Here is a 72,089-nt window from a genome sequence, read left to right as displayed (position 1 = left end):
ACCCACGGTGGACAAGTTTCAGTGGACCTTCTAGACTAAGACAGACCAGGAAGAAAAAGTCAGTGATCTACTTCTGAAAATTAGCCAGTGAGAACCCTAAGGACCAAAACAGAACAGTGCCTGACGTAGTGCTGGAAGATGAGCCTCCTTGGCTGGAAAGCACTGCAAATACACGATGGTGGCAGCAATGGACTCAAGCATACCAGTTACCGTGAAGATGGCACAGGACTGGGCAGTGTTCTGTTCTATTGTACATGGGTCACCACCAGTCAGAGCTGGCTCAGCATCAGCTAACAACTACAACGTTTCTTTTGTATTCCGAAAGCAGAAACAGGTCAATTACTATTTGTTGAACAGATAGGCTATGTTTCACTATGTAATACATTAAAATTACATGATAATTTAGTATTTACGACATCCCATGAAAGAAAAATCTGGAGACCACTACAGTTTGAAAAATGTGAAAAGGAGGAGAAATGTTTTTGTTCTTGTTTTGAACAAAAAAAGACCAATGAGGGAGGAAAGATTGGAATTTAGTGAAGAACAGGGATAATTTGGTAATTTTCAAAAGGATTTAAGAATAATGCAATAGAAAAAATATTTTGGCAAAAACTTTAGTATACTTGACTAAAACAAAATTTTAAAATATTTCTATATGTCAAGAAAAAAATGGGATATTCTATACCTTTTACCTGTAATTTTACTAACAGGAATTTATCTTGAGCAACTGCATCTGGTACCTCCGGTAGATGTAGCGGTCTCTCTCTCACACACACCCATACCCCATTTCCATATGAAATATCTCCATCTCTAACAAGCAATGTTACCTCTATTATAAGATAAATTGTTTTTCATAATTTTATTATTATTAAATATGGGTAAGTCCTATAATCAGAGTACACCTTTAATATACCAGTGTTAATCACCACCCAAAGATAACACTCACATACTTGGTGGGCTTCTTATAATGGTTGGAATCTCAGAATCAAAGAAATAAGGTAGGTGAGCTTTGCAAGGCTTGCTTTCTAGAGGGGCCTGGTTTCCTTTAGGTCACCCACCACATTCCACTAGACTGTGGCACCGGCAATGGCAAAGGTGGGGCAGTCTCTAATAGTGGGGGTGTTAATGGTTGGGCTTCCGGGTGGTAGTAACAGCCCAAGTAGCTTAACCCATCTGTAGACTGACATAATGCATTCCAAGCACAGAGTAAGCTCAAAAAAAGTTAGCTCAGCTCTTAAGCAAAAACAAACTATTTTACGTAGTTACATGATTAAAAAAAAAAACCCAAACCCTTTGCGATCGAGTCAATTATGACTTACAGCGACCCTTACATGATAGGGGAACTCAGCTAGATGATGGAAAAGGGTCATAACACTGTTATCAAACACTGCAGAGGGATAGGCTGTCTGTCTCATAGCTTCTGCTGTGCTGGATAAGAACGGAAGGGCCATTATTGCAAAGACCGAGGATTAGGTAAAGAGAAATGAACCAGTTAGGTCCCTGATGACTACAGCTAAGGGAGGGATATGAAAGACAGTACAGAGACTTAATACATTTAAGTTATGACATGCTAGACAAGGCAGATGAGAGGAAGGAGGTAAGGAAGATGGATTTCTGAGCCCAGAGCAAGAGTGGGGATGCTATCTATCGGGAGGGGGATTGGGGAGTAGGAGCGTGTGACCCAGTGTGTGCTGGGGGAGAAATAGTGAGTTCAGCTTAAGATGTATTACTCTTGTGCTGATGCGACAACTGGGATGACCAACAGACAAGTTGGAACACTGAGTTATAAGACCCGATCATATTCCCAAATGCTACCTTTGGTTCTCCAAGGTCAACACTGCATCCATCCTGCCTGTCTTCCCAAAGGCAGCACATCCATGGTGTTCAGTAATGACAGGTAGTTGGGTGGAGACAGATGCATCTTAAGTGAGGATCCACTCAGTCCCACTAGGGGGCAGATCAATTTCTTGCCTGTTTTGTAGAAACTCACCACCCTGCTGGAGGAGGGCAACAGAGAGCATAAAGGAACCACAAAGTAGGAGGGAAGGTGAACTTGTACTTGATTTCTTAGTGCCTTCTCTTAGGGCAGGGGAGAGAGGGAGGCCATCACTTAAACATGCTGAGTCTCCTGCTGCTTTGCCTGGGACCAGGTGTGAGCCTTGTCTCTTGGGGAGTTGGGGTTCACCACACTGCACAACCAGGGGTGGAGAGGTACCACTTTCTCTCCAGGGGCTCTCAGACCACCAGTCAGGGGGTGTGGGGCATGTTGGATAGAGGATTCTGATCCCTCACACATCTCCCTGCTCTCTCTGGAACTAGGATCTGTATTTGGTGTCCTCGTCTCTCAAAATCCAAGCAGGGACATCTGTCAAAATGGGACCTCGGTGACGATTCAGTGTCAGGTCAATAGCCAAGTCACTTACATGTTCTGGTACCGCCAGTCCCCAGGACAGGGCTTGACACTGATTGCAACTGTGAACTAGGGCTCAGATGCCAAGTATGGGAACTGCTTTGCTGAGGACAGGTTCCCCATCAACTACCCAAACTTGATCTTCTCCACCCTCACTGTGAGCAACAGCAGCCCCGAGGACAGTGGCGTCTACTTATGCAGCACTGGGCCACAGTGCTGGACACAGACCCAAGGGCTGGGCAAGAACCCCATGCATCCACCCAGTCCACCAGAGGAGCCCACGAACCCCAAGGTGGCCGACACCACTGTCTGTGTGCCTGTGGGTGGTAGTGGGTGTGAGCTGCATGGGGCAACACTCTGTGTGAGGCTGGGACACCACGGAGCACCAGAGGTGGGTTCCAACCGCAGACAGGAAGAGAGTAACAGAGAGGCCCAGAGTTCAACTTCTTCTGGAAGAATGTGTAGAAATACTTCAGTGAGTCAAGACCAGCTGTTGACGCCCTAATGCACCTGTTTTGTGAAGTTGATATCAAATGTAATACAAGCTCTATTTGCTATTAAAGTATATGGCAGTTTTTTAAACAATACTTTTAACAGTATAAAGAGGAAATTTAAGCAGTATTATTTCTACAAAAACAGACTTTCGAACCTAGAAATAATAACTTGTTATTTTGATCAGACCATTGAGGATACGTGTGATTAACAACCATTACTGTGGTTTGGAGGATGGAATCCTCCAGGTCGAGTCTCAACTTTGACTTTAGGACATCACAGCATCAATGATGACTCCTGGATTCAAAGGTCACAGTGGACAAAACCACTTCTACACACCTGAGGTCAAAATATTGCACAGAACTTAGTCATATACCTGGAAACCCAGGACATTTCTGTGATTTGTATTTCTGTATCTAAGTGCTGGGGATCTTATCTACCGTCGAGCTAAAGATGTCAATGCTTTTCTTTCTCCCCTTAGGTATCTGACAGATTTCCAGTCATTGTGGCTGGGCCTAACAGAGTAGGAGCCCCTCATCCACTCAAAACGAATAGAAATTCTAGATAAAATATATCAAAAGAAATTTCAAAATATTATTTTGTTGTTCTTGTTAGATGTCATCCAGTCAAATTCCGAATCACAGTGACCCTACATACAAGAGAACAAAATGCTGCCTGGTCCTGCGCCATCCTTACAGTCTTTGCTATGTTTGAGCCCATTGTTCCAGCTACTGTGTCAATCCATTTCATTTACCATCTTCCTCTTTTTTGCTGACCCTCTGTTTTACCAAGCATGATGTCCTTCACCAGGATCTGATAAATATCGTTGTTTTATTCAGGTCTCCACTCAAATCCCACCTTCTCCAAGAGATCACACTTAACCACCCTACCTAGTATACTGCTTACTTGTAGAGGCACCCAGCAGCCTCTCCCCATCGCATTGTCATCTTCTGCTACTTAGTAACATCTAATTATTGTCTGAAATGAAGTATATGTACCATATATACTTATTAATTGTCTGATTCCCATGCCTCCCTCTACATACCCACGCACATACCCCCACACCAATGCCACCCTATCTCCATACGAGAGGATAACTGAAAAATCTTCATGCTTACTATGCCATGTTCCCTCTATTACAAGATAAGTTCTTTTTCACAATCTTATTATTCTTAAATATGGTTAAGTCCTATAATCAAATTATAACTCTAATGTAATAGTATTGATCACCACTCCAAGGATAACAATTGCATGCTTCATGGGGCTTCTTACAATGGATGGCATATCAGAATCTAATAAGGTAGGTGAGCTTTGGAAGGCTTGTTTTCTGGAGGTGCCTGTTTTCTTTGGGGAATTAGGTCTCTTGTTCATGGTCCTCCACCATATTCTAATCTACTATGGCACAGGCAATGGCAAAGGTGGGGCAATCTTGAATAGTATAGATGGTAATGGTTCTGCTTTGAGGTGATAATAGCAACCTAAGTAGCGTAACACATCGATAGGCTGAAATAATGCATTCCAGACACAGAGTAAGTGCTAAAAAAAATTAGCTCAGTACTTCAGCTAAAACAAACTATTTTAGGTAGTTACATGATGGAGAAGTCAACTGGATAGTGGAAAAGGGTAATAGCGCTGCGGTCAAACACTACAGAGGGATGATCACTCCCATAGTTCCTACTGGGCTGTATTAGATTGGAGTTACTCTTATTAGAAAGGCTCAGGATTGTTGTTGTTTTTGTTAGGTGCCATCTAGTTGGTTCTCACTCATAGAGACCCTATGTACAACAGAACAAAACACTGCTCAGTCCTGTGCCATCCTCACAATTGTTGCTATGCTTCAGTCCATTGTTGCAGTCACTGTGTCAATCTATCTTGTTGAGAGTCTTCCTTTTTTTTGCTGACCCTCTACTTTACCAAGCATGATGTCCTTTTCCAGTGACTGACTCCTCCTGATAGCCTATCCAAGGTATGCAAGATGTATCTGGCCAATCCTTGCTTCTAAAGAGTGTTCTGATTGTATTTCTGCCAAGACAGATTTTTTATTCGATGTTCAAGAGCACGTTTCAGTCTGAAATTGATCAAACATGAAATTGGGATGCACTGATGTCTTAGTCATCTAGTGCTGCTATTACAGAAATACCACAAGTAGATGGCTTTAACAAAGACAAATTTGTTCTCTTACAGTCCAAGAGGCTACAAGTCCAAATTCAGGGCGCCGGCTCCAGGGGAAGGCTTTCTCTCTCAGTCAGCTCTGGAGTAAGGTCCTTGTCATCAGTCTTCCTTTGGTCTGGCAGTGCCTCAGTACAGGAACGTCAGGTCTAAAAGATGTGCTCTGCTCCCGGCACTGCTTTCTTGGTGGTATGAGGTTCCCATGTCTCTCTGCTTGCTTCTCTCTCTTATATCTCAAAAGAGACTGGCTGAAGACACAGTCTTATCTTGTAGATCTCATCAATGTAACTGAGACTAATCCGTCTCATTACATCATAGTGATATCATTTACAACACATAAAGAAATCACATCAGATGATAAAATGGTACACAATCATACCATACTATGAATCATGACCTAGCCAAGTTGACAGATATTTTGGGGGGACACAATTCCATCTATGAAAATTGATAATTACTAGTGATTGGAATGTAAAAGTTGGAGACAAATAAGGACTAGTAGTTGGAAAATACGGCCTTGGTGATAGAAATGATGCCAGAGATCACATGATCGAATTTTGCAAGACCAGCGACTTCTTCACTGCAAATTCCTTTTTTCACCAACTTAAATGGTGACTATATACGTGGACCTCGCCAGATGGAATACACAGGAATCACATCGACAACATCCGTGGAAAGAAATGATGGAAAATTTCAATATCATTAGTCAGACAGAACAAGGCCAGGGGCCAACTATGGAGCACACCATCAATTGCTCATATGCAAGTTCAAGTTGAAACTGAAGAAAATTAGAACAAGTCCATGAGAACCAAAGAACTACCTTGAGTGTACGCAACCTGAATTTAGGTACCCTCTCAAGAATAGATTTGATGCGTTGAACACTAATGACCAAAGACCAGACGAGTTGTAGAATGGTATCAAGGACATCACACATGAAGAAAGCAATAGGTAATTAAAAAGACAGGAGAGAGGACTTCAGGCCAACAGGGCACCATAGACAGAAGCACCACAATGTCCCTCCACAGCAAAGACCCAAAAAACTAAGTAAAACACAGACAAATGTCATTCCTGGAACCTGAAGTGCCAAATGAAGACATAGAGAACTCAGCCAAGCACTGAAAGGAATAAGAAGCTGACAGAGGATAGAGAGCAAACAGAGATTCGTGTGGAGGGCCCCATCAACTAACACAGCATGGATCCACCATCTTGGATTCCTGCCAGGGATCGGCAGACAGGAAGCACAAGAAAGCAGCTTCACAGAACTCGGAGCAGAAGACAGAGCACCCAGTAACCAGTGATACATGCTCCCCCCCTGCCATTCTCCCCCTGGTGCTCTACCTCCTAGCTTCCTGGCTGGCTCTGCCAGCCAGGAAGTGCAGCACCTGTGCCACTTGGATTTACCCCAACCACGTTGGAGTTCAGTGGACAGGGAGTACAGGAAAGCAGCTTCATGAAATGCCCAGCAGGAGACAGAGTGCCCAGTAACAAGTGATATACGCTTTCCTAGGCCCACCTTCTTCTGCCCCACTTTGGTCTCCTCTGCTTCAGGCCAGCTGCAGTCTTTTGGCCAGGAGGCAACTGTTTTGGCCTCAGGATGTTTGTATTCTCCCTGCCCACAGTGGCCAGGCCACTGAGCTGTTGTTGGTTCTTTCCATCTCTTTTCTTTTCTTCTGTGCCTCCTACCACCTCCCCCTTCTTTCTCTGGAACACTTCGTTCCGTGTACCATCTTTGCTTCTTCTTGCAAGGCTGTGAAGCCCCACTCAACTGGGGAGCCACACCCTTGGTCTGCGACACCATGCTGGTGGTATCCCTGGAGCTTTTTTCTCCTTGTTTTGCTTTGTTTTGTTTGTTTATTTTCTTTTTGCAGCTTGGGAGCCCCTTCTAGCCAGGCTGCACAGCATGGTTGAGAAGCCAATCTGTGCAGCCCTGTAGGTGGGATCCCTGAAGGCATTTCTTTTTTTCTTCTTCTTTTCTGCTTCTCTCTCTCTCTCTCTCTCTTTTAACCTTTCTGTCTCTCTTCAGTCCTCATTTCTCATTTCTCTACGCTTATCTTCTTTTCCTGTCTCCTGAATACCTGGTGCTGTGCCACATCTATACCCCCTGTAGCCAGGCTATACTGAGCAGTCTTGGAGGCACTTCTTCTGTCTTACCAGCCCCACTGGTGGGACTCTGGGACCCCTGGAGGCCTTTCTTTTCTTTTTTTCTTTTCCAAATTTTTCTCTAGCTTTTTTCCCTTTTCTTTCTTTTCCTTTTTGCTTTTCTCCGTTTCTCGGTTTCTCATCTCACCACTAGAAAGGCAAGCTCACATAGTCCTCTTTTTTAACTCTCTTTCTTTGTTTCCTTGTTTGTTTTTGGTTCCTGTTTTTCTCTCCTCTCTCTCCTCTTTCCCATACCCCTATTAGCTACACACATCACAACCTACTGCCTCTTTCCTGGCTACCCACACTGTGCACCAAACATCATACCTCCAAGGAGCACAGGCATAGCCTGCTGGAACCTGCCCAGCTCTGATTCCTGGCACGCTCTTTCGGCCCTAGTATTTGCCACAAACAGGCCATCCCAGCCCCTCTCCTTCAGCTGGTGCAACATAGCCGCCCATTAGACAAGGAGATGAAAAGTATCATGACAATAGACAAGCAAACAACAAAGAACACACAGCCCGCCTGCTCAGACATAACGAAATTAAACAAAAAAGCAGGATGAAACAAACAAATCTACAATTGAGAAATGAAGAAAATAACTACTGAATGTCCCAAAGACAGAAGACAAAATCAAAACATATTTTAAAAAAGACAGGACAGCATGGGTCCAATAGGAGTCAAAAATAAAACACCAGATGACTTTCCAGTAGAAGAAAAGGCACTAGAACTACCTGACAGGGAATTCACATCTCTAATATTCAAAGCAATCTAAGAGTTCAAGCAAAAAGCAGACAAAAATGAAAAAACAGTCAAACGTATAAAAAAAAAAGACAAACTCATGGAAAATACAGACCAAAAAAATGGAACAATTCAGGGAAGTAATACAGGAAGAAAATGCCCAAGTAAATTTACAACTAGAAATCATACAAAAACAACAATTAGAAATACAAAACATAAACAAGATTTCAGAAATGGACAATGTCATAGAAAGGCTGAGGAGCAGGCTTGAAACTATGGAAGGCAGGATCAGTGAAATTGAAGACTAACATTTGGATACAAATCTGCTTAAGGAAAAATTTGAAAAAAGAATGAAGAAACTCTGAAAATTTTGTGGGATACAATCAAAAGCAAAAATATACAAGCGATCAGAGTTCCAGAACAGGAAGAGAAAACAGAAAACACAAAAAGGATCATTGCAGGATTGCTGACAGAAAACTTCCTTAATATTATGAATGATGAAAAGCTGACCATTGAAGAAGCTCAACGAACCCCAAATAGGATAAACCCCAAAAGAAGAACACCAAGGCATATCATAATCACACTTGCTAAAACCAAAGAAAAAGAAAAAATACTGAGAGCAGCTGGATAAAAACAAAAGGTTACATGCAGAGGTGAAACAATACCACTAAGCTCTGGTTATTCGGCAGAAATCATGCAGGCAAGAAGGCAACGGAATGACATACACAAAACCGTGAAAGGAAAAAACTGCCAACCAAGAATAATATACCCTGCGAAACTTTCATTCAAATATGATCATGAAATTAGGACATTTCCAGATGAACAAAAATTAATGGAATATGTAAAAACCAAACCAAACTTACAAGAATTATTAAAGGGAGTCATTCAGTCTGAGAACAAACAACATCAGACCACAGCCTGAATCTAGGATGCAAGGTTGTACTGGACAGATACCAACATAGGAAATGAACTCTTAAAGACTATCCAAAACCAAAACAATTGCAACAGGGATCCAGAGAGGTTAATCAGTAAATGACAACAATGTCAGAGCAATAAAAGAGAGAATAAACGGTATACATATAATACTTTCTGATGAAGAGGAAGGCAAGGTGATACCAAGTAATAATAGACTTGTTCAAACCTAGGAAGATAAGGGCAACTTCCAAGGTAACCACAAAGAAAGTCGACAAAGCTACTCAGCAAAATAACGAAGAAAAACATAAAGTCTCAATTAAAAATAAAAATCTACAAAAACAAAGTAATGAAAAAGAAATCCAAAAACAAAACGAACTCAGCACAGGAGAGTAAGAGGAACAAAGAAAACATTAGCAGCACACACACAAAAAAAGCACTACAAAATGACAGCAATAAACTCACAATTATCATTAATTACACTGAATGTAAATAGCCTAAATGCACCCATAAAGAGACAAGGAGTGACAGAATGGATTAAAACAAAAACAAAACAGGATCCATCAATATGCTGTCTATAAGACACACACCTTAGAACCAAACACATAAATTTATTTAAAATCAAAGGATGGAAAAATATATATAAAGCAAATAACTACCAAAAGAGCAGGAGTGGCAATACTAATCTCAGATAAGATAGACTTTAAAACAAAATCCACCATAAAAGACAAGGAAGGGCACTATATAATGATTAAAGGGATGATTCATTACCAAGACTTAACCATAATAAACATTTAAGCACCCAATGACAGGACTACAAAATACATAAAACAAGCTCTAACAGCCCTGAAAACAAAACTTGACAGTTCCACAATAATGGTAGGAGACTTCAACACACCACTCTCAGTAAAGGACAAAACATCTACAAAGCCAACTTGATCTCATAGACATATATAGAACACGGCACCCAAGAGCTGCAAAGTACACATTCTTTTCCAATGTACATGGAACATTCTCCAGAATAGACCACATCTTAGGCCATAGAGCAACCCTTGACAAAATCTAAAACACTGAGATAATACAAAGTATCTTCTCTGACCACACTGCCATCAGAGTAGAAATTAACAACAGGAAGAGTAAAAATCAATTACATAGGAACTGAATAACACCCTGCTTAGAAACCACTGGGTAATAGAAGAAATCAAAGATGGAATAAAAAATTTCCTAGAATAAAATGAGAATGAAAACACATCATACCAAAACCTTTGGGAAACAGCAAAGGCAGTCCTCAGAGGTCAATTTATAACACTAGATGCACACATCAAAAAATAATAAAGGGACAAAATTGAAACATTTGTTACACAACTTGAACAAATAGAAAGAGAACAGCAAAAGAAGCCAAAGCCACCAAAAGAAAGGAAATAGCAAAGATCAGAACAGAAATAAATGAAATAGAGAATAGAAAAATGATAGAATCAACAAAACCAAAAATTGGTTCTTTGAAAGGATCGACAAAATTGACAAACCACTGGCCAAATTGACAAAAGAAAAAAAAAGGAGAAAACACAAATAACCCAAATAAGAAATGAAAGGGGGGACCTTACAACAGATCCAGCTGAAATAAAAAAGGATCATAACAGAGTATTATGAAAAAGTATACTCCAACAAATTTGAAAAATCAGAGCAAATGGACAAATTTCTAGAAAAAATGCTACCTACCCAAACTAACACAAAACAACGTTGAAAATCTGAACAGACCCATAAAGAGAGAAGAGGTTGACAAGGTAATAAAAAAAAATTCCCAACCAAAAAAGGCCTAGCCCAGATGGCTTCACTGGAGAATTCTACTAAACACTCAGAGAAGAGCTTACACCAGGACTACTCAAAATATTGCAGAACATAGAAAAGGAAGCAATACTTCCAAATTCCTTATATGAAGCCAGCATAACCCTGATAACAAAACTAGGCAAAGACATCACAAAAAAAGAAAATTACAGACCAATATCTCTCATGAATATAGATGCAAAAATTCTCAACAAAATTGTAGCAAATAGAATTCAGTATTGTATGAAAAAATAATACACCATGACCAAGTAGGATTCATACCAGGTATGCCAGGATGGTTCAACATAAAAAATCAATCGACGTACTCCGCCACATAAATAAAAGGAAAGAAAAGAATCACATGATCATCTCAATCAACAAAGAAAAGGCATTTGACAAAGTCCAACACACATTCCTGATTTAAAAAGAAGAAAAAAGAAAAAACTCTGAAAAAAATAGGTATAGAAGGGAAATTTCTTAACATAATAAAGGGCATCCACGCAAAACCAACAGCCAACATCGTTCTCTACAGAGAGAGGCTGAAAACATTCCCCTCAAGAACAGGAACAAGACAAGGATGCCCTTTATCACCACTCCTGCTTAACATTGTGTTGGAAGTCTTAGCTAGGCCAATAAGGCAAGAAACAGAAATAAAGGGCATTCAAATTGGTAATGCACAAGTTAAACTGTCCCTATTTGTGGATGATATGATGCTATACTTAGAAAATCGAAAAGACTCCACAAGAAAACTACTGAAACTAATAGAAAGATTCATCAGAGTAGCAGGACACAAGATAAACATAAAAAAATCAGTTGGATTCCTATAAACCAATAAAAAGAATAATGAAAATGAAATCAGGAAAAAAAAATACCACTTATAATACCCCTAAAAATACAAAATACTTGGGATTAAATCTAACCAGGGATGTAAAAGACCCATACAAAGAAAACTACAAAACACTACTACAAGAAACCAAAAGACATCTACATAAATGGAAAAACATACCATGCTCATGGATAGGTAGAGTCAACACTGTGAAAATGACAATTCTACTCAAAGTGATTTACATATAGAATACAATACCAATCCAAACACCAACAATATTCTTAAAGATATGGAAAAACTTATCATTAACTTTATAAGGAAAGAGAAGATGCCCTGAGAAGCAAAGCACTACTGAAGAAGAATAAAGTACAAGGGCTCCCACTACCTGACCTCAAAACCTAATATACAGTTACAATAGTCGAAACACCCTGGTACTGGTACAAAGACAGATACGTTGACCAATGGAACAGAATTGAGAGCCCAGATGTTAATCCAGCCACCTATGGTCACCTGATCTTCAACAAGGGCCCAAAGTCCATCAAATGGGGAAAAGATAGTCTTTAACAAATGGTGCTGGAGAAACTGGATGTCCATCTGCAAAAAAATGAACCAGTGCCCATGCCTCACACCATATACAACAACTAACTCAAAATGGATCAAAGACCTAAATATAAAGCCAAAAACCATGAAGTTCATAGAAGAAAAAATAGGATCAACGCTAGAGGCCCTAATATATGGCATTAACCGGATACAAATCACAACCAACAACACACAAGCTCCAGAGGATAAACTAGATAACTGGGATCTTCTAAAAATTAAACACTTATGCTCGTCAAAAGACTTCACAAAAAGATTAAAAAGAGAACCTAAAGAATGGGAGAAAATTTTTTGCTATTACAAATCAGATAAATGTCTATTCTCTAAAATCTGTAAGAAAATACAACACCTCTAAAACCAAAAGACAAATAATCCAATTAAAAAATGGGAAAAGGAAATGAACAGACACTTCACCCAAGAAGACATTCAAGCAGCAAAGAGGCACATGAGGAAATATTCACAATCTCTAGCCATCAGAGAAAGGCAAATCAAAACCACAATGAGGTACCATCTAACCCTGGCATTACTGGCAAGAATCAATAAAACAGAAAATAACAAATGTTGGGGAGACTGCGGGGAGATCAGGACTCTTACGCACCCCGGTAGGAATGCAAAATGATACAAAACTTTTAGAAAGTAATATGGTGCTTCCTTAGAAAGCTAGAAATAGAAATACCATATGATCCAGCAATCCCACTCCTAGGAGTACTAGAGAAATAAGAGTCAACACACGAATAGATATATGTACACCCATGCTCTTTCACCAACGTACATGGCGAATATACACATGGACCTCGCCAGATGGAACACACAAAAATCAAATTGACTACATCTGCGGAAAGAGACGATGGAAAAGCTAAATATCTTCCGTCAGGAGAAGGCCAGGAGCCAAGGGTGGAACAGACCATCAATTGCCCATATGCAAGTTCAAGCTGAAACTGAAGAAAATCAGAGCAAGTCCACGAGAGCCAAAACATGACCTTGAGTATATCCCACCTGAATTTAGAGACCATCTCAAGAATAGATTTGACACATTGAACACTAGTGACCGAAGACCCAATGAGTTGTGGAATGACATCAAGGACATCATCCATGAAGAAAGCAAGAAGTCATTGAAAAGGCAGGAAAGAAAGAAAAGACCAAGATGGATGTCAGAGGAGACTCTGAAACTTGTTCTCGAACATCTAGCAGCTAAAGCAAAAGGAAGAATTGATGAAGTAAAAGAACTGAAATGAAGATTTCAAAAGGCAGCTGGAGAAGACAAAGTAAAGTATTATAATGACATGCGCAAAGAGCTGGAGATGGAAAACCAAAAGGGAAGAACACACTAGGCATTTCTCAAGATGAAAGAAGTGAAGAAAAAATTCAAACCTAGAGACACAATAGTGAAGTATTCTATGGGGAAAATATTAAATGACAGAGGAAACATCAAAAGAAGATGGACAGAATACACAGAGTCATTATACCAAAAAGAATTAGTCGAAGTTCAAACATTTCAAGAGGTGGCATATGATCAGAAACCGATGGTACTGAAGGAAGAAGTCCAAGCTGCTCTGAAGGCACTGGTGAAAAACAAGGCTCCAGGAATTAATGGAATATCAATTGAGATGTTTCAACAAACAGATGCAGTGCTGGAGGTGCTCACTCATTTGTGCCAAGAAATATGGAATACAGCTTCCTGGCCAACTGACTGGAAGAGATCCATATTTATGCCTATTCCCAAGAAAGGTGATCCAACTGAATGTGGAAATTATAGAACAATATCATTAATATCACACGCAAGCAAAATTTTGCTGAAGATCATTAAAAAATGACTGCAGCAGTATATCGACAGAGAATGGCCAAAAATTCAGGCTGGTTTCAGAAGAGGACATGGAACCAGGGATATCATTGTTGATGTCAGATGGATCCTGGCTGAAAGCAGAGAATACCAGAAGGATGTTTACCTGTGTTTTATTAACTATGCAAAGGCATTCGACTGTGTGGATCATAACAAATTATGGATAACATTGCGAAGAATGGGAATTCCAGAGCACTTAATTATGCTCACGAGGAAGCTGTACATAGATCAAGAGGCAGTTGTTCGGACAGAATAAAGGGATACTGACTGGTTTAAAGTCAGGAAAGGTGTGCGTCAGGGTTGTATTCTTTCAAGATACCTATTCGGTCTGTATGCTGAGCAAATAATACAAGAAGCTGGACTATATGAAGAAGAATGGGGAATCAAGATTGGAGGAAGACTCATTAACAACCTGCGTTATGCAGATGACACTATCTTGCTTGCTGAAAGTGAAGAGGACTTGAAGCACTTACTGATGAAGATCAAAGACCACAGCCTTCTGTGTGGATTGAACCTCAATATAAAGAAAACAATAATCCTCACAACTGGACCAATGAGCAACATCATGATAAACAGAGAAAAGGTTGAAGTTGTCAAAGATTTCACTTTATTTGGATCCACAATCAACAGCCAAGGAAGCAGCAGTCAAGAAATCAAAAGACGCATTGCATTGTGTAAATCTGCTGCAAAGGACCTCTTTAAAGTGTTGAAGAGCAAAGATGTCACCTTGAAGACTAAGGTGCGCCTGACCCAAGCCATGGTATTTTCAATCGCATTATTTGCATGTGAAAGCTGGACAATGAATAAGGAAGACCAAAGAAGAATCGACGTCGACGCCTTTGAATTGTGGTGTTGGAGAAGAATATTGAATATACCATGGACTGCCGAAAGAACAAACAAATCTGTCTTAGAAGAAGTACAGATGGAATGCTCCTTAGAGGCAAGGATGCTGAGACTGCGAATTACATACTTCAGACATGTTGTCCCTGGAGAAGGACATCATGCTTGGCAGAGTACAGGGTCAGCGGAAAAGAGGAAGACCCTCAATGAGGTAGACTGACACAGTGGCTGCAACAATGAGCTCAAGCATAACAACAATTGTAAGGATGGCTCAGGACTGGGTAGTGTTTCGTTCTGTTGTGCATAGGGTCACTATGACTCGGAACCGACTTGACGGCATCTAACAACAACAACATGTTCATTGCAGCATTGTTCACAATAGCAAAAAGATGGAAACAACTTAGATGTCCATCAACAGATGAATGGATAAACAGACTGTGGTACATACACACAAAAGAGTATTACACAACGATAAAGAACAACGATGAATCTGTGGAGCATCTCATAACATGGATGCATCTGGAGGACATTATGCTGAGTGAGATAAGTCAATCACAGAAGGACAAATATTGTATGACACCACTACTATAAAAACTCATGAAAAGGTTTACACACAAAAAGAAACAATATTTGGTGGTTTCGAGGGAGGGGAGGGGTAGGGATGGAAAAACACTTAACAGACAATAGATAAGTGGTAACTTTGGTGAAGGGTAAGACTACTCAATACTGGCGATGCCACGACAACCTGTACAAGGAAAGACCATGGTAGCTCCACAGACACATTCAAACTCCCTGAGGGACCGAATTGCTAGGCTGAGGGCTGTGGGGACTATGGTCTCGGGGAACATCTAGCTCAACTGGCATAACAGAGTTTATAAATAAAATGTTCTACCTTTGCTTTGGTGAGTAGCGTCTGGGGTGTTAAAAGCCTGTGAGCGGTCATCTAGGATATGCCACTGGTCTCACCCCTTCGGGAGCAAGAAGAATGAAGAAAACTAAAGACACAAGGGAAAGATTAGTCCAAAGGACTAATGGACCTCATCTACCACAGCCTCCACCAGACTGAGTCCAGTACAACTAGACGGTGCCTGGCTACCACCACTCAACTGCTCTGACAGTGGCCACAACAGAGTGTCCTGGACAGAGCTGGAGAAAAATGTAGGACAAAATTCTAACTCAAAAAGAAAGACCAGACTTGCTGGCCTGACAGAAACAGGAGAAACCCTGAGAATATGGCCCGTGGACACCCTTTCATCTCAGTAATGAGGCCACTCCTGAGGCTCACCTTTCAGCCAAAGAATAAACAGGCCCATGGAACAAAGCAAGACTAAAATGATGCACCAGCCCTGGGGCAGGGACTGGAATGCAGGAGGGAGCAGGAAAGATGGTAATAGGGAACCCAGGGTTTAGAAGGGAGAGTGTTGACATGTCATGGGGTTGTTACCCAATGTCACACAACAATGTGTGTATGAAATATTTGATGAGAAACTAGTTTGTTCTGTAAACCTTCAAGTAAAGTTCAATTAAACAAAAAAAAAGACAGAAAAGACCAAAATAGATGTCAAAAGAGACCCTGAAACTTGCTCTTGAATGTTGAGTAGATAAAGCAAAAGGTCCAGGATGAGGTAAACAGAAATGAAACTATTAGGTCTGTGATGACTGAAGTGAAGGGAAGGATGTGAGAGACAGTGCAGAGGCATAATGCATTTAAGTTGTGACGTGGTAGACAAGCCAGATGGGAGGAAGGTGAGGAAGACACATTTCTGGGCCTAGAGCGTGAGTCGGGACACTTTATCGGGAGGGGGATTCAGAAGTAGGAGGGTGTGCTCAAGTGTGTGTTGGGGGAGAAATAGTGAGTTCAGCTTTAGATTTACTGCTCTTGTACTGATGGGACAACTGGGATGACCAGGAGACGACATGGAACACTGAGTTATAAGACTGGCTCATATTCCAAAGTGCTACCTTTGGTTTTCCAAGGTCAACATTGCATCCATCCTGCCTGTCTTTCCAAAGGCAGTGGGTCCATGGTGCTCAGTAATTTACAGGTGGGTGGGGGATGGGTAAGTGGTGGGTGGAGGCAGGTGCATTCTAAGCGAGGATCAACGCAGACCCACTAGGGGGCAGATCAATTTTTTGTCTCTTCTGCAGAAACTCATCAACCTGCTAGAGGAGGGCAACAGAGAGCTTAAAGGAACCACAAAGTAGGAGAGAGGGTAAACTTGTACTTGATTTCTTAGCACCTTCTCTCAGGGAAGAGGAGAGGGGGCAGCCATCACCTAAATATGCTGAGTGTCCTGCTGCTTCTCCTGGGACCAGGTGTGAGCCTTGTCTCTTAGGGAGTTGGGGTTGACTACACTACAGAGCCAGGGAGGTACCACTTTCTGTCCAGGGGCTCTCGGACCACCAGTTAGGGGGTGTGGGGCATGTTGGATGGAGGATTCTGATCCCTCACACATCTCCCTGCTCTCTCTGGAACTAGGCTCTATGTTTGGTGTCCTCGTCTCTCAAAAGCCAAGCAGGGACATCTGTCAAAATGGGACCTCCGTGACGATCCAGTGTCAGGTCAATGGCCAAGTCGCTGACATGTTCTGGTACCACCAGCCCCCACAACAGGGCTTGACACTGATTGCAACTGCCAGCCAGGGCTCAGAGGCCATGTATGAGAACAGCTTCACCAAGGACAGGTTCCCCATCAGCCGCCCTAGCTTGACCTTCTCCACCCTCACTGTGAGCAAGTGCAGCCCCAAGGACAGCGGCGTCTACCTGTGCAGCGCTGGAGCACAGTGCTGGGCATGGACCCAAGGGCTGCACAAGAACCCCACACCCCCACCTAGTCCACCAGAGGAGCCCACAATCCCCAAGGAGGCCGACACCACCGTCTGTGTGCCTGTGGGTGGCAGTGGGTGTGGGCTGGGTGGGGTGAGGATCCATGTGGAGCTGGGAGACAACAGAGCACTAGAGATGAGTTCTAACCACAGACAGGAGAGAGTGCCTGGGAGGCCCAGAGTTCAGTTTTTTCTGGAAGAATGTGTAGAAATACTTTATTGAGTCAAGAAAAGCTCTTGATGCCCTAATGCACCTATTTTGTGAAGTTGATATCAGATGTAACACAAGCTCTATTCGCTATTCAAACACATGGCAATTTTTTAAAACAATACTTTTAACAATTTGAAGAGGACACTTAAGCAGTATTATTTCTACAAAAACAGACTTTCCAGCCTAGGGCTAATGACTGGTTATTTTGATCAGGTCATTGAGGATACGTGTACTTAACAACCATTATTGAGTTTTGGAGGATGGAATCCTCGAGGTCCACTCTCAACTTTGACTTCAGGTCATCTCACCATCAATGTCGACTCCTGTATTCAATGGGTGCAGTGGACAAAACCACTTCTACATACCTGAGGTCAAAATATCGCACAGATTTAGTCATATACCTGGAAACCCAGAATATTTCTATAATTTGTATTTCTGTATCTAAATGTCAGGGATTTATATATTGTTGAGCTAAAGATTTCAATACTTTTTTGTGCTGCCTCTTAGATCTCTGACAGATTTCCAGTCAGAGTAGGGCCCGTCATTCACTCAAAACAAATAGAAATTCTAGATAAAATATATCAAAAGAAATATCAAAATTTTTGTTGTTGTTGTTAGGTGCCATCCAGTCAATTCCGACTCATAGCAACCCTACGTACAACAGAACAAAACACTGCCCAGTGCCATGCCATCCTCATAATCCTTGCTATGCTTGAGCCCATTGTTACAGCCACTGTGTCAGTCTAACTTATTCAGTGTCTTCCTGTTTTTTGCTGGCCCTCCACTTTATGAAGCATGATGTCCTTCTCCAGGGGCTGATCCTTCCTGATAACCTGTCCAAGATATATGAGATGTAGTCTCGCCAATTCTTCCTTCTAAGGAATATTCTGGTTGTATTTCCTCCAACACAGATTTGTTACTCGGTGTTCAAGAGCATGTTTCAGTCTGAAACTGATCAAACATAAATTTGGGATGCAGTGATGTCTTAGGCATCTAGTGCTGCTATAACAGAAATACCACAAGTGGATGGCTTTAACAAAGAAAAGTTTACTTTCTCACACTCCAGGAGGCTACAAGCCCAAATTCAGGGTGCTGGCTCCGGGGGAAGACATTCTTTCTCTGTTGTCTCTGGAGGAATTCCTTGTCATCCATCTTCCGCTGGTCTGGGAGCATCTCAGCCCAGGAGCCTCAGATCCAAAGGACATGCTCTGCTGCCAGCAATGCTTTCTTGGTGACATGAGATCCCCATGTCTCTCCACTAGCTTCTCTCTTTTATATCTCAGAAGAGATTGGCTTAAGACACGGTCTAATCTTGTAGATCTCATCAATATAACTGCCACTAATCTATCTCAATACATCATAGTGACAGGATTTACAACACATAGGAAATTCACATCACATGACAAAATGTTAGACAATCATACAATACTAGGAACCATGACCTAGCCAAGTTGACAGATATTTTGGGGGACACAATTCAATCCATGACAATTGATAATTGCGGGGATTGGAATGTGAAAGTTGGAGTCAAAGAAGAAGGAATGGTAGTTGGAAAATACGGCCTGCATAACAGAAATGATGCCGGAGATCTCATGATTGAAATCTGCAATACCAATGCCTTCTTTGCAAATGCCTTTTCTCACCAACATAAACGGCAACTATATATGTGGTGTTCACCAGATGGAATACACAGGAATCAAATCAACTGCATTTGCGGAAAAAGAAGATGGAATAGCTCAATATCATCAGTCAGAACAAGGCCAGGGGCCGACTGCAGAAGGCACCATCAATTCCTCATATACGAGTTCAGGTTGAAACTGAAGAAAATTAGAACAAGTACACGAGAGTCAAAGAACAACCTTGAGAATATCCCATCTGAATTTAGGTACCATCTCAAGAATAGATTTGATACTTTGAAGACCAGAAGAGTTGTGGAATGATATCTAGGACATCACACATGAAGAAAGCAAGAGGTCATTAAAAAGACAGGATAGAAAGAAAAGACCAAAATGGATGTCAGAAGAGGCTCTGAAACTTGCTCTTCAACAGCAAGTAGTTAAACTAAAAGGCACAGAATTAGGTAAAGAGAAATGTTTGAGATGACAGACATGAAGGGAGGAATGTGAGGGACAGTGCAGAGACATAATACGTTTAAGTTGTGACGTGGTAGACAAGGCAGGTGAGAGGAAGGAGTTGAGGAAGATGCATTTCTGGGCCGAGAGCAGGGATGGGGATGCTATCTATTGGGAGGGGAATTCAAGAGAAGTAGCAGGTGCTCCAGTGTGTACTGAGAGAGAAATAGTGAGTTCAGCTTAGGATTTATTGCTGTTGTGCTGATGGGTCAATTAGGATGACCAGCAGACAAGTTGAAACACTGAGTTATAAGACCTGCTCATATTCTCAAATGCTAACTTTGGTTTTCCAAGGTCAACATTGCATCCATCCTGCCTGTCTTCCCAAAGGGCAACACATTCATGGCTGTCACTAATGATGGGTAGATGGGGTGTGGGTGAATGGTGGGTGGAGGCAGATGTATCCTAAGTGAGGATCCACGAAGCCCCACTAGGGGGTAGATCATTTTCTTGTCTGTTTTACAGAAACTCGCCACCCTGCTAGAGGAGGGCAACAGAGAGCATAAAGCAACCACAAAGCAGGAAGGAAGATGAACTTGTAGTTGATTTCTTAGTGCCTTTCTCTCAGGGCAGGGAAGAGAGAGGGGCCATCACCTAAACATTCTAGGTCTCCTGCTGGTTCTCCTGGGACCAGGTATGAGCCTTGTCTCTTGGGGAGTTGAGGTTCACTGCACTGCAGAGCCAAGCGGCAGAGAGGCACTACTTTCTCTCAGGGGCTCTAAGACCACCAGTCAGGGGGTGTGGGACATTTTTGTTGCAGGATTCTGATCCCTCACATACCTCCCTGCTCTCTCTGGAACTAGGATCTGTGTTTGGTGTCCTCGTCTATCAAAAGCCAAGCAGGTCAGAGGCGGAGCCAAGATGGCGGACTAGGCAGACGCTACCTCGGACCCTCTTAAAACAAAGACACGGAAAAACAAGTGAATCGATCACATACATAACAATCTACGAACCCTGAACAACAAACACAGATTTAGAGACGGAGAATGAACTAATACGCGGAAGCAGCGATTGTTTTCAGAGCCTGGAGCCAGCGTACCAGTCAGGTACGGCACAAGCACAGAGAGCTGCTCCACCTCCCTGAACTAACCCCGGGAGGGGGACCAGCCGGTTCCGCAGCGGTGTGGGACGCAGCCGGTAGGAGAAGTCCCCGCGAGGCAGTGACTGGTCTTGGAACGGGGAGAGCAGCGTCCCAGCCAGGGAACCATCCTGCCGGAATTTGGACTGGACGCAGGTACGGCATAAACACGGAGAGCTGCTCCACCCCCCTAACTAACCCTGGGAGGGGGCCCAGTTGGGTCGCGCGGGCGGCGTCCGGTAGGAGAAGTCCCTGGGAGGCAGCGACTGGTACTGGAGCGGGGAGAACAGCGTCCCAGCCTGGACACTCGGTCACGGCACAAGCACGGGGAGCTGCTCCACCCACCTGAACTAACCCCGGGAGGCAGCCCAACTGGTTCGCGGAGGCGGCACAGCAACGCGGCTGGAGGGACGAGAAGTCCCCGGGAGGCAGCGACTGATTTTGGAGTCGAGAGTGCACCGTCCCAGTAGGGGAGCCTTGACGCTGGGCATGGGGCTGGAAGCGGAGGATCTGACCTTGACTCCAGTGGGCCAGACCCCCCGGGGGCAACCTCCACACAGCCAGCACACATAGGCGACGCGCCCCGCGGGAATCTCAGATATAATAGTCATTCCAAGCAAGACAAGCAACTCTGGCTATATTCTGAGGTGCTACTCTCCTATCTCTCTGTTCCCTCCCCCACCCTCCCCAGGCGGCTTCATTAACATCCAAATAGCCTGAGCCAGAGGGAGAACTCTGATAGGGATCTGACTGCATTTTTTTTTTTAGCGGATTTTCTGAAAAACTAGTTTCCCAGTGATGGCTCGGAGACAGCAGTCCATATCAAACCACTTAAAGAAGCAGACCATGACAGCTTCTCCAACCCCCCAAACAAAAGAATCAAAATCTTTCCCAAATGAAGATACAATCCTGGAATTATCAGATACAGAATATAAAAAACTAATTTACAGAATGCTTCAAGACATCACAAATGAAATAAGGCAAACTGCAGAAAAAGCCAAGGAACACACTGATAAAACAGTTGAAGAACTCAAAAAGATTATTCAAGAACATAGTGGAAAAATTAATAAGTTGCAAGAATCCATAGAGAGACAGCATGTAGAAATCCAAAAGATTAACAATAAAATTACAGAATTAGACAACGCAATAGGAAGTCAGCAGAGCAGACTCGAGCAATTAGAATGAAGACTGGGACATCTGGAGGACCAGGGAATCAACACCAACATAGCTGAAAAAAAATCAGATAAAAGAATTAAAAAAAATGAAGAAACCCTAAGAATCATGTGGGACTCTATCAAGAAGGATAACCTGCGGGTGATTGGAGTCCTAGAACAGGGAGGGGGGACAGAAAACACAGAGAAAATAGTTGAAGAACTCCTGACACAAAACTTCCCTGACATCATGAAAGACGAAAGGATATCTATCCAAGATGCTCATCGAACCCCATTTAAGATTGATCCAAAAAGAAAAACACCAAGACGTATTATCATCAAACTGGCCAAAACCAAAGATAAACAGAAAATTTTAAAAGCAGCCAGGGAGAAAAGAAAGGTTTCCTTCAAGGGAGAATCAATAAGAATAAGTTCAGACTACTCAGCAGAAACCATGCAGGCAAGAAGGGAATGGGACGACATATACAGAACACTGAAGGAGAAAAACTGCCAGCCAAGGATCATATATCCAGCAAAACTCTCTCTGAAATATGAAGGCGAAATTAAGATATTTACAGATAAACACAAGTTTAGAGAATTTGCAAAAACCAAACCAAAGCTACAAGAAATACTAAAGGATATTGTTTGGTCAGAGAACCAATAATATCAGATATCAGCACAACACAAGGTCACAAAACAGAAAGTCCTGATATCAACTCAAATAGGGAAATCACAAAAACAAATTAAGATTAATTAAAAAAAAAAAATACACATAACAGGGAATCATGGAAGTCAATAGGTAAAAGATCACAATAATCAAAAAGAGGGACTAAATACAGGAGGCATTGAACTGCCATATGGAGAGTGATACAAGGCAATATAGAACAATACAAGTTAGGTTTTTACTTAGAAAAATAGGGGTAAATAATAAGGTAACCACAAAAAGGTATAACAACTCTATAACTCAAGATAAAAGCCAAGAAAAACGTAACAACTCAACTAACATGAAGTCAAACACTATGAAAACGAGGATCTCACAATTTACTAAGAAAAACGCCTCAGCACAAAAAAGTATGTGGAAAAATGAAATTGTCAACAACACACATAAAAAGGCATCAAAATGACAGCACTAAAAACTTATTTATCTATAATTACGCTGAATGTAAATGGACTAAATGCACCAATAAAGAGACAGAGAGTCACAGACTGGATAAAGAAACACGATCCATCTATATGCTGCCTACAAGAGACACACCTTAGACTTAGAGACACAAACAAACTAAAACTCAAAGGATGGAAAAAAATATATGAAGCAAACAATAAGCAAAAAAGAAGAGGAGTAGCAATAATAATTTCTGACAAAATAGACTTTAGACTTAAATCCACCACAAAGGATAAAGAAGGACACTATATAATGATAAAAGGGACAATTGATCAGGAAGACATAACCATATTAAATATTTATGCACCCAATGACAGGGCTGCGAGATACATAAATCAAATTTTAACAGAATTCAAAAGTGAGATAGATACCTCCACAATTATAGTAGGAGACTTCAACACACCACTTTCGGAGAAGGACAGGACATCCAGTAAGAAGCTCGATAGAGACACGGAAGATCTAATTACAACGATCAACCAACTTGACCTCATTGACTTATACAGAACTTTCCACCCACTGCTGCAAAATATACTTTTTTTTCTAGCGCACATGGAACATTCTCTAGAATAGACCACATATTAGGTCATAAAACAAACCTTTGCAGAATCCAAAACATCGAAATATTGCAAAGCATCTTCTCAGACCACAAGGCAATAAAACTAGAGATCAATAACAGAAAAACTAGGGAAAAGAAATCAAATACTTGGAAAATGAACAATACCCTCCTGAAAAAAGACTGGGTTATAGAAGACATCAAGGAGGGAATAAGGAAATTCATAGAAAGCAACGAGAATGAAAATACTTCCTATCAAAACCTCTGGGACACAGCAAAAGCAGTGCTCAGAGGCCAATTTATATCGATAAATGCACACATACAAAAAGAAGAAAGAGCCAAAATCAGAGAACTGTCCCGACAACTTGAACAAATAGAAAGTGAGCAACAAAAGAATCTATCAGGCACCAGAAGAAAACAAATAATAAAAATTAGAGCTGAACTAAATGAATTAGAGAACAGAAAAACAATCGAAAGAATTAACAAAGCCAAAAGCTGGTTCTTTGAAAAAATTAACAAAATTGATAAACCATTGGCCAGACTGACTAAAGAAATACAGGAAAGGAAATAACCCGAATAAGAAACGAGAGGGACCACATCACAACAGAACCAAATGAAATTAAAAGAATCATTTCAGATTATTATGAAAAATTGTACTCTAACAAATTTGCAAACCTGGAAGAAATGGATGAATTCCTGGAAAAACACTACCTACCTAAACTAACACATTCAGAAGTAGAACAACTAAATAGACCCATAACAAAAAAAGAGATTGAAACGGTAATCAAAAAACTCCCAACAAAAAAAAGCCCTGGCCCGGACGGCTTCACTGCAGAGTTCTACCAAACTTTCAGAGAAGAGTTAACACCACTACTTCTGAAGGTATTCCAACGCATAGAAAATGACGGAATACTACCCAACTCATTCCATGAAGCCACCATCTCCCTGATACCAAAACCAGGTAAAGACATTACAAAAAAAGAAAATTATAGACCTATATCCCTCATGAACATAGATGCAAAAATCCTCAACAAAATTCTAGCCAATAGAATCCAACAACACATCAAAAAAATAATTCACCATGATCAAGTGGGATTTATACCAGGTATGCAAGGCTGGTTTAATATCAGAAAAACCATTAATGTAATCCATCACATAAATAAAACAAAAGACAAAAACCACATGATCTTATCAATTGATGCAGAAAAGGCATTTGACAAAGTCCAACACCCATTCATGATAAAAACTCTTACCAAAATAGGAACTGAAGGAAAATTCCTCAACATAATAAAGGGCATCTATGCAAAGCCAACAGCCAATATCACTCTAAATGGAGAGAACCTGAAAGCATTTCCCTTGAGAACGGGAACCAGACAAGGATGCCCTTTATCACAGCTCTTATTCTACATCATGCTGGAAGTCCTAGCCAGGGCAATTAGGCTAGACAAAGAAATAAAAGGTATTTGGATTGGCAAGGAAGAAGTAAAGTTATCACTATTTGCAGATGACATGATTATATACACAGAAAACCCTAAGGAATCCTCCAGAAAACTACTGAAACTAATAGAAGAGTTTGGCAGAGTCTCAGGTTATAAAATAAACATACAAAAATCACTTGGATTCCTCTACATCAACAAAAAGAACACCGAAGAGGAAATAACCAAATCAATACCATTCACAGTAGCCCCCAAGAAGATAAGATACTTAGGAATAAATCTTACCAAGGATGTAAAAGACCTATACAAAGAAAACTACAAAGCTCTACTACAAGAAATTCAAAAGGACATACTTAAGTGGAAAAACATACCTTGCTCATGGATAGGAAGACTTAACATAGTAAAAATGTCTATTCTACCAAAAGCCATCTATACATTTAACGCACTTCCGATCCAAATTCCAATGTCATATTTTAAGGGGATAGAGAAACAAATCACCAATTTCATATGGAAGGGAAAGAAGCCCTGGATAAGCAAAGCACTACTGAAAAAGAAGAAGAAGGTGGGAGGCCTCACTTTACCTGATTTCAGAACCTATTATGCAGCCACAGTAGTCAAAACAGCCTGGTACTGGTACAACAACAGGCACATAGACCAATGGAACAGAATTGAGAACCCAGACATAGATCCATCCACGTATGAGCAGCTGATATTTGACAAAGGACCAGTGCCAGTTAATTGGGGAAAAGACAGTCTTTTCAACAAATGGTACTGGCATAACTGGATATCCACTTGCAAAAAAATGAAACAGTACCCATACCTTACACCATGCACAAAAACTAACTCCAAGTGGATCAAGGACCTAAACATAAAGACTAAAACGATAAAGATCATGGAAGAAAAAATTGGGACAACCCTAGGAGCCCTAATACAAGGCGTAAACAGAATACAAAACATTACCAAAAATGATGAAGAGAAACCTGATAACTGGGAGCTCCTAAAAATCAAACACCTATGCTCATCTAAAGACTTCACCAAAAGAGTAAAAAGACCACCTACAGACTGGGAAAGAATTTTCAGCTATGACATCTCCGACCAGCGCCTGATCTCTAAAATCTACATGATTCTGTCAAAACTCAACCACAAAAAGATAAACAACCCAATCAAAAAGTGGGCAAAGGATATGAACACACATTTCACTAAAGAAGATATTCAGGCAGCCAACAGATACATGAGAAAATGCTCTCGATCATTAGCCATTAGAGAAATGCAAATTAAAACTATGATGAGATTCCATCTCACACCAGCAAGGCTGGCATTAATCCAAAAAACACAAAATAATAAATGTTGGAGAGGCTGCGGAGAGATTGGAACTCTTATACACTGCTGGTGGGAATGTAAAATGGTACAACCACTTTGGAAATCTATCTGGCGTTATCTTAAACAGTTAGAAATAGAACCACCATACAACCCAGAAATCCCACTCCTCGGAATATACCCTAGAGATACAAGAGCCTTCATACAAACAGATATATGCACACCCATGTTTATTGCAGTTCTGTTTACAATAGCAAAAAGCTGGAAGCAACCAAGGTGTCCATCAACGGATGAATGGGTAAATAAATTGTGGTATATTCACACAATGGAATACTACGCATGGATAAAGAACAGTGATGAATCTCTGAAACATTTCATAACATGGAGGAACCTGGAAGGCATTATGCTGAGCGAAATTAGTCAGAGGCAAAAGGACAAATATTGTATAAGACCACTATTATAAGATCTTGAGAAATAGTAAACCTGAGAAGAACACATACTTTTGTGGTTACGAGGGGGGGAGGGAGGGAGGGTGGGAGAGGGTTTTTTATTGATTAATCAGTAGATAAGAACTGCTTTAGGTGAAGGGAAAGACAACACTCAATACATGGAAGGTCAGCTCAATTGGACTGGACCAAAAGCAAAGAAGTTTCCGGGATAAAATGAATGCTTCAAAGGTCAGCGGGGCAAGGGCGGGGGTCTGGGGAACATGGTTTGAGGGGACTTCTAAGTCAATTGGCAAAATAATTTATTATGAAATCATTCTGTGTCCCACTTAGAAATGTGGTGTCTGAGGTCTTAAATGCTAACAAGCGGCCATCTAAGATGCATCAATTGGTCTCAACCCACCTGGAGCAAAGGAAAATGAAGAACACCAAGGCCACATGACAACTAAGAACCCAAGAGACAGAAAGGGCCACATGAACCAGAGACCTACATCATCCTGAGACCAGAAGAACTAGTTGGTGCCCGGCCACAATCGATGACTGCCCTGACAGAGAGCACAGCAGAGGACCCCTGAGGGAGCAGGAGATCAGTGGGATACAGACCCCAAATTCTCATAAAAAGACCAAACTTAATGGTCTGACTGAGACTAGAGGAAACCCGGCGGCCATGCTCCCCAGACCTTCTGTCGGCACAGGACAGGAACCATCCCCGAAGACAACTCATCAGACATGAAAGGGACTGGTCAGCGGGTGGGAGAGAGACGCTGATGAAGAGTGAGCTAATTATATCAGGTGGACACTTGAGATTGTGTTGCCAACTCTTGTCTGGAGGGGGGATGGGAGGATAGAGAGAGAGGGAAGCTGGCATAATTGTCACGAAAGGAGAGACTGAAAGGGCTGACTCAAGAGGGGCAGAGCAAGTGGGAGTAGGGAGTGAGATGTATGTAAACTTATATGTGACAGACTGATTGGATTTGTAAACGTTCACTTGAAGCTTAATAAAAGTTAAAAAAAGAAAAAAAAAAAGCCAAGCAGGGACATCTGCCAAAATGGGACCTCGGTGACGATTCAGTGTCAGGTCAATAGCCAAGCCACTTACATGTTCTGGTACCGCCAGTCCCCAGGACAGGGCTTGACACTGATTGCAACTGTGAACCAGGGTTCAGAGGCCACATACGAGAGCGAGTTCGCCGAGGACAGGTTCTCCATCAGACGCCCAAACTTGACCTTTTCCACCCTCACCGTGAGCAAGTGCAGCCCCAAGGACAGCAGCGTCTACCTGTGTAGCGCTGGGGCACAGTGCTGGGCACAACAGACCCAAGAGCTGGGCAAGAACCCTGCTCCCCCACCCAGTCCACCAGACGAGCCCGTGGACCTCAAGGAGGCTAACAGCACTGTCTGTGTGCCTGTGGGTGGCAGTGGGTGTGGGTTAGGTGGGGCGAGGATCCCTGTGGGGCTGGGAGGCCACAGAACACTAGAGGTGGGTTCCAACCACAGACAGGAAAAGGGTGCTGGGAGGCCCAGAGTTCAACTGCTTGTGGAAGATGGTGTAAAAATTCTTCAGCAGTCAAAAACAGGTGTTGATGCTCTAATGCACCTGGTTTGTGAAATCGATATCAAATGTAACACAAGCTTTATTAACTATTCAAAAACATGGCAATTTTTTTAAACAATAATTTTAACAGTTTAAGGAGGAAATTTAAGCAGTATTATTTCTACAAAAACAGACTTTCGAGCCTAGAAATAATGACTGGTTATTTTGATCAGGTCATTGAGGATACATGTGCTTAGCAACGATTACTGAGGTTTGGAGGATGGAATCCTCCAGGCCAAGTCTCAGCTTTGACTTCAGGACATCACAACATCAATGAGGACTCCTAGATTTGGTGGTCACAGCGGACAAAACCACTTGTATACACTTGAGGTCAAAATATTGCACAGAATTCAGTCATATACCTGGAAACCCAGGACATTTCTGTGATTTGTATTTCTGTATCTAAGTGCTGGGGATCTTATCTACTGTTGAGCTAAAGATGTCAATGCTTTTCTTTCTCCTCTTAGGTATCTGACATATTTTCAGTCATTGTGGCTGGGCCTAACAGAGTAGGAGCCCCTCATCCACTCAAAACAAATAAAAATTCTGGATAAAATATATCAAAAGAAATTTCAAAGTATTTTCTATTGTTGTTGTTAAGCACTGTCTGCTGAGTTCCGACTCATAGTGACCCTATGTACAAGAGAACAAAACACTGCCTGGTCCTGCTCCATCCTCACAATCCTTGCTATGCTTGAGCGCATTGTTGCAGCCACTGTGTCAATCTATCTCGTTGAGCATCTTCCTCTTTTTCGCTGACCCTCTATTTTACCAAGCATTATGTCCTTCACCAGGATCTGATAACTATCTTTGTTTTATTCAGGTCTCAGCTCAAATCCCATCTTCTCCAAGAGATCTTGCCTTACCACCCTACCTAGTGTACTACTTGCTTGTAGATACCCCCAGCAGCCTCTCCCTATCACATTGTCACCTTACCCTATTTAGTAACATCTAATTTTTTTTAATCATTGTCTGAAATGAAGTATATGTACCATAAATACTTATTGTCTGTTTCCTGTGTTTCTCTCTAAATACACACACACACATACCTATGCCACCCCATATCCATACTAAAGGATTACTGAAAAACCTTCATGCTTACCATGCCATGTTCCCTCTATTACAAGATAAATTCTTTCTCACAATTTCATTTTTCTGAAATATGGGTAAGTTCTATAGTCAAATTATAACTCTAATGTAATAGTGTTGATCACCACTCCAAGGATAACAACTGTATACTTGATGGGGTTTCTTATAATGGACGGAATCTCAGAATCAAACTTTACTAGGGGAGCTTTGCAAGGCTTGTTTTCTGGAGGTGACTGTTTTCCTTTGGTGAATTATGTCTCTCATTCTCAGTTATCTACCACATTCTATTCTACTATGGCACAGGCAATGGCAAAGGTGGGGCAATCTTGAATAGCACAGATGTTAATGGTTGGGTTTTGGGGTAATAATAGCAGCCTAAGCAGCCTTTAACACATCGATAGACTGAAATAATGCATTCCAGACACAGCGTAAGTGCTCAAAAAAATTACTCAGCTCTTACACTAAACAAGCTATTTTAGGTAGTTACATGATGGAGAAGTCAATTGGATGATGGAAAAGGGTCATAGCTCTGTGGTCAAACATTAGAGAGGGATAATCTCTCTCATAGTTCCTACTGGGCTGGATTAGAATGCAATGACTTTTGTTACAAAGCCCCAGGGTTGTTGTTGTCATTGTTACGTGCCATCAAGTTGGTTCTGACGCATAGCAACCCTATGTGCAACAGGACAAAACACTGCCCAGTCCTGTGCCATCCTCACAATTGTTGCTATGCTCAAGCTCATTGCCATCTCATTAAGGGTCTTCCTCTTTTTTACTGACCCTCTACTTTAACAAGTATAATATCCTTCTCCAAGGACTGATCCCTCCTGATAAAAAAAAAAAATTTTTTTTTTTTTATAACCTATCCAAAGTATGGGAGATGTGGTCTCGCCAATCCTTGCTTCTAAGGAGCAATTCTGGCTGTATTTCTTCCAAGACAGATTTGTTACTCAATGTTCAAGAGCAAGTTTCAGTCTAAAATTGATCAACATGCAATTGAGATCCATTGATGTCTTAGTCATTTAGTGCTGTTATAACAGAAATACCACAAGTAGATGGCTTTAACAAAGAGAAGTTTGTTCTCTCACAGTCTGGTAGACTATAAGTCCGAATTCAGGGTACTGGCCCGAGGGGAAGGCTTTCTATCTCTGTCAGCTCTGGCAGAAGGTCCTTGTCATCAGTCTTCCATTGGTCTGGGAGTGTCTCAGTATAGGAACCCCAGGTCTAAAAGATGCACTCCACTCCCAGCACTGCTTTCTTGGTGGTATGAGGTTCCCATGTCTCTCTGCTCGCTTCTCTCTTTTATATCTCAAAAGAGATTGGCTTAAGACGCGATCTAATCTTATAGATCTCATCAATATAACTGCCACTAATCCACCTCATTACACCATAGAGATAGGATTTACAACACGCATGGAAGTTACATCAGATGACAAAATGGTAAACAACCATACAATACAAGGAATCATGACCTAGCCAAGTTGACAGATATTTTGGGGGGACACAATTCCATCCATGACTATTGATAATTACTGGTGATTGGAATGTGAAAGTTGGAGACAAAGAAGAAGGACCGGTAGTTAGAAAATATGGCCTTGGTGATAGAAATGATGCCAGAGATAGCGTGATTGAATTTTGCAAGACCAATGACTTCTTCATTACAAATACCTTTTTTCACCAACTTAAATGGTGACTATATACGTGGACCTCGCCAGATAGAATACACAGGAATCAAACTGACTGCATCTGTGAAAAGAAATGATGGAAAAGCTCAATATCATTAGTCAGAACAAGGACAGGGGCAGGCTAGGCAACAGACCATCAGTTGCTCACATGCGAGTTCAAGTTGAAACTGAAGAAAATTAGAACAAGTCCATAACAGCCAAAGAATGATCTTGAACATATTCCACCTGAATTTAAATGCCATCTCAAGAATAGACTTGATGCATTGATCACTAATGACTGAAGACCAGGTGAGTTTTGTGGAATGATACCAAGGACATCACACATGAAGAAAGCAAGAGATCATTAAAAAGACAGGAAAGAAAATGGATGTCAGAAGAGACTCTGAAACTTGATCTTCAACAACGAGTAGCTAAAGCAAAAGGCCCAGAATTAGGTAAAGAGAAATGGAACAGTTAGGTCTGTAATGACTGAACTGAAAGATGGGATGTGAGAGACAATGCAGAGACGTAATGCATTTAGGTTGTGACATAGTAGACAATGCAGGTGAGAGGAAGGAGGTAAGGAAGATACACTTCTGAGCCAAGAGCAAGGGTGGGGATGCTATTTATTGGGAGGATGATTCAGGAGTAGGAACATGTGCTCAGGTGTGTGTTGGGGGAGATACAGTGAGTTCAGCTTTAGATATACTGCTCTTGTGCTGCTGGGACAACTGTGATGACCAGCAGACAAGTTGGAACACTGAGGTATAACACCTGCTCATATTCCCAAATGCTACCTTTGGTTTTCCAAGGTCAACACTGCATCCATCATGCCTGTCTTCCCAAAGGCAGCACGTACTTTGTGCTCAGTAAGGACGGGTGGGTGGGCAAAGGCAGGTGCTTCCTAAGTGAGGATCCACACAGCCCCACTAGGGGGCAGATCAATTTCTTGCCTGGCCTTCAGAAACTCAGCACCCTGCTGGAGGAGGGCAACTGAGAGCATAAAGAAACCAACCACAAAATAGGAGGGAAGATGAACTTGTCGCTGATTACTTAGTGCCTTCTCTCAGGGAAGAGAGGGGAGCCATCACCTAAACATGCTGAGTGTCCTGCTGCTTCTCCTGGGACCAGGTGTGAGCTTTGCCTCTTGGGGAGTTGAGGTTCATCTCACTCCAGAGCCGAGGGGCGGGGAGGCACCACTTTCTCCCCAGGTGCTCTCAGAGCAGAAGTCAGGAGGTGGGGGGCGTGTTGGATGGAGGATTCTGATCCCTCATGCATCTCCCTGCTCTCTCTGGAATTAGGCTCTGTGTTTGCTGTCCTCGTTTCTCAAAAGCCAAGCAGGGACATCTGTCAGCTTGGGACTTCGGTGACAATCCAGTGTCAGGTCTATAGTGAACTCGCTAACGTGTTCTGGTACCACCAGCCCCCAGGACAGAGCTTGACACTGATTGCAACCTCAATCCAGGGCTCAGGGGCCACATATGAGAGTGGGTTCAGCAAGGACAAGTTCCCCATCAGTCACCCAAACTTGACCTTCTCCACTCTCACTGTGAGCAAGCCCAGCCCCGAGGACAGTGGCATATACCTGTGCAGCGCTGGAGCACAGTGCTGGGCACTGGCCCAAGGGCTGGGCAAGAACCCCACGCCCCTACCCAGTCCACCAGATGAGCCCACAGACCCCAAGGAGGCTGAAGCTGCCGTCTGTGTGCCTGTGGTTTGGAGTGGGTGCGGGTAGGGTGGGGCTAGGATCCGTGGGGCTAGGAATCCACAGAGCACTAGAGGTGAGTTCTAACCACAGACAGGAAGAGAGCACCTGGGAGGCCCAGAGTACAACTTCTTCTGGAATAATACATAGCAATACTTCAGGGAGTCAAGAATGGCTGCTGATGCCCTAATTCACCTATTTTTTGAAGCTGATATCAAATGTAAAAAAAAAAAATTTTTTTAACACAGGCTCTATTCACCATTCAAAAATATGGTGGTTTTTAAAAATAATAAACAATTTAAAGAGGAAGTTTAAGCATTGTTATTTCTACAAAAACAGACTTCCAAGCCTAGAAATAATAACCAGTTATTTTGATCAGATCATTGAGGATACATGTGCTTAGCAACAATTACTGATGTAAGCCCTAGCTAGAGCAATTAGGCTAGATAAAGAAATAAAGGGCATCCAGATTGGCAAGGAAGAAGTAAAAGTATCTCTATTTGCAGATGACATGATCTTATACACAGAAAACCCTAAGGAATCCTCAAGAAAACTACTGAAACTAATAGAAGAGTTCAGCAGAGTGTCGGGATACAAGATAAACATACAAAAATCAGTTGGATTCCTCTACACCAACAAAAAGAACATCGAAGAGGAAATTACCAAATCGATGCCATTTATAGTAGCCCCCAAGAAGATAAAATACTTAGGAATAAATCTTACCAAAGATGAAAAAGACCTATACAAAGAAAACTACAGTACACTTTTGCAAGAAACCAAAAGAGACTTACATAAGTGGAAGAACATACCTTGCTCGTGCACAGGAAGACTTAACGTTATAAAAATGTCTATTCTACCAAAAGCGATCTGTACATTTAATGCAATTCCGATCCAAATGCCAGCGACATTCTTTAATGAGATGGAGAAACAAATCACCAACTTCATATGGAAGGGAAAGAAGCCCTGGATAAATAAGGCATTACTGAAAAAGAAGAACAAAGTGCGAGGCCTTACTTTACCTGATTTTAGAACCTATTATTATTATAATATAATATTATATTATATTACCTATTATTATTATAATATATTATATATATATTATATTAATATTATACCACCACAGTAGTCAAAACAGCCTGGTACTGGTACAACAACAGATACATGGACCCATGGAACAGAATTGAGAATCCAGACATAAATCCATCCACATATGAGCAGCTGATATTTGACAAAGGCCCCAAAACAGTTAAATGGGGAAAAGACAGTCTTTTTAACAAATGGTGCTGGCATAACCGGATATCCATCTGCAAAAAAATGAAACAAGACCAATATCTCACTCCATGCACAAAAACTAACTCGAAATGGATTAAAGACCTAAATATAAAATCTAAAACGATAAAGATCATGGAAGAAAAAATAGGGACAATGTTAGGAGCCCTAATACATGGCATAAACAATATAAAAAATACAAAACATTATTAAGAATGGAGAAGAAAAACTCGACAACTGGGAGCTACTAAAAATCAAACACCGATGCTCATCCAAAGACTTCACCAAAAGAGTAAAAAGACTACCTACAGACTGGGAAAAAGTTTTTAGCTATGACATTTCTGATCAGCGCCTGATCTCTAAAATCTACATGATACTGCAAAAACTCAACTGCAAAAAGACAAATAACCCAATTCAAAAATGGGTAAAAGATATGAATAGACACTTCACTAAAGAAGACATTCAGGTAGCTAACAGATATATGAGGAAATGTTCATGATCATTAGCCATTAGAGAAATGCAGATCAAAACTACAATGAGATTTCATCTCACTCCAACAAGGCTGGCATTAATCCAAAAAACACAAAAGAATAAATGTTGGAGACGCTGTGGAGAGACTGGAACACTTCTACCCTGCTGGTGGGAATGTCAAATGGTACAACCATTTTGGAAATTGATTTGGCACTTCCTTAAAAAGCTAGAAATAGAACTACCATACGATCCAGCAATCCCACTCCTTGAGAAATAAGAGCCTTTACACGAACAGATATATGCACACCCATGTTTATTGCATCACTGTTTACAATAGCAAAAAGATGGAAGCAACCAAGGGGCCCATCAACAGATGAATGGATAAATAAATTATGGTATATTCACACAATGGAATACTTACTCATCGATAAAGAACAGTGAGGAATCTGTGAAACATTTCATAACATGGAGGAACCTGGAAGGCATTACGCTGAGTGAAATTATTCAGTTGCAAAAGCACAAATATTGTATAAGACCACTAGTATAAGAACTTGAGAAATAGTTTAAACTGAGAAGAAAACATTCCTTTGTGGTTATGAGGGGGGGAGGGAGGGAGGGTGGGAGGGGGCATTCACTAATGAGATAGTAGATAAGAACTACTTTAGGTGAAGGGAAAGACAGCACACAATACAGGGGAGGTCAGCACAATTGGACTAAACCAAAAGCAAAGAAGTTTCCTGAATAAACTGAAAGCTTCGAAGTCCAGCGTAGCAGGGGCAGGGGTCTGGGGACCATGGTTTCAGGGGACATCTAAGTCAATTGGCATAATAAAATCTATTAACAAAACATTCTGCATCCCACTTTGAAGAGTGGCATCTGGGGGCTTAAATGCTAGGAAGCAGCCATCTAAGATGCATCAATTGATCTCAACCGACCTGGATCAAAGGAGAATGAAGAACACCAAGGACACAAGGCGATTACAAGCCCACGAGACAGAAAGGGCCACATGAACCAGAGACTACATCATCCTGAGACCAGAAGAACTAGATGGTGCCCGGCTACAACCAATGACTGCCCTGACAAGGAACACAACAGAGAACCCCTGAGGGAGCAGGAGAGCAGTGGGATACAGACCCCAAATTCTCATAAGACCAGACTTATTGGTCTGACTGAGACTGGAACGACCCTGGTGGTCATGGCCCCCAGGCTTTCTGTTGGCCCAGGACAGGAACCATTCCTGAAGCCAACTCTTCAGACATGGATTGGACTGGACAATGGGTTGGAGAGGGATGCTGGTGAGGAGTGAGCTTCTTGGATCAGATGGACACTTGAGACTATGTTGGCATCTCCTGCCTGGAGGGGAGATGAGAGGGTGGAGGGGATTAGAAGCTGGTGAAATGGACATGAAAAGAGAGAGTGGAGGGAGAGAGTGGGCTGTCTCATCAGGGGGAGAGAAATTGGGAGTATGTAGCAAGGTGTATATGGGTTTTTGTGTGAGAGACTGACTTGATTTGTAAACTTTCACTTAAAGCACGATAAAAATTATATTAAAAAAAATACAACAATTACTGAGTTTTGGAGGATGGAATTCTCCAGGTCAAATCTCAATTTTGACTTCAGGACATCACAACATCAATGAGGACTCCTGAATTCAGTGGTCATAGTGGACAAAACTACTTCTACACACCTGAGGTTAAAATATTGCATAGAATTTAGTCATATACCTGGAAACCCAGACTATTTCTGTAATTTGTGTTTCTGTATCTAAATGCTGGGGATTTATGTATTGTTGAGCTAAAGATGTCAATGTTTTTCTTTCTCCTCTCAGATCTCTCACAGATTCCCAGTCACTGTGGGTGGGCCTAACACAGTAGGAGCCCCACATCCACTCAAAACAAATAGAAATTCTACATAAAATATATCAAAAGAAATGTCAAAATATATGTTGCTGTTAGGTGCCATTGAGTCCATTCTGACTCACAGCAACCCTACGTACAGCAGAGTGAAACACTGCCTGGTCCTGCGCCATCCTCACCATCATTGTTATGCTTGAGGCCATTGTTGTAGCCTCTGTATCAATCCATCTCATTGAGGGTCTTCCTCTTTTTTGCTGACCCTCTACTTTACCAAACATGATGTTCTTCTCCAGAGACTGATATATGTCTTTGTTTTATTAGGTCTCAGCTCAAATCCCTCCTCCTCCAAGAGATCTTGCCTAACAACCCTACCTAATGTACCACTTGTAGATGCTCCCAGTAGCCTCTCTCTATCACATTGTCATCTTACCCTACTTAATAACACCTAATTGTTGTCTGAAATGAAGCATAGACACCACATATACATATTGTCTGTTTCCCGTGTCTCTCTCCACATACACACCCACACACACCACACCACTCCATATCCACACAGGATTCCTGAAATAGCTCCATCCTTACCATGCCATATTCCCTCTATTACAGGATAAAAAATTCTTTTTCACAATTCCATTATTCTGAAATATGGGTAAGTCCTACAATCAAATTATAACTTTAATGTACTAGTGTTGATTGCCACTCCAAAGATAACAATCACATACTTGATGGGGCTTCTTATAATGGATGGAATCTCAGAATCAAAGAAATAAAGTAGATGGGCTTTGCAAGGCTTGCTTTCTGGAGGTGGCTGGTTTCCATTGTGGTGTTGGTCTATAATTCTTGGTCATCGACCACATTCTACTCGACTGTGACACAGGCAATGGCAAAGGGCAATCTTTAATAGTATGGATGTTGACAGTTGGGCTTTGGGGTGGTAATAGCAGCCTAAGTAGACTAAGCCATTAGTAAACTGAAATAATGCATTCCAAACACAAAATAAGTGTTCAAAAATATTAGCTCAGCTCTTAAGTCAAAAAAACTATTTTAGGTAGTTACATGATAACCAAAAACCCATTGTCATTGAGTCAATTCTGACTCAAAGTGACCTTATAGGACAGAGTAGAACTGCCCCACAGGGTTTCCCATGAGCAGCTGATGGATTCGAACTGCTGACCTTTTGGTTAGCAGCCGAGCTCTTAACCATTGCACCACCAGAACTCCAGCTACATGATAGGGAAATTCAACTGTCTGCTTCCCATCTCTGTAACTACATACATACATACATATATACATACGTACATACGTACATACACACACACACTTAAATACCATGAAAGCAAGGGACTTTTCTATCTTCTCCAATGCTGTTTCCTTAGAGCTTAGAAGAACTCCTGGAACATCATAAGAATTTAGTAAATATTGAGTAAAGAAATATGTTTCAGAGGAGAGGAAATTTCACCAAGCAGCAGTGGACTTCCTTGGAGAAAAACTCTGCACAGAAACAGACATTGAGTTTGTACAGCCAAAGCCTGTCAAGAAAGTAAGTGGATTGTTCTGAACGGGAAGGGAATAATGTAGGTTGTGCAGACACCAGTGTACACTAGAGAGCTGCCCTATGGGAGATGACCCTTGAAGCTGAGGGAGCCATGCCAGCTTTGCACACAGGGCGGCATGCCACTGGCATGTTTTATCTGCTCTTCATACTTCAATAGGGTAGAGAGGAGGAAGTCTCTAGCAAACCGAAATGCTTAAGTAGAGAAGTAGCCCAACAATGTATGCCAAACCCCTTCTACTGCTGGGTTCCCCAACATGGGAACAGGAACATGTGTCTGGTTCTAGAGATGCAAAGCCCAGACCCTGCTCAGACAGAGTAGCCTTGAGAAAGCAGCTTTCCAGTTGGAACTGGGTTGCCTGTGCAGACTAAGCACTCCACTCGGAGTCTTGAGAGACTTTTGAAGACCCTCCTGGCCAAGTTGGCTGAGAGGAAGTGGGCCAAACAGTTGGCTGCCTTCCCAAGTGTGGACTGCCTTACAAGCCAAGCATGGGAGGGAGTCCAGTCAACTGACTGGACTGACCCCCAAACTTGGCTTGTAAGGCTTAGTGTGGGTCTAGATGATTTAGAAAAATAAAAAACCCTAGTGGTGCAGTGGTTAAGAGCTACAGCTGCTAACCAAATAGTAAGCAGCTTGGATCCACCAGGTGCTCCTTGGAAACCCTGTAGGGCAGTTCTACTCTGTCCTATAGGGTCACCATGAGTCGGAATTGACTTGACAGCAATGGGTTTTTTTTTTTTGTTTTTTTTTTTAGGTCACTTACTAAACCCTGAGTATCATGAACAAGCCAGAGCTGTTCAGTAACAACAACCCACATCAGGCCCTCTGATGGGATCTGTCCTGGCTTTCTTCTGCTTACTATCCAGTAGGCCCTGCAGGCATTCAAGTAACTTTAATACAGGCCAAAGGATGGGACAGGGAGTGGCTAAACCATGCACTTAAAGATGGTCACCATTGAATGACAGGAACCAACCTGTCTTTAGGTAAAGTGTAAACCTCAATTCCTAGAGACTTCCTCTTCTCCCCCCTAATGAAGCGAGAAGAATAGATAAAAGATGCAAAGGGCATACCCCTTGTGCACAAATTTGGCATGGCTTCCTTTGCTTCAAGGGTCACCTCCCGTGGGGCATGCTAGAACCTAGCTCAAGTCTCCCCTTCTCCTCTAAAGCAGGAGTTCCTAAGAAGAGAAGGGGTGAGGCCAGCACAACCCATTAATGAGGCTCCATAGCCTGGCCACCACAGGCTCGGCCAGCTCCATATGGGCCCCAGAGTGGTGTCGCCACACCTCAGACAGGGCCTCAGTGGGCCCAGGGCCAAAGTAAGGGAAACTCTGAGACCAGGTGCCACATGAAAGGTCATTTCCAACCTCCACTCCAGCCAGGAGGGATCAGGATGTATCATTCCCCTCCGAGACCACTAGCCTGCCAGATGCCACCTGCAGGAATTCTCAGGCTGGACACTTTCCAGATTTCCATGGGACACAAGCCCAGTTCCACCATCTTGAATGCCTTTGGGCAAGACAGGGCCTTCTGGAGTCTCAGTCTCTTGCTGTGCAAATGTCGATCATTTCTTCCCGCATGCCAAGGATTGAAGTATTTGTCACAAGTTAAACCCTGAAACTCAATGCAAAGGCAATTTGGGGTACCACTGTTGTGTGTCTGTGTGAACGTGCTCTAAAAGCTGGCAGGCTCCAGTGCTCCAGTCTAACTGTGAGTCCATCAGGGGCCCAGGGGGCACAGTGAGAAGGGGAGGCTCTGAGAAGGGGCCTCCTGTCGTGGAGAAGCTGGCTCAGCAGCCACGCTGGGGGCTGAACTGGAGGACACCCCACGTGTCCCTCCCACCCCATGAGCCTGTGCCCCAAGTCCCCCAGCCCCTCTGTTTCCCTTCACTCCACCCTGCAACCTGCAGGCTGCCGTCCTCCCACCCCCAGTATTCTGAACTAACCCTGTATGTTCACCATTTCCAGAAAGTAAGATACTTTTCTTCCTTTCACAGAATTCAGATAAGAACCTGCCTACTGCTGTCCTCATGACTTTGCTCGGGGGAAATGGGAAAGAGAACTCCTCATAAGGGGGCCCCTCTGACTGGGCCAATGGTCTACACGCTCTCCTGGCCAGATCTGGCCTTGACAAGTTGCAGGCTGTGTCCTGGTGGCCCTGGCAGGTCCCAAATTGAGAGCCTTTCTGGGAAGACTGGAGATATCCACTCCATAGTGAGCTGAGCATCACAGCTGTCCACCTCCATCTAAGATAGAAAATTCCAGAATTCCCCTCCAGTCTTTGTTAATGGCTCCAGTACATGGCCCTCTACCATGTGCTAATCTTTCTACCTAGAGATTCTCTGACCAGAATCCAAATTTGCCATGCTCCAAATACTTCCTCATGTCAGATCTGGGGCAGAAATTCTATCCAGGGCCACCAGCTCCCAGGAGGTGGGGGCCATTCTCATCACCTTCATCACCTTCCAGGGTGGCCCCACATCGAGGAAAAGGAGGGGTGTGGCATTGGTCTTCCATCTCCCCATGTATCTAGTGGTCTCCTACTTAACCCTTACCCCCTCCTTCTCCCCAGCACCCCTGCCCCCACCTTTCAGCCTGCTGAGGGCCCAGCCTCTCCCACCAGCACCTCTCCTGCTGGGACTCTGGTTCCCTGAGCCTCTGGGTTCCACCTTCCTGCCCACTGGTGCAGACCCAGGAGAAGGCATGCTCACAAGCATAAGGCTGGACCAGACTTGTGTCCTCTCATGGACCAGGACCCTGAGCAGCCAGCTGCCAGCCATGCTGCCCCCTTAAAGCAGGTCCAATATCTCCCCAGGTCAGAGGGTGTAAGAGCTCAGGCCATTCACCCTTCCCCAACCCTCACCTCCTCGGCCTCAGGAAGCACCATTGTGTGATGGGGGGCTGGCATCCCTGTCTCCCCATCCCAGAATTTTTCCAGGATCAGCCATCTCCCTCTCACCCTGAAGGCAAGCTTCCCTAACACCTGTACATCTCACAGTGTTGATGCAACACCCTGGGAAGGGAAAAGCTGCAGGTGTTTGTACTGGGGGAGGGTGGCCCCCTCACTTCCTTCCTCACCTCTGTACTCACCTGGGGGGATATAAGGCAGACTTTCCACCACCTCCAATCACACCTCTGCAGCCATGAATCCACTCCTGATCCTTGCCCTGGTGGGCACTGCTGGTGAGTCCATGAAGTCATCCCTGCCTCCCTCTCCTGGCAGGCCTGGGCCTACCTCATTTGCTTCCTCTCCTGAGTTAGCTGGGCTCCAATACTCTATCCCTTGTCCACATCCTCCTCCCCACCATGCACCCTCCTTGGACTCTTTCAAAGGCTCACCTTTCTCACCTTCTACCTGACTCCTCGTCCCCCACCATCACCCATCTACATTGGGGCTGAGGTGGAGGAGGCTGGAAGGGAGGCAGGTTGAGGTGGTCCTGGAGGTGAACCAGGTGAGGAAGCTGGAAGGAGGCAGGTGGAGGTGGTCCTGGAGGTGAGCCACTGCAGCCATTCTTAGCCATGGCTAAGTCACAAAAAAAAAAAAAAAAAAAAAATTTTTTTTTTTTTTTTTAGTCACCTGGAGAGGTAGAAAAATACCCATGCCAGGCCCTAGAAATTCTGACTGAGTTGGCTTGGGCTGTGACGTGGTCACTGGATTTTTAAGCTTCCCTGGTGACTTGAAGACTCCCAGGAAGGCAGCCAAGGTTGGGAATCACTGTTCACTGGCCGGTAACAGTGCCTACCTCTGTCCTGCCCACGTGGGCCTGGGGGCTGTTGTCCACCCTGCCCAACGCCCAGACATAAGTTGTGGGAGAAGCTGCTACAGCCAGGGCCATCCCACCAAGAGATTTTCCCAGCGAGGCCAAACCATCTGGAAAACCTGGGCTCAAGCGGCCTAGTGGCGGTGGAGGGTAGACCGGTGAAGATCCGATGGCAGCATTCCATGGACTGGAAACAACATTTCCCTAAGATTCTCCTAGGGGTAGTTCTTGGGTCTTCACTCTAGTGCCCCTGAAGAGGCTGGGGCCTAGGAGACCACAGAGCCCCAGAATCATTCGATTCCCCTCTAGTATCTCCCTCTGTGCTGGTCATGAAGCCTAGTTAGCATGCTCGGACACAGGCCTGGGCTCTGCCTCCCACGGCCTGCTGACCCCCTCTCCCTTCCTCTCTCCACCCAAGTCTCTCTCCCCACAAAAGACGATGATGACAAGATTGTCGGGGGCTACACCTGCAAGGAGAATTCCGTGCCCTACCAGGCATCCCTGAACTCGGGCTACCACTTCTGTGGCGGGTCCCTCATCAACGACCAGTGGGTGGTATCCGCAGCCCACTGCTACAAGTAGTAAGTGTGGACCAGTGTAATAGCCCATAGCCGGGGAGCCCTAGAACTCGGGTTCAGTGGGGCATTGAAGACAGATGAGAAGGATGGTGGGGAGGAGGCAATGCTGCCAGCTGCCGAATCTGCAAGAGCTGAGGGCACGGAGGGTGCCAAAGCCAGTACACCAACCAGCCAGGACCATGACAACAGGTAGGGTTATTTCTGAGTAGGGGGCAGGCAGGCAAGGACCCCGCCCTAGTAACCCTGGCCTGTGGCTGCAAAGAAACCACCTAAGAAATGTTTGAGAGATCCCAATGCCTGGTCCAATCCCAGAGTGAATACCTCAGAATGTTCCAGAAACAGGGCCCGACTGTTGATTGGCTTCATGCTCTCTCCCTTGGCTGATTCCAGGCTGTACAGGTGCTCAGACTTGGGCTGCATTAGAATCAGCTGGGGGCGTGGTAAGCCTCAGGCTGCCCCCTGCTGCAGCCCAGAGTTCCTGATTCCGTAAGCCTGGGGGGCCTGAGAGTCTGCATTCCTACAAAGGTCCCAAGTGATGCTGACGCTGCAGAAGTCCCTGGCTGGCGCAAACAGTTAAGCACTCGACTACTAGCCAAAAGGTTGGCAGTTCGAATCTACCCGGAGTCACCTCAGAAGACAGGCCTGGAGATCTGTTTCTGAAAGGTCACCCTATGGAGCAGCAAGGGGGGTCACCATGAGTCATAATCGACTCCACAGCGACTAAGGCTTTGAGAGCCCCTGGGTCAGGTCCTACAGGATGACGCAGTCTACAGACGCACCTGGTCAGCAGGGCCCGAGGAGGGACCGGGATCGGGGTCTGGGGGAGCTCTCTCGTGTGCAGAGCGAAGAGGCATGAGGGGGTGGAACAGGTGGACGGGGAAGCTTCCACCTCACCACTGTGCTGACCCCCCACCACCCGCCAGAGACCTGGCACTCCGGACAGAGCAGGGATCCATCGGAGCTGGGCTGGGGAGGGGCCTTCATTGCCGTTCCCTTGCCTGACAGCCGCATCCAAGTGAGGCTGGGTGAGTACAACATCGATGTCCTCGAGGGGAATGAGCAGTTCATTAGCGCAGCCAAGACCATCCGCCACCCTCAGTATGACAGCAAGACCCTGGACAATGACATCTTGCTGATCAAGCTGTCCTCAAGTGCTGTCATCAACTCGCAGGTGTCGCCAGTGGCCCTGCCCTCAGGCTGTGCGTCTGCTGGCACCTGGTGCCTCATCTCTGGCTGGGGCAACACCCTCAGCTCTGGGGGTGAGTGGGACCCTCACCTGCATGGCCCATGCTCATCCCTGAACCACGCGTGTCCCGGTGGGGTCTTCTCCTTCATCCTGCAGACACTTCCGGCTGCACTCCTGCAGGCTCTGCTCTAGGTCTCAGAGCTGCTGTTCACACCGCTCCTGTCGCTGGGGGGTGGGCAGGGTCCGCAGTGACCCTCTGGGGAAGGAAACCCAGGTCACAGTTCCTCACTGGGCTGCACTGTATGGTCCCCACAGCTGCCGTCATGCGCAGCCCTGATGCCCACATTTCCTCCCCTGCTTCCTGTGCCCCGCAGTGAACTACCCTGAGCTGCTGCAGTGCCTGGATGCCCCACTGCTGAGCCAGGCCGATTGCGAGGCCTCCTACCCCGGTGAGATCACTGAGAACATGGTTTGCGCCGGCTTTCTGGAGGGAGGCAAGGACTCCTGCCAGGTGAGATCCTGAAGCCCAGCCCCCAGCCCACACAGCCCTCAGGTGGAGTGTGGCTGCCAGGCTAGGGGTCCTGCCCCTCCCCCTGCATGCAACAAGACTAGGGGTGCTGCCCTCCTCCCCTATGCACAATCAGACATCAGACTAGGGATGCTGTGCCTTCCCCTGTCACAACCAGACTAGGGGTACTGCCCTCTGTGTACAGTCACACTACGGTGCTTCCCCCTCCCTCTGTATACAATTAGACTAGAGGTGCGTCTCCCTGTGTACAATCAGACTGGGATCCTACCCCCTGAGTACCATCAGACTGGGATGCTGACCCCTCTCTATACTCGGCCCTCTCCTCCAGGGTGACTCTGGCGGCCCCGTGGTCTGCAATGGAGAGCTGCAGGGCATCGTGTCCTGGGGCTATGGCTGTGCCCAGGAGAACCTGCCTGGTGTCTACACCAAGGTCTGCAACTACGTGAACTGGATCCAGGACACCATTGCTGCCAACTGAGGTGCCTGCCCTGTCATCACGGTGACAATAAAGTGACCCTGCTCAGGCCTGTATCTGTGTCTGCTTCCTCCCCCTCGCTCGGGAACTGTCCCACATTGGGGGTCAGACGGGGCTCCCCCTCCTCCAGGCCCAGGGCCCCCATACGTGTCTGTGGGGCCTGGCTTAACAGCACCGTAGGAGATGGGGGTGGGTGGGCAGGACCGTTTCCACAGAAGATAAGTGTGGCCTGACTGACTAAAGCCTCTCTGGCCTCGACTGCATAAACATGCATCCTGTGAGGTGTTGGCAGGACTTCCCAGCCACCTGCGACCACACGGAACTCTTGTGCCCCAACAAACACACCTGGGGGAGTGTGGGACCAACCACCCTGGCCTCTTCCAATTCCCGGTCCATTCCAGCCAACCCGACTCAAATCCTGCCTGTTGAGGGATCCAAAAGATGTGAAGTGCTTCAGGAGTAGCTTGCTATGCCCCAGGCACAGTTTCAAACCCCTGACTTGTATTAACACATCTGCTCCCCAAAACCCTATGGGAATCGACCTGACAACAATGGGATGTTATCACCCCACCCCTTGCCTGTCAGTTTGTTGTACTGTGGTGGCTTTCAGATTGCTGGAAGCTATGTCATTGTTGTCTCAAACACCAGCAGGGTCACTCATGGAAGATGGGTTTCAGCAGAGCTTCCAGACTAAGGCAGACTAGGAAGAAAGGTCTGGCTACCTACTTCTTAAAATCAGCCAGTGAAAACCCCATAAATGAAAACGGTCTCATCCTGTTGTGCATGGGGTCGCCATGAGTCAGGGACCAACCCTACAACAGCTAACAATAACAACTGTTTCTACCTGTACTCAGGCACTGTACACATCTTCGCATGTGTGGTCTCATTTTTAGTCCTCACAACAGCCCCATTTGAAAAAAAAAAAATTGCCATCAAGTCGATTCTGACTCACAGTGACCCTATGGGTCAGAGTAGAACTGCCCCATAGGTCTTCCAAGGAGGGGCTGGTGGATTCCAACTGCAGACTTTTGGGTTATCAGTTGAACACTTAACCCCTATGCCACCACAGCTCCAACAACCCCATTTTAAAAAATAAAAAATAAATCATTGCCATTGAGTCGATTCTGACTCATAGTGACCCTAATAATAATACAACCCCTTAGGGAAGTATTATTATTTCCATGTTAAGGATAACAGATTGGGGTTTACTGAGGTTTCCTAACTTGTCCCAGATCTCATAGATAGAAAGGGGCCAGAAACCAGTCATCAGGCTGCAGGGTAGGGGCGTCAGCAGGGCATGTCTACCAGGGCCCAGCACTTAAGCTGGAGGCCTGGGTTCCAGCCGCAGCTCCACTCCCTACTTTGTGTGTGACTGTGACCAGATTATTGAATTTTGGCAGGTTTCTTATTGGAGGAAATTGTGAGAAAATTTCAGGTTGACGTGAGATTTTATTAAAGTGCTTTGACAGGTTTCAAGAATTCCACACGTATAAGCTGTTTTTTTGCCCCCTAAAACACAAGCTTCCCCTCCCATCCTGAGCCCTGGTTCCTTCTCAATCTCCAGCAAGCTGAGATGCCATTACTGTCAGAAAAGTGAGGTAAGGCTGCCCCCTGCTGCCCGAGCTGAGGATGGCCTGACCCCGCGCCTGCACTGCTCATCTCCCCAGCACTGGGCACTCTGACCAGGAGGAAAAACTGGCACACAGATCACCAGGAATCAAAGTGGTCGCAATGCTTACACAGGGTGGTATTCTGTTAGGCCAGTCAGGATGAGTGCCAGGCTTCTATACAAGTAAATTGGGCCTCTGGTTAGATCATCAAAAGGAAACTTATAGAGGGTAAATTTTTGTACGTAAAAAGAGTCAGGACGATGAATACAGAAGACCAAAAAATTGACACCTTTGAATTATGGCGTTGGTGAAGAATACTGAATATACCATGGACTGCCAGAAGAATGAACAAATCAGTCTTGGAAGAAGTACAGCCAGAATGCTCCTTTGAAGCAAGGATGGTGGGACTTCGTCTCACATACTTTGGACATATTATCAGGAGGGACCAGTCCCTGGAAAAGAACATCACTTGTGGGAAAGTAGAGGGTCAGCAAAAAAGAGGAAGACCCTCGATGAGATGGATTGACACAGTGGCTGCAACAATGGGCCCAAGCATAGCAACGATTGTGAGGCTGGCTCAGGACCGGGCAGTGTTTTGTTCTGTTGTACATGGGGTGGCCTTCGGGTGGAACCGACTGGACACCACCTAACAACAACGAAAGGGGTAAATAAGACAGAAAAACATAATAGATCAAAAGATCATGAAATTGACAACAGCGTGCCTCAAAGGAGCACATTCCATAATCAAAGCAATCAATGGCCGTTTGTTTTAGCTTAGGGTACAACGTTAATTCACTGAAGAAACAGAACGTCTCCCATTTTTCTTTTTTCTCCCTAAATTCTAACAGCCCTGTTTTTAACAGAAATTAATAGGTACAGTTCTTGGCATTTTGATGCAAAAGAGCATGGGGCATGGGGACTTAGCAGAAATTTGCATTCTTAATAAGTTTCCAGGTAACTTGGGATCCACTGACTACTTCTTAAGTAAGTGACCTTCTTTGTAAAAAAGAATGACTTTGTAAATTAAACAAGTAGCTTTGTTTTGTTTTGTTTTTAAGTTGCAGATGATTTTGGGGTATTATTTAAAGCACTGTTTTCTTGAGTTTTTCTTTTCTTATCAATTTCATGAATTTAAGTGTTCTTTTAAATAGAAAATAAATTCATGTGGCTCAAAAATGTCAATGATATAATGAAGTTGGCATTGAGAAATGTTACTTTTCCTTCCAGGCTGCCCCTATCTATACTACTCATCCCAGTAAGTGTTTTCTTTTTCAATTTCTTTCGTATCCTTCCTGTGTTTCTTCATGCAGAATGGAGCAAATAAAAACACATATTCTTATTCCCCCCTTTGTTAGACAAAAGTTAGCATATGGAATATGCCATTTTGCAGCTTGCTTGCTCCCCGTTAACAATATATCTTAGGAATCATTCCCTAGCGAAAAAAAAAAAAGCATTCTTGTAATTTTTAGTGTTGAGTGATATTCCATCGTGTGGCTGTATCACAATTTTTTTATCTAGTCTCCTACAGATGGATACTTGAGTTGTTCCCACTCTTTTGCTATTTCAAATAATGCAAGCATTTTCCACATTTTTTATTTTTTCATTTATGTGCAAAAGTGTTTACAGGAATAAATTTCCATAAGTGGAATTACTGGTTGGAAAAGTACATGCGTGTGTAATTTTTCTAGATCTTTCCAAATTGCTCCCCATAAGGGAACCAGGAACCAAGGTGTAAGAGTGCTTATTTGACAAAATTGCCAAGAGAATAGTTTGTCCTTATTTTGAGGTTTTGTTAATCAAATCGTTGAAAAGCGGTCTCTCAGTGTAGTTTTACTTTGCATTTATCATTGTGAGATTTTTTTTTCCCTTAAGTACCGTTTGAGTCTCTTTTTCTCTGAACCATCTGTTCTTTGTCCATTTTGGGGGGAACGTTGGGTCATTTTTTACTGGTTTTCGGGACTGCACGTGTGTCAGGGAGGTACATGATGAGACTTGCAAAGGTTTCTCCACATTGTCATTTGTCTTCTGATTCCATTTACGTGTTTCTATGTAGCTGTGCCATCCTTATTTAGTCAAGCTTATCTTTTTTTAATTTTTCTTCTAGATTTTAAGTCACAGTTTGAAAGCCCTTCCCACTGCATGGTAATAGAGGAATTTTCCATGTTTTCTTTTTGTACAGGAGTCCTAGCGGCACAATGATTAAGCACTCAGCTGCTAACTGAAAGGTCAGCGGTTCAAACTCACCAGCAGCTCCATAGGAGAAAGATGTGGCAGTCTGCTCCTGTAAGGACTACAGCTTTGGAAACCCTACAGGGCGGTTCTATTCTGTCCTAGGGTTGCTATGAGTCAGGCTTGATACCAACAGGTTTTGGGGTCTTTTAGTACTTTCTTGGTTTTGTTTCTCAATATTCAAATTTGTTATCTCTCAGAGATCTATGGGTATATGGCATGTGGAATTGACCTAACTCTGCCTTCTTGCAGCCCTGCCTGGTTTTCTGAACATAATTTATTTTAAAAGTCCGTCCTAACCCCACTGATAACACCTCTAACGTATACTAACTTTCTGTACGTACTTGGCCTCTTTGGGGCTTTCTCATCTGCCCCCTGGCTTGTTTATTCAAGAGCCAGTTCTGAGCTGTTTTAATTGTTGACCTTTTAGAAGATGCTTTAATCAATCACAGGGCAAGGCCACTCGCCCCCTCTTCAATTGCTCTTCTTTTTAGAACGTTTGTGGCTGTGCTTTTTGTTTGTTTGTTTGTTTTTCCTTCTGAATTTTAGAATCAAAAAAGAAAGTAGGAAAAAAATTCTGTTGGCATTTTTGTCATTTAAAATAAATGTATAGAAGGACCTGAGCTGTACTGTGATCAGTGGCCTCTCCAATAGGTTCTCCAACAAGCTGTTGTTCTTTGTGACGCAGTGGCCAATGGTAGTAAAGCAATGTTCCTAGGTCAGGCCCTTAGCGAACAGTTCCAGGTGGCCTGGCTTCGGCCTCTTGGTAAAGGACGTTGACAAGAGGCCTCTTCTCGAACCCAGCCTCCTCCAGAACCAGGGCTTGGAAAGAAACAGCAGGGCTGTGTGACTGGATTAGAGGCTGTGGCTTTCCTTCTATTAAGCAGAGGCACCTGAGAAGAAAGATTTGGCAATCTACTTCCCAAAACTCAGCCACCGAAAATCCTGTGGAGCACGGTTGGACCCTGACACACGTGGGGCCGCCCCTGACACACGTGGGGCCGCCACGAGTCCCAGCTGACTGGATGACAACCGGCTTTCGTTTCGTTGTTAGCACGAGGCCACGACCCTGAAGGCTCTAGGGTTCAGCAAGGAACAGCTTTATAGGGAATTCCCCCAGCTGTAACGTCCTAAGGCTCAGGACCTTGGTTTCTGAAGCTGAAGGAACAGGAGCAGGGAGAGCTTTGAGGAGCTGGGGCACCAGAGGCAGGAGCCGGGAGGGAGCAAGGACCTGAATCCCGGAACTCTGGGTCCACCTTTGGATCCGGGCTGCGGTGGGTGGCGCCGACCCTGTCGACAGGCCCCTCAGTACCAGAGCCCCCAAGCACTCGGCACCCTCCCCTAACCCCCTGCAGGCGCGTGGCCCCCCGTGCTGCCCCGGTCCTAAAACAGGCGACGCTTCAGGGGAAACTCTCAGGAGGCGGAGGACGGCAGCACGGCAGGGGTCGGGCACTGGCCTCTTCACCCCGGCTCCCAGGCGCCTGCACTTTAATAGCAGTGGGGATGTGGGGGCGCGCCCTGGCGGGATGGGACGCTGGACTGGGCGGGCGAGGGGGTTAAGTTTCAAGGTCATCTTGTGGGGGGGAATTAAAGACCCTAGAACAACCTGCAGTGCTTCTGCCCTTCAGGGACGGGGGACCGCAGCTCTCCCTGCGAAGGGGCTGCGGAGCCCAGTGAGGAAGAGGGCTGAGGACTCGTGCCCCGCCCGCCTCCACACCCACGTCCATCCCTGAAGCACACCCACTGCGACAAGCCGAGCTCGCCCAGCTCCTGGCCACTCTCCCAGAGAACTCAGACCCCAGTGACCCCCTGGAGGCACGGGTGCAGCCGGAGGGACAGTCTGGGTAGGAGGGGTCCAGCTTCCGTGAAGGGTGGTCAAGGCCTGAACGCCTGCCGTCCTTCCTGCAGCTCCTCCCCCCAGCAATACTGGGGTACAAAGGGGGGCTGCTTGTTGACAGGTGGCTCCCCGTGTGACGACAGCTGCGGGGGGGCGGGGGATTTCCACTAGAAAAGCCGTCCCCTCGGCGGCCAGCACTGCAGAGACACCCAGCTCTGAGGAACTGAGGACATCAGACCAGGAGGCGCCCGCACCCCGTCTCTGCCTCTCCCGCCCACCCTGGCTCCCCTCAAAGCAGCAGCTGGCTCCTTTCGGCTAGGGGGCGGGCTGTGGGAGGGGCTGTTTTTGTACAAAGCTGTAACATTGTGGGGACAGGGGATCCACGGTGATTCAAACTTGCAGGAGGCCTTTACAAAAACCACTGTCTGCCCCACAACCCCCACCCCATGTCTCTCCCAGGTCTCAGCCCCAGGGCAGCTGGCACAGAATGCTGCCACCTCACCTGTCCGCAGGTCAGGCCAAGGCCATGAGTCAAGGAAGATAGGGCGCAGCTTTAAGGAGAATGCCTCAGGGTGTCACAGAAGAAGGTTACAGGGACCCCTCCATCCAACCCCATTGGGACCACCACAGGTCAGTGGGAAGGGACAGAGGGTGGCCCACTTGTACCAAAGGCCCCGGGCAGAAGCCAGAGAGGTCTCGGATCCCAATGGATGGAGTCACAGGTCCCGGAGGACCTGCCCCTCCCCAGGTCACCTGTCCTGGCCACGTCCCTCGATGACCCTCAGAGAGGGGCCTGTATATGGACACCCTTTCAGAATGGGGTGCAGGGCCCTTGGTTGGACCTCGGGAGGCCGGAGCGCTTTTCCTTGGAAAATGCTCTTTCTTGGACAAACCCAAGGCCTACAAAGCCCGGGGGGGTTTCCTACGGTCTGAGACCCTGCTGGCCCCTCCCCGCTCCTCATCTCAGGCCTGCTTTCCTCCATGCCCCCCGGCACTGTGCAAACACCCAAGCGTTCTTTGGAGAAGGCACTCGACTCACGGTGGTAGGTAAGACTCTCCCGAGCAGCTCCCAGGCCCCATAGGGTCCATTTGAGTGGCCACGTTCTGGTGTGCTAACTATGATATCACCTTCGGCCCGGGGTCCAAGCTAACTGTCATCGGTAAGGTCTGGGGAGGTGTGGTGAGGGAGGCCAGGCTCCCTGTTCAGGAATGGGGAAAGGGGTCTGGGGGAGGCTCTTATAACGGTGAACCGAGCCAGCAACAGGGAGAAGGCTCTGAGTAGACCCCCAACTGAGCCCTGGGGCCAGGGAGATGGGAGAGGAGATGGCACTACCCTGAGATGGGGCATGAGAAAAGGCCCCAAAGCTTAAATGAGCCTGAGAAGACCTTGCTCACTCATCTTATCTGCTGACACAGCCTATCATCCTGGTGCTGCACCCTTCCCCAGCTCTCAGGGCTCTGGGAGGCTCTGTAGGGTATGCGAGTGTCTGAAGCTGACGGTGGCTTTCTTAGGGGAGATCCGTGAAGGCCCCCATGTCCCTCTGAGCCCAGCTGCACCCTTGGGCTCAACAGACGGTGTTTTGAGGTGGACCTGGGAGACTGTGCTCTGGGGACACCCTCTATTTTGGGGAGGGGACCCAGCTCAGTGTTGTTGGTGAGTGAACCTGGGTTCAGTGGCTAGGTACCCCTAAGGGGAAGCAGGGACTGATGCAGCTTGTCTCAGTGCTTTGGCAAAAGTGCATTTTTACCAGGAAGGTCTGAATTCTTGTCTTGATACAGAGGGCCGGGGGCTCGATCCCCAGTGATTTCACGGATGGCCCTGCCTAGCCGGGGTTCCCCACTGGGAAGCATGTGGTCTCAGGCAGGCAGGACCACCTGTCCATCTGTGTCTCCCTGAGGGCATCAGAGCAGGGTGGATGGTAAGGCCAGGCCTCAGAGGCCAGTCTCACCCAGGGTGATGGACATTGGGGAGGGGCCCCAGAGGCTGAAGCAGGCCTCTGACCACCGACCGTACTGCAGGCCACACAGTTGCCCAGCCTCCCACCCCTGGAATCAAATGTCTGCTAAGGCCAGAGGGAAGCTAGCTGGCTGACCCGGGGCGGAGGGATGGGGAGGCAGCAGGGAAAGGTTTTCCTGCTGGGCTCCAATGTTGTGCAACCAATGAAAAGCTATTTTTTGGCAACGGAACGAAGCTCTCTGTCTTGGGTGAGTAACAGGCTTCTTTCAGGAGATGGTGGGTCAGGTCAGAGTCCCAGGGGGACTCTTGGAGAAGGTCAGGGACAAAGAACAGGGCCAGAGATCCCAGGTGTGGGGGAGTGGGGATGGGGCAGGGCCCCCAGAGCTCCATGAAGAACACAGCTATGGAAGGTCCTGGGTGTGGAGGAGTGGGGATGAGCTAGAACCCTGGGAGCTCCGTGGGGACAGACTGCAGAAGGGCCCAGGTGTGGGGCAGTGGATGTGTGGCAGACCCCAGAGCTGAGGAAGGAGGCCGCCGCTGCACTGGGTTTGCCACAGGGTGTTGTGCTGTGTGGCAACCAGGAGCAGCACTTTGGAGAGGGGACACGGCTCTCTGTCCTAGGTGAGGCTCAGCTCAGGGGTGGCGGGCAGAGTCCCTTGGAGCCAGATCTTGGCCTCTGGTGAAGGGCGTTTAGCTGTCACTCTTGTCCACGCGGAGCCCATGGGGCTCATCTGCCACCCTTGGTGCGGGCGGCGGGAGTGAGTCCTCTCTCTCTCTCCTCTGCGTCTTCTTGTAATCGGCCTTTCTGCTTTCCTGGTCCATCCTTCCACTGAGAATGTGACTCTGCCCTACAGAGCCTTTCCCTCTGTCCCCGCTGTCCCTGCTGAATGCTCAGGCCTTTCTTCTGGTCCACACCCCTGACTCCAGCTCTTAGGGGGCCCCAGTGGGTTTTACCACAGCCGTTCTCGGCTGTGTCCAATAACTCACCCCTCAACTTCGGGCTGGGCACCAGGCTCACCGTGACAGGTATGGGCTCCCTCGTCTCCAGGGTGGTATGGGGGCACAAAGAACAGTCCTAGAGGGGCACTGGCTGTAAGGTGGGAGGTCAGAGCTGCCCTGGCCACCTGGAGTCCCCCTGGCCCTTCTACCTTCCAGAGCTTCACAGGTTGGTGTGCTGGTGCCTCGCTGGGCTTCAGGGCTGGAGGTTTCCCCACTCTCGCATCTCTACTTTTTAGCTGGACTTTCTCTCTTTTCTTTGTGATCTTCTCCTCATTTTCATCTTGTTCTTACTCCCGTTCTGCACGCTTGGATCCTTTCAGTGACCCTCCTCAGCTCCTCAGCGTCATCTCCAGCTCGGAACGTGGCTTTCACCTTCTTTCCCTTCTTCCCTTTGTCTCTCCTTGTTTCTAAGCCCCACTTTTATCTTCCTGAGGCTGGGGAGCCCTGGTGGTCCAGTGGTTAAGAGCTCAGCTGCTAACCAAAACTGAGCAGTCGAATCCACCAGCTGCTCCTTGGAAACCCTACGGAGCAGTTCTACTCTGTCCTGTAGGGTCACTATGTGTTGGAATCAACTCGACTGCAACAGGTTTGGGGCGGGGAGGTTGTTGTTGTTTTTATTTTATTTTGTTTTTAATTATGGTTTTGAGGAGGCTGGCAGGCCCAGGAGGCAGTGGAGGCAGGTTGGTGACATGGGGGTAGTACGTGGGTGCTAGGAGGGCAGAAGTTTCTCACGGTACCACAGGGCAGCGGGTGGGTCTGGGGTATACTGTACTCGGTAGGTGCCAGGGAGAGAGATCCGAAAGAATCGTTACTGCTGGAAACCCACATTAGCTCAGCAGCAAACCAGCTACAAAGAAGACACCTTTCCCAAACCTCAGGGTCTGCACTAAAACAGTTGGGCTGGGAGGCTGCTCCCCAGGGGGAAGGAGCCATCTCTGTGCTGAGAGGAAGTGGGTAAGGTGGGAGGACTGGGAGGAAGTGGGGTAGGGTCTGGGCTGGAGAGACACGCATGACCTAAGAAACAGCCCCGTGGACCCCCAGGCTCTGTTCTCAGAGGGGGCTACGAGGTCTGGGAAGGGGGCTTCACTGCTCCAGGCTCTCTGGGACACACATAGTGTAGGAAACAATGCCATCCCAGGTGTTGGGTTGTGACGGGAGAGCTTACTTGAACTCTCTATGGAGGCTGTTTTTCCAACTCATGATGACCCCATATGTGCAGAGTAGAACTTCATTATAGGGTTTTTGAGGCTGTGATCTTCCCAGGCCCCTCCAAGCAGGTTCAAACAGCCAACCTTTCGGCTAATAGTGGAGCGCTTGAGCATTTGTGCCACCACAAGATGCCTCTGTGAAAGTGGCTGTCCTTTCTGTTACTGCTACTTGTCATCGCTGGGTCACAGAACTCGCCTATTTCCATCCTGGGCCTCCATTTTCCCATCAGGATCAGTTTCCAAATTTGGATAAGGTGGAGATGTCTGGGTTTGCCACATTCCTGCTCCAAAAACTCTATCCCGTAGCCAAAACAGAGCCAAGGGAGGACAGAGTAAATTCTGGCCAAGGGTGTGTGCTGGAATGACGGGCATGGTTCCTCCCGTCCCCATGTGTCTTCAGGTGAGGATGTTTCTCCCAACAATTCCAGAGCTTGGACCTCTCCTGTCTGTCAGGCGTGCGGAAGACCCGGGCTTTGCAGCGTGGCCCTCTGCTGAAATAGTCCTGGGGCTCAGGACCTGTGCAACCCACAACCACGATCTGACTACATGGCTGCGGATCCCAAAGCTGGCAGGGTGGCTTGCTAGGCTGTGGGAAGAGAGAGGGTCAACCCCGCACCAATATCTTCCTTGGGTCACAGCCATCCTGGGCGGGCATCCACTTGCCCAGTGTACCCCAGGGTAGAAGCCAACAGGCACCATAGACAGACAATGGACAGTGGCACCAGGCTGCTCAAGGCCAATTACGCTGGGTAGAGTATACAAAGAAAATGAAATCAGGCGTGGTGGGAAGACTGTCTCTTTTAAGAAGAAGGGCCTATTCCAATTCGGGGCATCACCAAAACAGACAAACGTAAACACGTTGAAAAAAGGAAAATAGTAATTAGCAGAGATCAATTTTGTTTCCAGGCTCGTGTTGCTAACAGGAGTCCCTGACTCCAAATCTGTGCAGCTGGGCTGCAGGCCGCTGCATGAAGTCTGGAAGGTTAGACAGCAATGCACAGAGCAGGGCTTCGAGCAGGAAGGAAGGCAGACAGGCCTACTCGCCATAGAGAATCCCATGAGGCCAAGGGTGGGAGGCCTTGCAGAGCTACCCAGAAATCAGGACATGGTGCCCCCTATAGGGGATGGGGAGAAAGGGACAGTGTGTTCCAGGTGGCGGAGGGAAGGGGGCAAGGGGAGGAAGAGCAACAACAGGGGACAGGGAGGGAGACCCCAGCCAGACAGGACCTGCTGCTGGTCACTGCCTGGACACGGGCCATTCCCCTCCCTCTCACACACTCTCATACACACACGAGCACACTCATACACTCACATGGACACAGGTATATGTGCACACGTGCACACACAAACACACACACACGGCCTCTACCTGCCCCAGAGCCCATAGGGCTCTCTGACCAAATCTGCCTCCTCCCCTCCAGACGACCTGAGCAAGGTGACCCCACCCAAGGTGGCCGTGTTTGAACCCTCAGAGGCGGAGATCTCTCGCACCCAGAAGGCCACCCTCGTGTGCCTGGCCACCAACTTCTACCCTGACCACGTGGAGCTGAGCTGGTGGGTGAACGGCAAGGAGGCCCGCAGCGGGGTCAGCACGGACCCACAGCCCCAGAAGGGGTGCACTGGCGTCAGTGACTCCACATACTGCATGAGCAGCCTCCTGAGAGTGTCGGCTGCCTTCTGGCACAACCCACGCAACCATTTCCGCTGCCAAGTCCAGTTCTACGGTCTCTCGGCCGAGGACGAGGACCAGTGGGACGAGGAAAACAATGGGCCCCTGCCCGTCACCCAGAACATCAGCGCCGAGGCCTGGGGCCACGCAGGTGAGACACAGGACAGGAAGGACAGGGCAGCTGGGTCTGGCCGGTGCTGTGGCCTGGGCTTCGGTGGTCTGCAGGCTGACAGGTTTTGCTCTCCTGAGACAGTACAGCCTCTCACCCATCCCCCCTTCTCTTTCAGACTGTGGCCTCACCTCAGGTAAGTGAGCACTCCCCGCACCTCCCACATCTGTGCGGTGTATGGAACCTGGGGAACCTGGGGGCACTGGGGTGGGGGTGGGGACCAGAGCTACCCGCTCACAGGCTGCCCCCCCCAGTGTCCTACCAGCAGGGGGTCCTGTCAGCCACTGTCCTCTACGAGGTCCTGCTGGGAAAGGCGGCCCTGTACGCTGTGCTGGTCAGTGCCCTCGTGCTGGTGGCCATGGTAAGGGGCCGGAGGTGGGCAGCAGAACGGGGCCGCGTACGTGCTTGGGAACCTCAGAGACAACTCCCTGTGGGATCGGGTGGGGCTGGTGGGAAGAGGAAGATGGGGTCCCCAGAAATCAAATGGAGACTGTCAGAACCCCCTACATCCACTCAACCCCCACCTCTCCTGGCTCCTGGCAACCTCAAAACCTTCCCTTCTTCAGGTCAAGAAGAAAGACTCCTGAAGCCAGCTCTGGAGGGGGGCCAGGAGATTCTGGCCCTTCATTATGTCTAACAGGATCCCCCGCTCCCCATCTGCAGCCAGTGCTGAGAGGAGGAGTCCTCATATCCCCACTCCTCCTGGTACCCACCTAGTGCATGTGCACCTGGGTGTGTGTCTCTGAGACTTCCTACCCGGGGGCTCCCTAGCAAGCCTGAACCCCAGTGGGCCAACCCAATAAACACGGTCTGCTTGGCTGTTCCTGGAATGTCTGATTTCTCCTCTGCCCTTCCCCAAACCCCCTGTCATCTTCCAGCTCACCAGGAGGGGGTCACAAGGTATTCACGGAGTGGGGAACCGACCCCCCCCCCCGCCATGACTGACACGGCTCATCCTGCTCAGGAAGGTTAATAAAGTGTGCGAGGTAGTGATGGGAGCTGAGGAGGGCTGCTCCAGAACAGCCTAGAAAAGCAGGATGCCAGACAGGAGTCTATGTCCTGCCCTGCACAAAGCTGATCTGAGGAAGAGCTGGCACAGGTGTGTCCCACCAACTGCATGCCCGCAGGTAAATGAAGCTAGTCTCCTGCAGCTCACCCCCTCTTTGCAGTTCTGTCGCCAAGTGCACCCTTTGTCTCCACAGTGCCCCAGGCAGGTCTCCCAGCGAGGGGCAGAAAAGGCGCTGACTGGGAAGTTTATTCTCAAGGGCGGTTGTGTCTCCCAGTTACAGAATCTCTCCCTGGTGTATTGGACAGGCATGAAAAAGCTCCCAGCCACACCTGGAGGTGCAAGAAATGAAATTCCCTCCAGCCAAGGATCAGCCCTATCTCTGCGGCTATCCATTGCCTGGTTATTATCATGGCGATGCACTTGGAAGTCCTCAGGAAGGAACATAGGACCCCCGGGCTGACCACCACTTTATCTCTGCACCCCACCTCGCCACCTCCCCCTGAGCAGCCTGGTTTCAGGCCCCTTGACCAGCTACTACTCCTGGAATGACATCATATCCTTCTTCCTGGGGAACACCTGCCTATCCTTCCAGACTCAGCTCAGACACCCTTCTTCCAAGGAGCCTCCCCTGGCCCTTCCTTTCTGCCCCTTCCCACTAAGGTTGGACCAGATGCCCATTTGTTTTGCTGTCACAATGCCCTGTGCGTGCCTCCTTCACGACCCTCATTACACGTGGTGGACTTGATCTCCCTACCTGCCTGACACCCCCACTCAACCGTGAGCTCCTTGATAACAGGGTGCTTTTGACCATAGCCACCCCGGGATAGAGCAGAGAACCTTGGTTCAGCACCAGTACTCCGTAAATTATCTCTGAATAAATGAATGAACAAGCGAGTGAACCAAGGTGACTTCCCTCAGGAGCAGGCACCCCTGAGACCTTGCCAAAGTAGCCCCCTGCCCTTCCACTCATAGGACCCCACCACCCAGCCTTGCCTTGGTACTGCAGGGCTCACATGCATTCAAATATATACATTTATGTCCACAAACACACACACACAGCCACTGAGCACAAGTCACCACAATGTGTTATCCCTGGCCTTCAAAAACACAAAGATATCCAAGTCACTGTCCCCAAGAAGTCTCCCTGTTCATAGGGGGAACAGGCATGGACAGAAGCCGTGAAATAGAAGTTAGCTGTCTTTACAGCGCAGTCAGAATTCCAGACAAGACAGAACTGTAGAGACACTGAAAAGATCAGTGGTTGCCAGGGGCTCAGGAGGAGGGGGGAGGGGTGACCAGGAGGCGCATGGGGCATTTTTAGGGCAGTGAAATTATTCTGTGGGATGCGGTAACGGGGACACATGACATGATATATTTGTCAAAACCCTTAGGACTGTAAATACGAAAAGGGAACCCTGAGGTATACTATGGGCTTTAGTTGATAACAATGTAGCCATATTGGGTCACCAGCTATAGCAACTGAGCCACAAGGATGCAAGATGTCAGTTACAGAAGCCCTGTATGAGGAGGTAAGGGCCACAGGGGAACTCTGTTCTTTCTGCACAGTCATTCTGTATGCCTAAAACTGCTCTGTAAAGTAGAACCTAGTAAACACACACACACAGTCAGAGGCCAGCTCCCCACTTCTGGCAGGGAAAACAAGGGAGAGTCCAAGATGGTGACAAGCACTTCAAAGGAAGCCTGGGTCTCAGTAGCTCGCCCAGAAGAGGGGTCCAGCCAGTCAGAGGCATGAACAAAAGCCTCAGAGAAAAAGCCAGGTGCCACTAGGGCCTGGTTCAGAGGTAGGAGGAGCCCCAAATGGGGCTGGAGAGGCAATGGGTGCCCCCCTGTCATGGACTGAATTGTGTCCCCCCAAAACGTGTGGTTTCCAGTATCGTGTGATTGTCCACGGTTTTGTCACCTGATGTGACTTTCCTAGGTGTGCAAATCCTACCCTTATGGTGTTAATGAGATGGGACTAGAGGCAGTTATGTTAATGAAGCAGGACTCAATCGACAAGGTTAGGTTGTGTCTTAAAGCAATCTCTTTTGAGATGTAAAAGACAGAAGCCAGTGGAGAGAGATGGGGACCTCATGCCCCCAGGTCTGGGGTCCCTGCGCTGAGAAGCTCCTAGTCCAGGGGAAGATTGATGACAAGGACCTTCCTCCAGAGCCTACAGACTGAGAAAGCCTTCGCCTGGAGCTGATGCCCTGAATTTGGACTTCCAGCCTCCTGGACTGTGGGAGAATGTGTTTTGGTTTGTTAAAGCCACCCACCGGTGGTATTTCTGTTACAGCAGTACTAGACGACTAAGACACCCCGAGGATGAGCCGGAATCCCCAAAGCTAGCATCGGGCGGGGCACACAGTAGGGGTCCATCAGATATAGTGGAGTGAATGAATGAATGAATAAGAGTCTGGCTTTGCTCAGAAAGTAATGGGGGGGGAGTCACAGGGATTTCTGGAGGTTTGTCCTTAGCTGAAGGTTGCTGTTACCTGCTCTATGGGATTGCTGTCAAGCTGCCCTCCCCGCCCCGCCCCTCCCACCTGCCTCTATAAATGCCAGTCTGCACTGGAGAACCATGCATAGGCTCCGTCCCAGCAAGGAGGCCTGCTGACAGAGGTGGTCTCCTCCAGGTGGTGTGCATGCCAGGAGGGGCCTCTCTGTCCCCCAACCCCTCCCACTGTAAATTCACCTCAGTCGTGTCTTCCTGGCCCCTCAGTTACACCAGCCACCACCACCTGTGCTTCCTGTGTCTGCCCAGTGCTTGCGGTAGAGGGGGAGGGGGCATTTTTGTCCCAGGGTGTAACATTGTGGCAACTGGGGGCAGCACGGTGATTTGGTTAAAGGGGGAGCTTTTACAAAAAGCCCTGGCTGGGAAATAACCCACCAGCCCAGGGGCTGCAGCTCCCAGATGGGGACTGGCTGGGGGCCTGGAGCTGGCCCCACCCTGGACAAAGGCCAGCCTCCACCGCTCCCTCCTCAGGTGCAGGTCAAGGCGTGAATGTAGGATCAGCACCACCCTGTCTAGTAAAATTGTCCCCTGAGCCAGCACTAGAAGACGCAGTGTTCATTAGCAGCTCATAACAACCCTTGAGGAAGATGTTGTTAGGTGCCATCAAGTCCATTCTGGCTCATAGGGACCTTAGGTATAACAGAAGAAAACCTTGCCTGATCCTGTACCATCAATATGCTTGAGCCCATTGCTGCAGCCACTGTGTCAGTCCATCTCATTGAGAATCTTCCTCTTTTTGCTGACCCTCTCAAAAAAAAAAAATTTTTTTTTTTTTTTTCTACCAAGCATGACTTCCTTCAGGGACTGATCCCTCCTGATAATGTCCAAAGGAGTAAAAGGCAGTCAGCCTGGAGCACCTCCAGCCCATCCCTGCCCCCAGGACCCACAGTGCCCTCAGACTTCAGGTTCAGCCACTTGTCCCCAAGCCAAGCTGGTTTTCCTTGCAAATGAGGGTGACCTCACTGGATGGCCACATGGCTCTGTCCAGCTCATTCTAGAGGGAGAAGGGAAGCCCCTGAAGGAGAGAAGGAAGAGGAAGAGTAGCCCCCAGGCTGTGGGAAATGCCGGTGCGGTAGGGGGAGGAGGAATTCTTGGCGCCCCTTCCCACTGTGTTACAATGAGCAGCATTTCGGGCAGGGGACCCGGCTCACCGTGCTAGGTAAGACAGCGCGCCAGGTTGGGGGACTGCTCAGCTTGGAGGACCCCTGAGCCCCAGCCCTGGGCGGGGGCTTCCAGGCAGAGAGCTGGGGCAGAAGAGCTGCTCTGGGCGGCGGTTTGCTCCGCGGGCTGCGGGGCTGTGTGAACAACGAACCACTCTATTTTGGAGAGGGGACCAAGCTAACTGTGTTGGGTAAGGAAGGCGCCCGGAAGTCCCCGGCGCTCCGCGAGCGGGTGGGCAAAGACCGGATCCTCCCGGGCTGCGTGGGGAGCTCCGCCTGGCCCTGGTGTCCGGCGCGGGGTCGGGGGAGACCAGGGGCGAGTCCGGGACAACGCCCAGTTTTTGTCCCGGGACCCGAGACTGTGAGAACAGACCCCAGTACTTCGGCTTGGGCACTCGGCTGACCGTGCTGGGTGAGCGGACCGGCCGAACAGGCTGCGGCTGGGGGCCCAAGGCGGGGAGGAGGGGGTGCGACAGTGGGGACCTCAGCCTCCAGCCCCTGGGTGGACGAGGGCCTGTCCAAGTTTTTGCACTGGGTCGGACAGCCGTGAGCAGATACCCAGACCTTCGGCGGAGGCACCCGGCTGACCGTGCTGGGTGAGCATTGGGCCGCTAAGAATGGCCTTTCGGGGAGCCCCAGCTGCGCCCTGCCCCTGCATGACCTGGGGCCGCAGTCAGCTGAGTGGTGGGGCGGGGAGGGACTGCAGAGTGGCCGGGGGCCGCTCCTGTGTAAGGGCACCCTGGTCCTTCCCCTGCCTCGGGGATAGAAGACCTGGGCTGGGATCACCGGAGTGGGGACTGCTGGGGCGGAGGGGAGGTGCTGCGGCAGGGGCTTGGGGGAGAAGGTTTGCATGCAGGTTTGCACACTGAGCTGTGCCCCTGTGCTCCTATGAGCGGTACTTCGGCCCAGGTACTAGGCTCACAGTCACAGGTGAGATGGGGTCCTGTGGCCATCCTGCACCCAACCCCTCCCCCAGCCTGCGCATCCCACGGGGTTAAGCTGGGAGGGGGCTGGCCAAGGTGGCGATCTGTGGGGTCAGCTCTGCAGCTTCCCCTCCCCCTGCTCCCTCCCTGGATTCTGGAACGACTTGGAGGGCTGGTCAAGGTCAAGGAGACTAGGGCAAGGGTGGCTTAGGGTCTTTTTTCCTAAGGAACTTCGGGGCAGAGTAAGCTGCAAGGAAGGAAGAATTCATGAGGCCCCAGGAGTGGCTGGACAGGAGAGCAGGATGGAGGAGGGAAAGCTGGTCCGGGGAAGGGCAGGAGGGGCTGTGACTGCTTCACAGACAGGGACAGCAGGGACAGGTCCGGGGCAAAAGCAGCAAAGCCAGCACCCCAGGGCAACAGACAGGGGTCATTGAGGGAGGGAGGGCACCCTTGAACAGGGATGAGGACAAAGGGCAAGAGTGGAGTAGGAAGGCCAAAGAGACAGGAGTCAGTGAAGGAAGGACTCAAACAAGCCCAAGTTTGGGGACTTAGGGTTTAGAAGTATGGGTTTAAAATTAGATTTGAAAACCTCTGCCTGCCTCTCCTGGTGGTGCAGTCGTTAAGTGCTCAGCTGCTAACCGAAAGATGGGTAGTTTGAACCCACCAGCAGTGCCATTAGCGAAAGACATGGCAGTCTGCTTCTGTTAAGACTGCAGCCTTAGAACCCCTGCAGGACAGTTCTACTCTGTCCTATAGGGTCACTATGAGTCAGAATCAACTTGACAGCATTGGGCTTTGGCTTTGGTCCCCTCCTCAGCCCAGATTGCCTGGGTGGGGTGTACATCAGCTAAGACAGGGTTGGCCAGAGCAGGGGAACAGCCTGGCCCTGGGTGAATTTAGGGGTCCCGTGCCACAGTGGTTAGGAACCAGCTGCTAACCAAAAGGCTGGCAATTTGAATCCAGCAGCTGCTTCTTGGAAGCCCTATGGGGCAATTCTACTATGTCCTGTAGGGTCTCTATGAGTCAGAATCTACATAATGGCAACGGGTTTGGTTTTTGGGTTCCCCATAGATATACCCACCCACCCACTGCTGTCGAGTCGATTCCGACTCATCTCAACCCTGGTGGTATAGTGGTTAAGTGCTACAGCTGCTAACCCAAGGGCCGGCAGTTCGAGTCCACCAGGCGCTCCTTGGAAACTCTACGGGGCAGTTCTACTCTGTCCTATAGGGTCGCCATGAGTCGGAATCAACTCGACGGCACTGGGTTTTTTGGGTGTTCATAGATATACGCCTGCCTGGACTCTCCACCCTTGCATAAAGTACTAGAGTTCAACAGGCCAGATGACACAGGAGCCCCTTTGTCCCAAAGCCACATTAAAATGCAGACCATCTGCCTGGGTGGTAAGGACAGTCTCACGAGGGTGTGAGGACATTAGAGCTGGGCAGGGGCTTAGACATCACCTGTGATGAGGACGCTGGCCAGAGAAGAGACTTAATTCTTTGACTACAGCACCAGGATAGGGCCCTGGTAACAACCACAGGAACAACCCTGATCCCTGGTGGGAGCTGGTCCCTAAGCTGGATGCAACAGGCTGAGCTGGAACACAGTGGGCCAGGTTCAGGGGGATGCTGGGCTCTGGGAGTCCCCAGGACTTGGCAATCAAACAAACGTGGGTCCCCACCCCCACTCTTTCATGCTCAGTGACATTGGGCAAATTAATCTGCATGAACTCCAGATCCCTCTACTATGAAATATAATTAACGGCACTACCACTTACTATCACTGTAGGGATTAGGGTGCCCGGTCTACTGCATGTGGCATGTCCAGTGACTGGTGGGTTATTGTAGCCGGGTGCTTCCCTTCCCCTTCACTGGAGGGGAGGGGGGTATGAGCCCAGTGTCAAAGTTGGGCAGGATTTGGAAAATGGAGAAAAAAATGGAAGGGAGGGCTATGTTTGTGTGAGAGAGGTGGGCTGGGAGGAGAAAGAAAAACTTCTCAATGTTGTCTGGGGCTAGTCCAGCCCAGCAGGGTATATACAGTAGGAGTCCGCTGGTGTCCACAGCTCCGCCCATGGAGTCAGGCCCCAGCCCCATAGGGACACCCAAAGGTGGAAGGGTAACCGAGGAGCAGGCAGATGGTTTCAGGGTATGGTGGGGCTCCTGCGTCTGTTTGTCCCACCATCAGTAAACATCTGGGGAAGAAGCACTCAGGGCCTTGGAAGTCTTTAATTTTTACAGCAAGGACTGTGCACATGCCAGGACAGGGGTTGAAGGAGTAGGCTCTGTGGTAGCCCTGCAGGGTGGTGGTTCCAGAGCCAGGTCTTTGAGATCAGAGAGCAATGACCAGGGTGGGAGCAGAAACAGGGATGGAGCCAAAGACTGTGGATAGAGGTGGAGCACACCCTTGGCCCAGGGCCAGCCAGCAAACCTCTGCAGGCACAGCAGCAGCTAGCAGGGTGGGGAGGAAGCTAACTGGAGGGGAGGCAGGACCTGACAAAGTGCAGTCACAGCTCACAATGAACACGTGTGGGGGTGGGGGGAGGGCTTGCTAGAAAATTACCAAGAAATCCAAGATGGTGGCAGCATAGCTTGGAACCCAGGGTGGGCCTCTGAGATGGGTCCTGTGGGACTGCAGGGGTCACAAGCCCACTAAGCTGGCCCTGGATGAGGTCACACCCATAGAAATGTGAATTGTCCCTTAGAACAGTGTTGTTCCATATTCCAGGCCAGACTGTGTGCTCGTAAGGAAGAGACCTCTCCAATGCAATAAAATTGCTCAGAAACAGAAAACAATCTATGGAAAACAAAGGATAAACTGGGCAGAGACCAGGACCCAAGGAAGGGAATCAACCAAGACAGGAGGCCCCATGGATGTGGACTTGAGGGAGTCCAAAAAGGAGGCACCTGGACAAAAATTGTGTCCAGACAACTAGTAGCTCTGATGAGCTCCAGTGCTTATTTAGGAAGCTTGCTAGGAGGGAAAGTATGAAGTTAGGAGACAAAGGGACAAACAGGGTTGTAGAATCCCTGTGTTTGAGACAAGGGGAGGTTACCCCTCCCCAGGCAGGGGTCCCTGGGGACAGAGCTGGACATATACCACTTTGGGGAGAAGTGGAGGTGGACAGAGTGTGTCCGTGGGGTATGTGGACAAGATGGGCGAGGACAAGGGAGGGCAAGAACAGGGCAGGATCCCAGGACAGAGGTACTGCTCATCACTGTGCTTTGATGTGACCTCAACCCCACCCCTCACACACACACACATACACACACATACACTAACACGTAAACACCCATTCACACTCACACATACACATACTCCCACACTCTCACACACACATACATACACATACACACAGACACTAACCTATGAACACACATCACACACATGCACACACATGATACACACACACACACACGGACATACTCACTTGTGCACACACACACACACGGCCTCTACCTGCCCCAGAGCCCATATGGCTCTCTGACCAGACCTGCCTCCTTCCCTCCAGACGACCTGAGCAAGGTGACCCCACCCAAGGTGGCCGTGTTTGAACCCTCAGAGGCGGAGATCTCTCGCACCCAGAAGGCCACCCTCGTGTGCCTGGCCACCAACTTCTACCCTGACCACGTGGAGCTGAGCTGGTGGGTGAACGGCAAGGAGGCCCGCAGCGGGGTCAGCACGGACCCACAGCCCCAGAAGGGGTGCACTGGCGTCAGTGACTCCACATACTGCATGAGCAGCCTCCTGAGAGTGTCGGCTGCCTTCTGGCACAACCCACGCAACCATTTCCGCTGCCAAGTCCAGTTCTACGGTCTCTCGGCCGAGGACGAGGACCAGTGGGACGAGGAAAACAATGGGCCCCTGCCCGTCACCCAGAACATCAGCGCCGAGGCCTGGGGCCACGCAGGTGAGACACAGGACAGGAAGGACAGGGCAGCTGGGTCTGGCCGGTGCTGTGGCCTGGGCTTCGGTGGTCTGCAGGCTGACAGGCTTTGCTCTCCTGAGACAGTACAGCCTCTCACCCATCCCCCCTTCTCTTTCAGACTGTGGCCTCACCTCAGGTAAGTGAGCACTCCCCGCACCTCCCACATCTGTGCGGTGTATGGAACCTGGGGAACCTGGGGGCACTGGGGTGGGGGTGGGGACCAGAGCTACCTGCTCACAGGCTGCCCCCCCCCCAGTGTCCTACCAGCAGGGGGTCCTGTCAGCCACTGTCCTCTACGAGGTCCTGCTGGGAAAGGCGGCCCTGTACGCTGTGCTGGTCAGTGCCCTCGTGCTGGTGGCCATGGTAAGGGGCCAGAGGTGGGCGGGGGCTATTGGAGGGAGGAGTGGGATTGTCGGGAAGTACAGGGGGACCTCAGAGCCTACTCTCAGCCCTGACAGCCCTTCAGTAAAGTGACAGAGGGGCTCTGGTGGGGAGATAGGCTGCGATTGGAGCAGAGATGCCATCAGAGAATGGAGGTCCCTGGCAACCACACTGCCCACAGCCCCTGGGGCTCTGACCCTGCCCCTTCTCCTCAGGTCAAGAAAAAGGACTCCTGAGACAAAAAGCATCCAAACGTGCCTCCAGAGAAGCTCCTTCCCTCACCCTTGCCTGAGCCTCCTCGCTGCCCCCTTGTGCTCCCTGAGAGTCCTCTCTCCACCCCCCTTCCCTTCCTGCACAGACTCATGCCCCCTCTCTGCAGAGATGAACCAATAAAAATGGCATGTAGCCTGGCCGTGTCTCGGGGGCCTCTGTGGGAGCTGCCAACCTCTGACCACTTTCTGCTTTTAGGAAGACACCATCTTCGGGCCGTGATGGACCCTTCTCCCTGGCCAAAGCTGCCTCCTAGAATCCTTCCCACTGGGGGCCCCAAACCCCAGTGTCCAGACTGAGCCATCCAGGCCCCCAAGGCATAGGGTTTATCTAAAGGGGAGCTGGGATGGGAGGCCCCATAACAAGGAAGTGGGGTGCACACAGGTGAACCTCACCTAACCAGCACAGGATAGGGACAGGTGCCTCATACTTTGGAACTCCTGGGCATCTCTCCAGCTCAGACAGAAGTGTCATTGAGGGTGCAGTTAGTTGTCCCCCATGCCCATCTCACCCCTCCAGCTCATCATTTAGGATTGGACTAGCACTGAGCTCTCCCTGTGTGTCTATCTGGGTTAGAATCCTCAACAGAGCACACACACACACACAAAACCTAAACCAGTTGCCATCGACTCCGATCCATGGCGACCTCATGAGTGTCAGAGTAGAAAGAGTAAATCACCAGGCCTTTCTTCCAAAGCACCTCTGGGTGGGTTTGAACCACCAACCTTTAGGGTAGCAGTTGAGGGCATTAACCATTGCACCACCTAGGAACTCCTAAGGAGGGTGCAGAGGTGAGAAAACGGACACGTGAAGTCTGGAGAGGAGGAATCCCCCCACAAGGCAGGGCACCCGAGCCAGGCCCTGGGGGGAAAGTGAAGCAGGGGCAGGGGAGGGTTCTTCTACAGGACAGCCAGACCATCCCAGTGTCACAGGACAGCCAGGCCATCCCAGTGTCACAGGACAGCCAGGCCATCCCAGTGTCGCATGGCCGTGGATCTGCTGGCTGGAGACCAAGCTCTCGTGATGGTCAGAAGCTACAGAGAGAGGGGAGCACTACTATAACCTGACCCTAGGAATGCCAATAAATTACCTTAAACAAGCCCAAGCCAGAGTTGGTCCACCTCACATGCACAGAAGGGCCAGGTGTGACTGCTGATTGACTTCAACAGAAGATGCAGCAACAGAGGAATGAATCAGAAGGAAAATCATCACCCAGACCCCATTCTGAAGCAAGAGGTCCAAAGAGAACCACATCACCTCCTGTTTCCTGGTCACCTTCTAGAATTTTCTCCTCCCAGTACTGCTGCACAGCCGCCATCTTGCTGCCCAAATCACATATAAGTCCTGCTTCCCAGTAGCTTGGGGAGCTGGATCTGAGGAACTTCCTCCCCGCTCCTTGCTCTGCACATTGCAATAAAGCTACTTTCTCTTTCTCAAAGACCGGTGTCTAGATCAGTGCCAAGTCTGAGTGTGCTGGACAAGGACCCACCTTCTAGGGTTCGGTAACACTACTTCAGGGACCCTGAGGGGAGGAAGAAGGAGATAGAGAGACAAAAGGGTAGGACCATGAGGGCCCATGATCAAGTGGTCGAGGAGGGACATTAGGTGAGAAAGGGCACCACACTGGGAGACTCAGCCAGGCCTGGTGTGTGTGACCCACTAACACGCAGGACCCTAGACGCAGGCACTGGGGGAAGAGTCCACCCGCAGGTCAAATGACCAGTCAGTCATGAAGCTAGCTGCACAGGCCAGGCTCTTTCCTCCTGCATGTTCTCTGTGAGCTTTCCTGAGTCTGATTGCTCAGCACACGGTGACCCTAGAGCAGCTGACCTGGCTCTGGGCAGGACCCACAGTGACAGCCAGAACAGGCTCTGTGAGTCCTGTGTGTGCAGCGTCCAAGGCGAGGAAAGGGTCAGACAGAGCCTGAGGCCTGGGAAGATCCACACAAGTATGTAGTGCCTGTGGCCACGGCTGCCCCCAGACTCCCCAGACGGCAGCAAGGCCTTTTATTTGTCATTGCTGCGGTTGATCTGCTTGTGGAATGATGGCCAGAAAAGTCCCGAGACCAAGAGGAAAAATGTTGGGCCCTAGACCAGCACCCACAAAAGGAGTGCCCTCGATTCCACAGTCTTACAGAGTGGAGGCACAGGCAGGGCACTACTGAGCCTCCACATTGGAGCTTTGTAGGCAGTGCCTTGTGAAGGATGGGGGTGGACAGCTAAAGGGACAGCAAGTGCCTCAGGTGGGCAGGACAAGGGTGCTGGAGGGCAGAGAGAACAGGACTGGGAGGGTTTGCTGAGCTGACATCCTACATGGGGATATCAGGCAAGGGCAGGGTGGGTAGAAGTAGCGACCATCTTCTTGGAGTGCCGGGAGCACAGGCCGTAGTAGTGGTGGGCAGACATGGGGGAGCTGCTGGTCGGTGTACTTCCTTGGGTTTGCAACAGTGATGAGGGGAGGGGTGGTCTCATCTGAAGGGGAAGCGATTATAGTGGAGGGTGACAGGAAGGGGAGATGATAGAGCTGAGAAGGTTACCAATGCCTCTAGTCCCCACCCACAGCCTACCTGACCCTGAGAGGGCCCCTCTCCACGTATTTTCAGCTGTCTTCACAGCTCTCCCAAGCAACATGGCCCCAACATTCGCTCACAGGCCCTGGGAGGTCATCTCTCAGCCTTGGCCTCTTGGTCCAGAAGTCAAGCGTATCCTTCTAGACCAAGGCCTGACATGCATGCGTTCTTCCTTGGGTAAGCAGAGCAGAGATGAGTCACATGTAAGGTGCTCAGAGTGGGTATGATATGACCCACAGCGAAAGGGGTGCTAACCAGTCTGGAAGCCGGGACAAGAAGACATAGCCCAGAATACACAGCAAACCCAGACACTCAGCCACACCAGATAGGGGGCTCAGAGGGAGTTTCTGGGTAGAGAGGGATGCCCGAAATGGGAGGCACTAAAGACAGTCCCCATTCCTCTGGGCCACCAACCTGTTTTAGCTTCAAGGCTGACCTAGCTTCACTCCATCAAGAAATCATGAGCAGTTGTAGGGCAGAACAGGGGCAAACAGTGCAGGCACGGAGCAAGCTTATCTCAGAGACCTAGAAAAACCTAGAAGATCGTCTGGTCCTCAGACCCCACCAGTCACAGCAGGACTCCTGGGACAGTGCTCGGGGGGGGACCCCCCCCAACTCCATGCCCTTCACAGACTCATACGGACCTGAGGAGGGGAAGGGAGCATTCAGCTGGCCATGTAATAACGGGAACTTCCTGGTCAGGGCCCTGAGGTCACTATCACTGTCACCTGCCCAGGAGAATCTTTATGTCAGCACCAGTATCCCCAGAGACCCTATAGCCCCTCCTCCTGCCATGCATGTTGCCAGTTGCAGGAGGCTGGTGGTAGGGTGGAGAGGGACTGCCGGGCTGTCCAAGGGACAAAGAACTTTCTCTCTTCCGGATGTATCTCAGAGAGTCTGAGAAACTGGGGAAGAGTCAGAGAGAGAAGAAAGAATACTAGGATTTAGAATAAGAGAGGCTGAGATAGGGAGATGGATCCTGATGCGTCCTTCCCCTAGTTCTCCTCTGCGTGACCCAGGGAGAAGGGGCCAGACCAGCCTCAGCCCCTCACTGCTCTCTGGGAGGTCGACATGCTCAGTATGCACAAGCGAGTGGAGGATGGGCATGAAGCCTCTCCTGAAGCTGTGTGTGTGTTTATGTAGGGGTGCTGGGAGGAGCTGTGGGGATCATGGGGTGGCCTAAACCCAGGTCAGTCCTTAGCATCGTCCCTGGCCTGTGGGTAATCAGCCCCTGCTCCTCCACTGGCCTCGTTGTGAGCTTTCATCACCAAGCGCTCATTTGCCATGTCCGCAGACCTTACATTGCACCCTCCCCATGCAGGATAAGAAGATCACCACGTGCCAACAGCATTAATTACAGCCTATCATCATTACTTGTGGCAGGCTCCCAGAGTTTCCAGAAAGGTGATTTCTGGGCCTTAGGACCCCTAATCATGGGATTTGACTGTCCTGTGCAGGCCAAAGCACAAAGTCTCAGTCTACAGTTGGGTATCCTCCCCTCCTGGCTTGAAGTCTTTCTCTTCTTAGGCTGTTTTTTTGCTCATCTGGTGCCCCTGGGTTCCTTTGCACACCCTACCTCTCTGCCTCTCCCTCAGGTTATGTGACAGTACTTGGTCCTGCCATGGGTCATCCCCTCCAGTGGACAGCATGTTCTCTGCTCACTGCCCCATCCCCCCTGCCCAGTCCAGCTCTGTGTCTTCCTCATCCATCTCTCTCCTTGCGTTGGGAGCACTTGGACTCCCAGGAGGCCCTGGGGGAGACGGAGACCCAGAGTTGAGTGAATGGCATTTGTGAGCTGCAAGGATCTAAAAAGGAGCCCCACCTGGGACTATCTCCCCAGAGGTATCATCAGCTTGCTCTGCAACACTTCTCAGCTGTCCTCCTCAAGCATGAAGAGTGATCTTCCCACTGGGGGCCTGCATTCCAGGGCTGCTGTGGGCTCAGCCCTCACCCCATTCAGACCAGGCTCCTCAATGGTCCAATAGGGTCCTGGATATGATGTCACCTACCCACAACCAAAACCCCTTCTCTGCACCCTCAGTACCACAGTGGAGCTCAATCCTCCCTGGATCTTAGAATCATGGGCACTTTGGGTGCTAAAGAAGCATAAGGGAGAATGAATCCCTTCCAGCCAGGTTTGAGCTCCCCAGGGGCAGAGACCCTGCTGGGCAGGCCACCTTATCCCTGAGCTGCTCTGAGAAGAGTGCAGGCCTTCTTAAGAACCCATGAACTTCACTGTAGCATCCCTCATGGGTGGTAATTGAAGTCCTGGCAGAGCCTGCATTAGACAGTCAGTGCCCACCTTCAGGCAAGAATTTACAAATCACTAAGGGACAGAACAGAAGCCTACAGGCTTGAGTCTGCAGAATGGATGAAGTGTGTCATGGACAATGGGGCCATTGTGATAAACAATGTGGCGTGTGGAACCAGAGGTCTGGGTTCTAGCCTCAGTTCTGCCTCTTGCCAGATGTGTGACCTTGGGCACAATTATGGGACCACCTCTGAGACTCAGCTGTCCTTTCTGTAAAACAGGCTCTACCATAACAAGCCTGACTTCATAAGGTGGTCTTGTGTTATTTAATCCACACAACATGTAAAGCTCACAGGAGAGCATCAGGAAATATTGGCTCTTATAATAATAATCATCAGTTTGAGGGGTCTCTTGAGGCTAAACATCCCCAGTTCTCTTGTTTTGTTTTGTTTTGTTTTTTTCTCATATGGCCCAGTTTTGAACACTCCCTTTGTCCTCAGGCCAGCCATTCTCTTCTGAAGTCATTTGTGTATGTTCGTATCCCTCCACCTCCCTTAAAGCATGGCGTCCAGAGCA

At 47.6% G+C, this 72,089-nt stretch overlaps 1 protein-coding gene and 2 gene segments (V, D, J or C); all 3 read left to right on the top strand.

Moving 5' to 3' along the window:
• Positions 1-32,545: 32,545 nt before the first annotated feature.
• LOC126081527 (T cell receptor beta constant 1-like) lies at positions 32,546-57,330 on the top strand. The segment is given in 7 exon segments: positions 32,546-32,579; positions 32,750-33,053; positions 51,473-51,552; positions 56,091-56,489; positions 56,626-56,643; positions 56,762-56,868; positions 57,074-57,330. Coding segments are annotated over 7 exon segments (963 nt in total).
• On the top strand, positions 41,444-44,875 carry LOC126081811 (anionic trypsin-like). The gene is made up of 5 exons (XM_049893933.1): positions 41,444-41,483; positions 42,480-42,642; positions 43,645-43,898; positions 44,200-44,336; positions 44,683-44,875. Exons 1-5 carry the CDS (start codon positions 41,444-41,446, stop codon positions 44,830-44,832), a joined length of 744 nt encoding a protein of 247 aa, XP_049749890.1. The 3' UTR covers positions 44,833-44,875.
• Positions 57,331-59,015: 1,685 nt separating the features above from the next.
• LOC126082135 (T cell receptor beta constant 1-like) lies at positions 59,016-66,833 on the top strand. The segment is given in 7 exon segments: positions 59,016-59,045; positions 61,020-61,098; positions 61,388-61,603; positions 65,626-66,024; positions 66,161-66,178; positions 66,299-66,405; positions 66,639-66,833. Coding segments are annotated over 7 exon segments (870 nt in total).
• Positions 66,834-72,089: the final 5,256 nt, after the last annotated feature.

This window comes from Elephas maximus, chromosome 8 (assembly GCF_024166365.1).
Source record: "Elephas maximus indicus isolate mEleMax1 chromosome 8, mEleMax1 primary haplotype, whole genome shotgun sequence".
NCBI classification, from domain to species: Eukaryota; Metazoa; Chordata; class Mammalia; order Proboscidea; family Elephantidae; genus Elephas; species Elephas maximus.
Note: the sequence above shows the minus strand (reverse complement) of the source record. Positions and strands in the feature narration are given on the sequence as shown.

What these genes read in the sequence shown, in the direction of transcription:
- LOC126081811 (XM_049893933.1), top strand. Translation starts at nt 41,444, where the DNA reads ATGAATCCACTCCTGATCCTTGCCCTGGTGGGCACTGCTG. An exon ending in GCAGCCCACTGCTACAAGTA is followed by an intron (nt 42,643 to 43,644) that starts GTAAGTGTGGAC and finishes CTTGCCTGACAG; the next exon opens with CCGCATCCAAGTGAGGCTGG. An exon ending in CAACACCCTCAGCTCTGGGG is followed by an intron (nt 43,899 to 44,199) that starts GTGAGTGGGACC and finishes TGTGCCCCGCAG; the next exon opens with TGAACTACCCTGAGCTGCTG.